Raw genomic sequence first — 70,958 nt, forward strand, 5'->3', positions numbered from 1 at the left:
GTCCAGCCTCCAGGAGCCTGGTTCCGTGGTCAAAGTCTTGTCTTCCACGCGGGAGACCCAGGTTCGATTCCCAGCCACTGCACCTCATGCACAGCCACCATCCATCTGCCAATGGAGGCTTGTGTGTTGCTACGATGCTGTGTAGGTTTCAGCGGAGCTTCCAGACTAACGTAGCCTAGGAAGAAAGGCCTGCTTATCTACCTCTAAAAGTGAGCCAATGAAAATCCTATGGATCACAATATCCCAATCCACTACCAATCCTGGGTATGGCACAAGGCCCGGCAGCGTTCAGTTTCATTGTGCACTGGGATCATCTCAACTACAGCTAACAAACAAACCAGAACCCGTTGAACTCCAGGCAGGAAGGGCACCTGGGCAGGAAATTCAGGGAACAGAACACAGGGCAGGAATGCACAGGGCCCAATGGAGGTGCATTGTCCTCCTGTCCAGCCCGAGTACCTGCGTCCATGAGCAACAGCGTCTCCTGACACACTTCCCCAGCTGCACACATCCGGTTCCCAGACGAAGTCCACTCGATAGGTTCCCGAGGCTTGTATTGACCAAACCTCAACATGTTCCCCGATTGACAGACCAGAAAATCTGGAGAGAAGAAATCACCAAGGTGTGCTTAATCCAAGGAATCAGTCTTGTCTGTCCCTCCAGGTCTCATGCTTGGGAAGGTGATTGCATTGGTTAGTCACAGTCCAGGTGACCTGGTTGCAGGGTTCTTCAGTCTCAGACTTAGAAAGGATTTGGGAAGTCTAAGTCCACTCCCTCCTCCCCACCCCATTCTTCACCCAGTGTCAGCATAAGTGCCTTCTGGGACCACCTCTCTCCACCTCTCGAAGTAAGCTGCTGTTCCCTTTGGGTGTGAGATAGGTAGATCTTAGACTGCACCAACCTCTACTTTCCTATCTGGCTTCAGGGTCCTCATCTGGAAAATGAAAATGGTAGCCTGAGCAGTCATTTGTAGACCATTTATTTATTTCAACTGATAATCCTATGTCCCAAAGAGAATTACCCAAATGCCTAGTGTGTACTGAGTGTTTACTAAAGACTAGGGTGCTGTAAGTGCTTTCCATGCATGAGCCCATTTAACCCTCCCAAGGAGCCACCTTATCTGGATTACCTCATTTGATTCTCACAGCAACTCCTAAAGTAGATGGTGCTATTATCATCATCCCCAGTTTGAAGATGGGGGAACAGTGGGCAGAGAAGTTGTTAAGTAGCTTGCCTAACGTCTCCAGACTGGTAAGTGGCACAGGTGGGCTTAGAACTCAGGTATTCTGGCTCCTGGGGGTTAGAGGGATGATCATCCTCAACTGCCTTGGCCCCTGTGACCCTTAGGAATCTAATTTGAAAACCATGGGCCTAGGGCTTCTCTAAGGGCAGTGGCAGTTCAGTGGTAGTGTCCTCCACGAAAGAGACCTGGTTCGATTCCCAGCCAATGCACCTCATGCACAGCCACTACCCATTTGTCGGTGGAGGCCTGCATGTTGCTCAGATGCTGAACAGGTTTCAGCAGAGCTTCCAGGGTAAAACGGACTAGGAAAAAATGCCTGGCTACCTACTTCTGAAAATCAGCCAATGAAAACCCTATGAGCACTAGGGTCCAATCTGCAACTGATTGTGGGAATGGTGCAAGACCAGGCAGCTTTTTGTTCTGTTGTGCATGGGGTTGAATGGGTCAAGAGCCAACTCAACAGCAGCTAACAACAACAACAGCAGACCTTCTCTTAAGGGCATCTCATGATCAGCCCGATGTGTCCCATGACGCAAAAACACCTGTACTGAGGACTCAGCATCCATAAGCATATGCAACATTTGCAACAGCCCCAAGAAAGGGGGCTGCTCATTTCTCCATTTCACAGATGACAAAACTGTGCCTCCTGTTCCCCTCCTCCAAGCCTGAGCCCCACTCTCCCTGCCCCAATCTCCCCCACCTTGCTCAACGGAAGCCCCTTTCTTGCTGTTGTTCAAGCCAAAAATGCTGCTGACATTGTTGACAATTACCTCTCTCTTACACCCTATATTGCATCCATCAGGAAATCCTGTTGGTTTAAGCTGCAAAATATCTCCAGCACCTGACCGCTTCTCATCACCTTTATTGTTTCCACCCCATCGGCTCTCACCTGTCTCCTTCTGGGTCTCCCTGTGTCACCCCCATGCCCCTTTTACTCTCTATTATCTACCCAGAGGGATCCTTATAAAAGGTAAGTCAGTACATGTCGCTCTTCTGCTTAGAACCTTCCAGCAGATTCCCATTTTCTCCAAGTAAGAACCAATGTCCTTAAACCGCCTATAAGCCCCCACGGAGTCTGGCCTGTCCTATGACTCCCTCTGAATTTCCTGCTCCACTCCTCCTCGTCCGTTCTGCTCCAGCCACACTGGTCTCCTGGCTTTTCCTCAAACATGACAGGGGTATGCTTCCACCCTTGTCTGGAACCACTTCCCCCTAAATTCTGCAAGGACCTTTCCACACTTCATTCAGGCCTCTGCTCTGATGCCACCCTCTCCAAGAGGCTTTCTCTGACTAACTGTCCTGTCTAGAAGAACAGCACCGGGTGCCTCCTGCATTGTTCTCTGATCCTTTTACCCTTGGTGTTTCTTCTTAGGCTTATCACCACCTGACATAGCACTGATTTGTCTATATTTATTTGTTCAATGTCTACCTTCTCCAATAAGAATGTAAGCTCCATGAGGACAGGGATTTTTGTTTTGTTTGCTCCCTGGTGTATCTCCAGCATCGACAATAGTGCCTGGCAGTAGGAGGGACTCATTACATAAATGTTGTTGTGTGCCATAGAGTCGAGTCCGACCCATAGCAACCCCATGTGACAGAGTAGAACTCCGCCATAGGGTTTCCTAGGCTGTGATCTTTACAGGAGCAGATGGCCAGGTCTTTTCTCCCACAGAACCACTGGGTGGGTTCGAACTGCTGGCCTTTTGGCTAGCAGCCGAGTACTTAACCATTGTACCACCAGTGCAATGTGGTCTATTAATATTTATTTATTATTTACTTATTAATATTTATTTATTAATAAATAAATATTAATAGACCACATTGGTGAAGGAGGCTTAAAGAGGGAGTGAAACTCAGCAGCTCAGGCTGGAACCCACATCTCTCTGACTCAGACACTAATCTCTTAACTGCCATGATCTCCCTGACTGTGCTGACCCTTGGCTCTCACCGGTTTCGGCTGTCTGCAGGATTGTTGTCATTGTTAGGTGCCATCGAGTCAGTTCTGATTCACAGCAACCCTGTGTAGACAGAAAGAAACACTGCCCAGTCCTGCACCATCCTCACAGTCATTGCTATGTGAGAGCCCATCGTTGCTGACACTGTGTCAATCCATCTCATTGAGGGTCTCCCTCTCTTTCACAGACCCTCTGCAGGATAGGAGTACAACTCCCTAGGGGGGCAGTGAAGGTTATTCAGGTGCCAATCCTTTGGTACTTCTTCAAGATGGCTCTGCCATGGACTGTTCTGGGAAACCTGTGCTCTTGCACCCAGTCCTCTCCCATCCCTAAGTCTTTGACAAGCTGTTCTTTCACTTTGGAATGTCCTTCTCTCCTCCACTTATTCTCTGACATCTTGTTGTATCTGACCTTGACGGTGTTCAATAAATATTTGCTAAACTGCTGAATTGAACTGAACCAGGGAAGGCAAAACACCTTCCAAGGTCTGGCTCCAATGTTGAAGCTAGGAAAATATGGATATATTTTAGGAATATTCGTTTGTGGCAAAACAGCTCTGTGATCTGTGGTGTGTGTGGGTATGTGGTGTGTATGTGGAGTGTGCGTGGGGGTGTTGTGTATATGTATGGGGTGTTTAGTATGTGTGTTGAGGGTGTGTGGGATTTTGTGTTGTGTGATGAGAGCCCTGGTGGCACAGTGGCTAAGCGCTCAGCTATTAACCAAAAGGTCAGCAGTTGGAACCCACCAGCCACTCAGTGGAAGAAGGATGTGGCAGTCTACTTCTGTAAAGATTACAGCTTTGGAAACCTATCGGGCAGTTCTACTCAGTCTTACAGGGTTGCTATGAGTTGAGATTAACTTGAGGGCAATAGGTTTGTTTGTTCTCTGGTGGTATGTGATGTGTGGTGGGTATATGGTGTATGTCGTATGTGTGTGGTATATGAGTGAAGTGTGTGGGATTTTGTGGTGTGTTGCGGTATGTATAGGGGACAGGTGTGTGTGCATGTGGTATGTAATATGTGATTTGTGTGTGGCGTGTGTGTTGTATAGCAGCATTGTATGTGTTTGTGATGTATATGGTATGTGCTTATTGTGTTTGTGTAGCATGGTATTTGATGTGTGCATTTGTGTGTGTTGTATGTATTATATGTTACGTGTGGTGCATGTGGCATGTGATGTGTGGTATGCATGAGTTGTGTGTGTGTGCTGTGTGTACTGTGTATGTGTGTGTGTGTGGTATGTGTGATGTGTGTTGTTTCTAATTTTTTTTCTGAAATGCCTTCTGGACTGATAAATGTTACCTAGTCCCAGGGATGAGGGTTCAGACTTTGTCCCTTCCTTCTCAATACCCTTCTGTGACTCCCCCCTACCTCTGGGGGAAAATCCATGCACTCGGCCTGGCTTCTGAAGGTACCTGACAGACCACCAGGCCCTCCACCTGCCACTCCACCCCCCAACAATATCCATTCCCAAGACAGGCCAGGTCACTTCCTGCCTCCTTGGCCTTGCACCCACTGTCCTTTCTGCTTGGAATAGCTCTCCCTTTGTCTTCCGCGCCTGCCTTGTCAACCTGGAAAAGGGGCAATCATTCTCTGACCCCAGCTGCACCCCTCCTCTTAATGAGGCCTTCTCAGGCAAAGCTGAGGAGCCCTTCTGGGGAGCACCTTCTGGAAAGCCTCCAGGCCTTTACGCATGCTTGTTCCCTCTGCCTATTAATTTCCTTTTCCTCTTCTATGAATAAGCTGCTGCTTATCTTTAAGACATGGCCCAAAGGTTACCTCCTTTGTGAAGCTCTTCTTCACCTCCACCCCTGGTCATTAGTATCTTCCTCCTCTGAGCTCCCTCAGGCCCCAAACCCCTTTCTCCTATAGCCTTAACCACCCAACTCATGGCCATCTGAGTCTGTTACATCTCCCCTTCCTAGTCTTGGAGACTCTTTAGGGCAGGCACATGGTCTGACTCATTTTGGGTCTCCATGGGTGGCCTTGGAATTCTGCATGAACTCAAGTCAACAAACACACCCTGGGCACCTATCCTGAGCAGGATCTTGCGCACGATGCTCAAAACCTTGATGTCAATGACATCAGCCCTGTGCTCAAAAGGGGGTCCCAGTTTAGCCAGGGAGACAGATCCGATCACAAACAGGAATATCTGCCAAACTCACTCAGCTCCTGTCTTTGAGCTTCCTAGTGACATGGGCAGATGAAGAAACAGGCTCAAACAGAGAAGGCCCTTCTCCCATTCAACTTTCCTCGGTCCTTCCCCTCTCCTCCCCACCACAGCTTCCCTCTGATTCATGGTTCTTGTTATTGAGATGCTCCAGGGCACTCCTGCCTTCCCTGTCCCATATGAAGTACCCCCCATTTTGTCTTGATTTTCTTTCCTACTCAGCAAGACCACTGGGGTGCTCCAGGATCATGGGTAGGCAGTGGGTAAGGATGGTAGAGGGGCTGGGGATGGTCAAATGGAAGTGGGAGAACCAAGGTTATCAGAGGTCAGCAATGTGGAGAAATACAATCATCGGAAGCAACAAGTGGTTCCCCAAAAAATGACCTGTCAGGGTGAAAACCTGCCCATGATCCTGCACTCACACTGTACCCAGTAAAAACTAAAACCCATTGCTGACAAGTGGATTCCAACTCATAACAACCCCATAGGACAGAGTAGAACTGCCCCACAGGGCTCCCAAGTTGTGACTGGTGGATTCGAGCCACTGACCTTTTGATTAGCAGTCAAACACTTTAACTACTGCGCCACCAGGGCTCTGTACCCAGTTAAGTTACTTGCAAAGTAGCGTGCCCTCCCGGCTCCCCTTCCACCAGGACTGGGCCCTGAGCTTAGTCTATCCTGCCCCATTTAAAACTCCCACTTGTGGGCCCCTGTCCTATATATCTGCCCCCTGGAACATGTCCTCTCTCTCTCCCTCCCCCCTGCCCAGAATCCCCTCACTTTGCACATGTCTGAGTGAGTAATAAACTTCTAAAGTATTATAATTGCTGGCTTTGGTGTGATGGGTTTGAAAGTCCCCCACTTTAACTAAGGGGAGCCCTGGTGGAACAAAGGGTTAAGTGCTCAGATGCTAACTGAAAGGTTGGCGGTTCCAAACTCACCCAGTGGCTCTACAGGGGAAAGACCTGGTGATCTGTTCCCACAAAGTTTACAGCCTAGAAAACCTTGTGGGGCAGTTCTACCCTATCACATGCAGTCAGAGTTAGTCAGAATCAACCCCATGGCACACAATAACAACAACATCAAGCCTCGAGGCTGCAATACAGGGCAGGGTCCCATCTCCTGTGTGTAGGACTCACCCTTACTATTGCAGTTCTCGCTCACACTTATGGGCCCGATTTCCTGGGTCCCATTAAGCAGGTTGCAGCCTGCTTGGGCCATGCACCCTTGCACTCTCAGAGTGGCGGTGATCCCCCCTGTGGAAAGGGAGAGAGAGGGAAGATGAAGAGTCAGACACTGAAGCTATGACCATTCAACCTTCAGAGGGAGGCTCAACTCCAGGAAGTCCGTCCCACCCTCCTCTGGGACCCATGCCTCAGTTTACCCTCCCTCCCTCCGAGACTCAGATCTCAGCCTTCAGATCTCCCCACTGGGGACCTGCACCTGTAGGGACCCCAATGTCTCCAGAACGTACCTCCATTGAGCACGACGTTGCCACTGTAGCAATGCGTGAGCCCCGCAGGGCAGGCGAGCTCTGTTCCCTTCTCTGGGCACTCATCTGTTGACAAGCAGGTGGGGCACTGCACGCCTCTTGGGGCTGGGGCAGCTGGGGAGGTGAGAGTGTGAAAGAGACTGAGGGGGGTCTCAGTTTGGATCAGATGCCTTCTCTCCACCCCGCTTTTGCTGGCCCCAAGAGTCAACCACATGAATCTCCTGGCATGTGTCCTCCTCAGTTTCTCTCACACAGGCCCAGAATGTGGGGAATTAGGGATGCGGGGTCACTGGAAGAGCAAGGGAGAGAGGGAATAAGAGTTATGAGAAGAACTTGGGGCCTGAATGCAGAGGGGGCCAAGGCAGAGCAGAAGCACTGAGGTCCCAGATAGGGTGTGGAATGGATCCACAGGGTGGAAGAGGGGGCCTTCTGAGACCACACACAGACACATTGGTCAGGGCAGGGAAGAGATCCCCCAGAAGGGACCAGTGCTTGGACTGCAAGTTCTACTAAAAAGTGAGGGAAGACCAGACGTTCAGAAAATATTCCAAAAAGTAGAAAAACACAGAACATGGCCCTCCAAATGTGATTCACAAAGCTCACATACTGTCCATAACAATACTGGACAAGAATGGTAGGGGAAATTTGCAGGCCAGGCTCACTCAGGAAGACAAAAAAAAAAAACCATAAAGCATTAGTGGGCCAGATCTAGCAGTACAGAATAAAAGGAGCATGCAAGATGCCCAGGTTAGATCACCACCAGTCTGAGGTTAAGTTTCACATCCCGGAAGTAAGACCCTTTAGTGCATCAGGGCCCTGAGAGGAAGCTGGGCTAGGGGAGTCCTGGGGGTGTATGAGTAGGGCAGGTGGAAGCCAAGAAGCAAGGGAGTGAGAGAACAAGCCAGGGAGCAATCAAGGGAGAGACAGAGGCAGCCATGAGCAGGTGAGCAAGGGAGCAATACAATGGGCACGCAGATGGAGAAGGGAACCAGCAGGGGAGGAGTAGTGAAAAAGAAAGTGGGAGAGAGTGAGGCCAGGGAAGGGGGCAATCCCTCCGCACTCACCTCCACCCCCTCAGCCCTGTTGCTCCCCTTAGCCCTACAGCCCATTTCCCTTCCTCTCCTTCCTGCCTCCCGCACCTCTTGAAGACAGGGCCCAGAGCTGGGTGCTGTTGGAGAGGTCATTGCACTTGTTCGCATTCCGGCACACGCGGGTGTAGGAGATGATGGAGAGGCCTGGGCCGGCCCTGTGCTCAGTGATACGGCCCTCCTGTTCTTCAGCCAGAGTGCAGCCCTTGGTGATCACTACATTCACCTGGGGACCTAAGCAGGAGGAGGGAGGCCAGTGAGCCGGCGTGGGGATCAGGACTCCAGGGTCCTGGCATAGAGGAAAGAGGTTCAAGAGGAGATGATTGGGCACCCTCCACTCCCCCGCTCCCAGTTGCTATTGCTGGGGAAGGGAAGCAGCTCTCGTGCTGGGGGAGGGGTCTCCTGAGTTCCTACACAGAATGCCGATGGGGCTGGGCAAGGGTGTTGGCCTGGAGGGGTGAGGGCTGTGGCCCCTGGGCTTTCTCACCGTTTTGAATGTGTATCAGTGTGTCTTGGCAGCCCCAGCCGCCCTCACAGTCTTCCTCGCCAGCCGTCCACTTGAGGGGCAGTTCAGCTGCATCATACACAGAGTTCAGTATCCCCTTCTCGCAGGTCAGAGCCTGGACTCCTGGGATAAAAAAAAGGAGAACCAAATCCATCTTAGCAGGGCTCCCCTACTTCCTTCTGAGGGAGATCCTCTAGCCACCAGCCTCTGGGATTGGGTTCCTCACTCACGGTGCAGGGTGAAGGTGACCCCCAGGAGGGCCAGTAGGGGGGCTGGACTCATGGTCAGTCTGCAGCTGGAACGCTGGCATCTGCTCTTGGGATTTCCCTTGGGAAATCACAGTCCTTTTATATCATATCTTACCCAAGGCAGCCCAGGAAAGGGGTGAGGTGGGGAGGGCCTTGCTAAACAAAGTCCTAGGCTCCTCCCTCTGAGTCTGCAGCTGCTTGGAGGGCTTAGAATCTGAGGCCTCTCTTCCTCCCCCAGACCCAAGAGTCCAGCCCCCAGCCCCCTCCTCCCTCACACCCAGAACTCCAGCCTCCAGCCCCCTCCTCCCTCAGACCCAGGAGTCCAGCCTCAGGCCCCCTCCTCACTTACACCCAGGAGTCCAAGAGCCTCCTTCCAAGACTCAGGAATCCAGGAATTCAGGCTCCCAGTTCCCTCCTCTCTCAGACCCAGGAGCTTGGGCCCCCAGACCCAATAATAATTAGAAACTGAGGTATCCTGGCTCCCAGGCAGCACCAGTGTATATCCCCAGTCCCCTTTCCTCCTAAACCCAGCTACGTGGGTCCCCATCTCTGCCCTGTTTCAGGGTAGTTTGGGAAGGTGCTTTCCTCATCTCTCATGGCACCCTGGCCACATTCTGGCCCCAGGTGGGGAAATGGCCCAATTGCCCATGAGGACATTGTGTGGTGGCATTGGCTGATACCTATATTCTCTCTGTCCCAACCTCTGTCCCCACTGACTTCCTTCTTCCCTTTTCTTTCTCTTTCCTTCCTGTACTGTTTTCCCTTTTATTCCTCTTTTCATGCCTTTCTCTCATGCACTCTCTTCTTCTGCTCCCTCCCCTGACAGCACAACATAGGCCCTAGAGTTCCCACTTGCCTGCCACTCTGGAAGGAGTTGGGATATGCCGTTTGGAGAGGGGGGTAGTGGAGACTGACTAGCCATTGAAGAATTGGGGTGTACATTGGAGACTGACTAGCCATTAAGAACTAGAGTGTTCCTTGGGGAAAAAAAAAGCTTCCTTCCCAGAAACTGAGAGGTGAGAGCAATGGCATGTTAGAAAATCAGCTTTTTGGAAAAACAACAACAAATCTTGCTTTGTAGTGTTGGCCTATTTCTGTGGTGTAAATACTCCTACCATGTCTCACTTTAAGCTATCAACAGTTTAACAACTAGCTCACAAAATTCATAAATATTTAACAATTGAGTTTTATAAGGGCCTATTGAGCCAGTGTCAGCACACGGATGGGTGAGAGGAAGACAGGAAAGAATAAACGGTATCTGCTAGTGACAGCAAGGTCCCTGGGTGGTGGCGCAAATGGCTTAGGCTCGGTTACTAACCTGAAGGTTGGCTGTTTGAATCCACCCATCGATGCCACAGAAGACCTAGCAATCTGCCAGATTTCAGCCAAGAAAACCTTACGAAGCAGTTCCTTTTGTCCCAAGAGGTTGCCATGAGTCAGAATCAACTCGACAGTAACTGGCTTGAGTTTTTATTTGTTTTGGGGCTAGTGACTGCAGGGGATAGATATGGGTGTATAAGAAAGAGAAGGGATTGGACTGGACTATGGGATTGAAAACGATACTGGTGAAGAATGAGTTTCTTGGATCAAGTAGACACATGAGACTATGTGGGCATCTCCTGTCTGGACGGGAGATCAGAAAGCAGAGGGGATCAGAAGCTGGCCAAATGGACACAAAAATAGAGAGTCTAGGGAAGGAGTGTGCAGTCTCATTAAGGGCAGAGCAATTAGGAGTATATAGCAAGGTGTATATAAATTTTGGTACGAGAGACTGGCTTGATTTGTAAACTTTCACTTAAAGCACAATAAAAATTGAAAAAAAAAAGAAAGAAGGGAGGGAGAGAGAGAGAAGGTGGGAATAAGGATAGAGGAGAAAAAGAAATAAATTTGTCACTTGCAGCTTAATGCTGATATATAACACATTTATATATCCTATTTTTATTTGTGTTTGCCAGTTTAATATTTGCCACGCAGACAGTGACACGTTTGTCTCATCTCCCACTGTGTCTACACCACCTACTTGGCATATAGCAGATACTCAATAAACATTTATATGACTGAATGAATGAGTAGGGTAGGGAAAAACAAAGCCACCACTAACATTTGATAGATTGTGCACTGCAGAACACTGTCCTTTCCCCAGTGATTTACATTGTCACTATGTGAATGGTGCCCTCTGGAGTTGTGCAGACCTGAAGCAGTGTCCCTGGAGGATAAGGGGAAGGAGGGGTTGCTAAGAAGCAAATAAGTCATAGATAATCATTTAAACGTCTTGTTTTACTCAACTAATATTTACTGAGGCTGGGGGTAGTGCCAGACACTGCCCTAGTTGCTGGGCTACAGATTGTAGAGCTCACAGCCTAGCAAGAGAAATAGACACTAAACAAACACACAAATAAGAAACATATTAGATGGTTCTGGGTCCTTCTATACAGAAGTAGTGTTAAAGCAAGTGACTGAGCTGGTTACTTCAGCTGGAAGGGGATTAAGGGGACTTCCCTGAAGGCATGACATTTAAGCTGAGAGCAGAATGAAAAGAGCCAGCCTGTACTCTATACTCTCTCCTATAGGGTCGCTGTGAGTTGAAATCGACTTGATGGCAACAGGTTTGGTTTTTTTTGTTTGTTTGTTTTGTTTTCTCAAGAGTCTTGCATATTCTACAAATACCAACTTCATAACAATAACAGAAATACCAACAATGCGAAACACTACCATTTATTACTGATGCCAAAGAGTGCTTGGTTAATAGTTCTCAGGTACTCACCCACAGCGCTGCCAGTACTGGTTTTTTGTTTGTTTGTTTTGCTTTTTTTTGTTTTTTGTTTATTGAACTTTTGTTGTTAAAACCCAGTTGCTGTGGAGTCAGTTCTGACTCAAACAAAAATAGGATATATAAATGTGTTACATATCAGCATAAAACTGCAAGTGACAAATTTGTTTCTCTTTCTCCTCTATCCTTATTCTCACCTTCTCTCTCTCTCCCTCCCTTCTTTCTTTTTTTTTTAATTTTTATTGTGCTTTAAGTGTGTGTCAGCGTAGAACTATGATCCTTTCAGAAACAGATCATCAGGCCTTCTTCTGAGGTGCCTCTAGGTGGATTTGAACCGCCAATCTTTCGGTTAACCGTTCTCACCACTCAGGGACTCCTTTTTTGCTATTAGGTGCAACAATTGCAAAAATTCCTTGCTCATCTTATAGAAAAGAATACAGAAGCTGAGAAAAGGAAAAGGGGCTTGTCCAAGGTTCTGAGTCAGGGTGTGGCCAAGCGGGAATCAGTTCTGAGCTCATAAATCCACCGTTTGGCAGACTCACCCTGCTTCCTCCTTCCTGATCAGCCAGTGTGTTCACCAGGCATGAGAAGCCTGCGTAATGCCAGAACTTGCTCCAGATATTTACCTACATAGAGGACAAAGCCAGGCTTTAGCATGTGGCTGGGGCCACCCCCATCTCTTTAACTCCAGCTAACATATTTTTCTCCTGAGTGATCTGAGGAACAAGTGTTTTGCTTCTGGGTTTCCCCAGCTCAAGCCCCTCCCTCTGTCAACGCCCTGATAGCCCTGAGCTATGACTGTCTGTGACCCTCTTGCTTCCTCACCAGCCTGGGGGCTGCTCAAGGACAGGGCCTGAGTCTGACCCATCTCTAAGTCCCAAGCATGGCCCTACACAGAGCCTAATCCACAACAGGAGGGCTATGAAGGGTCCAGCACTTCCAATCAAACTTGTTTTCAAGGCACTGCAAGGGCTATTTCTCTCCATTCCCTAATGTCCCTTGTGGCGTAGTGGTTAAGAGCTCGGTTGCCAACCAAAAGGTTGGCATTGCAAATCCACCACCTGCTCCTTGGAAACCCTAGGGAGCAGTTCTACTCTGTCCTGTACTCTGTCTGAGCTCGAAATCAACTCAAAGGCAGTGGGTTTGGGTAATATTCTTATTTTGAGATTTTTTTAAGCATACAGAAAAACAGCAATAGATTCTGTCCCCCAAAAAAAGTTCAGACAACACTCGTATACCTTGACCTGGATACACCAGTTGTTAACATTTCACCACAGTTGTTCACATACACATATGCACACAATTTGAAAATATTTTTTTATTTAAAATTGTTAAAGTTGAAGTCATTATACTACTACTAAGTGCTTCAGTAAGTACCGCCTTAAGAATGAAGACTGTCCTGCATAACCAGAAAACCTTTCTCATACCAAAGTAGTTTCACGCTGATACTATATTGTCTACTATATAGCCCATTTTCAATTTTCCTCAATTGTCCCAATAATGTCCTTTATATCATTTTTTTTTTCCAATCAGAGTGACAATCTGGGATCAAACACTGACCACATTGTGTAAAAACAAAACAAAAAAGTAATTGCCATCAAGTTGATTTTGACTCATGGCAACCCCATGTGTGTCAGAGTAGAATTGTGCTCCACAGGGTTTTCAATGGCTGATTTTTAAGAAGTAGATCACCAGGCCTTTCTTCCAAGGTACGTGTGGATGGACTAGAACTTTGAATCTTTCCACTTGTTTTTGTGGAGTGTTCTACGGCCTGGGTTTGTCTGACTGTTCAGGACTCCAGTCATTTTACTTATTTTTGGCAATAGTCTCCATGGGTAACATTGTATCTTCTGCACTGCATCACATCAGGAAGTCTGTAATATCAGAATGTTGCAGTCTCAGCTAACTAATACGTAATCTGTGGAGTAAAGCTTTGAGGCTGTGAACATCCTCTTCCCCACCCACTAAGACCCTTCTGTTTACTTGCACACTCTGGGCCCAACTACTTACAGAAGACTCTCCTTTAGCAAAGAAACACAACGCTTTGGTCCAGCACCTCCACCTCATCTCTGCACATTATGAAAAACTTTTCCATCCAGGGAGATCATCCCTCAGAGCTGGTAACATAAATCCACTTCATGCAGCTGGAAACGAAGCCCCAGAAAGGGGAAGAAGAAGCTTGGCTCACAAAATCAGGAAACAGCAGGAACCCAGGCTTTCAAAGCCACCTGCGCTCTTTCCCACTACCTAACAGCACACTGAAGATGCTCAAGAGCTTCTGAATGATTAATATCCAATCTCCTCATCTGCCAAACACCCAGTTTTTCCCAACAAGAAAAATTATTCGTATGGCAAACAGACTCACATTCAGGTTATAGGTCTTTGCACTAAGCAGGAGGCACAGAGGGCAAATCCCACCTTCATTGCTGACTGCGTGTTAAGGAACAGCATGAATTTGATTCCCACGTGGAAAATAGAATCAGTCCTCACCTTCCCACTTCTGCATCCCCATAGCCACCCTAGGCATAGCTGTAGCCCTAACCATAACCCTACTCCTAAATATGATCCTAAACTAGCCCTAGTCCTAATTCTAACCCTAACCCTAACCTTATCCCTAGCCCTAGTCCTACTTCCCCCATCACACGTCACAAGTCAGTTTGTCGTACTGTGTGGACTTGTGTGTTGCTGTGATGCTGGGAACTATACCACTGGTATTCAAATACCAGCTGGGTCACCCATGGTGGACAGGTATCAGCTGAGCTTCTAGACTAAGACGGACTAGGAAGAAGGGCCAGGTAGTGTACTTCTGAAAAGAATTAGCCAGTGAAAACCTTATGAATAGCAGTGGAACATTGTCTGATATAGGGCCAGAAGATACAACTGGGGAAAATCTAGGTGCCTCCTCAAAGTAGAGTTGACCTTAATGACATGGATGGAGTCAAGCTTTCAAGACCTTCATTTGCTGATGTGGCACAACTCAAAATAAGAAGAAACAGCCGCAAACATCTATTAGTAATTGGAACCAGAATGTGTGAAGTATGAATCTACAAAAATTGAAAATCATCAAAAATGAAATGGAACACATAAAGACCCAGGCATTAGTGAGCTGAAATGCACTGGATTGGTCATTTTGAATTGGTCCATCATATGGTCTACTGTGCTGGGAATGGCATTGCATTCATCGTCAAAAAGAACTTTTCAAGATCTATCTTAAAGTACAACTCTGTCAGCGATAGGATAATATTTATACACCTACATGAAAGACCAGCTAGTATCACTATTATTCAAATTTACGCACCAACCACTAAGGCCAAAGATGAAGAAGCTGAAGATTTTTAGCAAATTCTGCAGTCTGAAATTGATTTAACATGCAATCAAGTTGCACTGATAATTACTGGTGATTGGAATGCAAAAGTTGGAAACAAAGAAGAAGGATTGATAGCTGGAAAATATGGCCTTGGTGACAGAAATGATGCCAGAGATCACATGATTGAATTTTGCAAGCCAACAACTTTTTCATTGCAAATACCATTTTTCACCAGCATAAATGGGGACTATACACATGAACCTCACCAGACAGAATACACAGAGGCCGACTGCAGATCACACCATCAATTACTAATATGTAAGTTCTAGCTGAAACTGAAGAAAATTAGAACAAGTCCATGAGAGCCAAAGTATGACCTTGAGTATATTACACTTGAATTTAGAGACCATCTCAAGAATAGATTCGACACGTTGAACGCTAATAACCAAAGACCAGACAAGTTGCAAAACGACATCAAGGGCATCATACATGAAGAAAGCAAGAAGTCATTAAAAAGACAGGAAAGGAAAAAAAAAAAAGACCTAAATGAATGTCAGAAGAGACTCTGAAATTCGCTGTTGAATGCTGAGTAGCTAAAGCAAAAGGAAAAAATGATGAAGTAAAAGAGCTGAACAGAAGATTTCAAAGGGCGTCTCGAGAAGATACAGTAAAGCATTACGATGACACGTGCAAAGATCTGGAGATAGAAAACCAAAATGGAAGAACACACTCAGCATTTCTCAAGTCAAAAGAACTGAAGAAAAAATTCAAGCCTCAAGTTGCAACACTGAGGAATTCTACGGGAAAAATATTAAATGATGCAGGAAGCATCAAAAGAAGATGAAAGAATACACAGAGTCACTATACTAAAAAGAACTGCTTGATGTTCAACAATTTCAGGAGGTAGCATATGATCAGGATCTAATAGTACTTAAGGAAGTAGCCCAAGCTTCACTGAAGCCAATAGTGAAAAACAAGGCTCTGAGAACTGATGGAATATCAACTGAGATGTTTCAACAAATGCATGCAGTGCAGGAAGTGCTCACTCATCTCTGCCAAGAAATTTGAAGACAGCTACCTGGCCCACCAACAGGAAGAGATCCATATGTATGCCTATTCCCAAGAAAGGTGATCCAACCAAATGCGGAAATTATCGAACAATATCATTAATATCACTTGCAATCAAAATCTTGCTGAAGATCAAAAGGACTGCAGCAGTATATCCACAGGGAACTGCCAGAAATTCAAGTCAGATTTAGAAGAGGATGTGGAACCAGGAATATCATTGCTCACGTCAGATGGATCCTGGCTGAAAGCAGAGAATACCAGAAAGATGTTTACCAGTGTTTTATTGACTGTGCTAAGGCATTCGACTGTGTGCATCATAACAAATTATGGATAACATTGCAGAGAGTGAGAATTCTGGAATGCTTAATTGTGCTCATGAGGAATCTGTACACAGATGAAGAGACAGTCATTTGAACAGAACAAGGGGATATCGCATGGTTTAAAGTCAGGAAAGGTGTGTGTCAGGGTTATATCCGTTCACCATACCTATTCAATCTGTATATTAAGCAAATAATCCAAGAAGCTAGACTATATGAAAAAGAATGGGGCATCAGGATTGAAGGAAGACTCATTAACAACCTGCGTTATGCAGATAACACAACCTTTCTTGCTGAAAGTGAAGAGGACTTGAAGTACTTACTGATGAAGATGAAAAACCACAGCCTTCAGTATGGATTGCACCTCAACATAAAGAAAACAAACATCTTCACAACTGGACCAGTAAGCAACATCATGATCAACAGAGAAAAGACAGGTTGTCAAGGATTTCATTTTACCTGGATCCACAATCAACATCCATGGAAGCAGCAGTCAAGAAATCAAAAGATGCATTGCATTGGGTCGATTGGCTGCAAGAGATGTCTTTAAAGTGTTAAAAAGCGAATATGTCACCTTAAGGACTAAGGTGAGCCTGACCCAAGCCACGATGTTCTCAATCACCTGGTATGTATGCAAAAGCTGGACAATGAATAAGGAAGACTGAAAAAGAATTGATGCCTTTGAATTGTGGTGTTGGCAAAGAATATTGAGTATGCCATGCACTGCCAAAAGAATGAACAAATCTATCTAGGAAGAAGTACAGCCAGAATGCTCCTTAGAGGTAAGGATGGTGAGACTACGTCTCATATACTTTGGACATATTATCAGGAGGGATTAGTCCCTGAAGAAGGACATCATGCTTGGTAAAGTAGAGGGTCAGAGAAGAAAGGAAGACCCTCAACGAGATGAACTGACGCAGTGGCTGCAACAACGGGCTCAAGCATAGCAACAATTGTGAGGATGGCGCAAGACTGGGTAGTGTTTCGGTCTTTTGTGTATAGCGTCACTATGAGTCAGACCCAACTCGACAGCACCTAACAACAACAACAGTCCTACTTCCAAACATAGCCCTAGACATACACTACCCCTAAATCTAACCCTAGCCCTAGCCTAACCCTAACACACTAACCCTAGCTCCTGCCCCATCTCTCTCATCCCCAGCTATCTAGCCACTGGGGCTACATCAGCACGCAAGCTCTGGAATCCATATGATTCCCTCCACTTCAGATCAGATGGCCCCGTTTCTTTCTCATCTTTAGCCATGCTGGGGTAAGTCAGAACTCAAGTTAAAAGGACACAGTCCTTCAGACTGCCAAATAGGCAGATACCAGCCCCTGCTGGCTCTCACTGCTGTGGGTCTGATACTTCCCCTGGAATGACTCACAGAACTCACACAGAGTATCCATACTGATTACTGACTTTTTATAACCAGAATGGATACAAATGAAGACACACATAGGGAGAAGTCCAGAAGGGGTCCTGAAGCAGAGCTATCATGTCCCTAGTGACCCTATAAGACAGAGCTGAACTGCCCCATAGGGTTTCCAAGGTGGTGATCTTTACAGAAACAGATTGCCACATCTTTCTCACACAGGGCAGCAGGTGCATTCAAACCGCCAACCTTTGGTTTAGAAGCCCAAGTGCTTAACTGCTGCACGACCTGGGCTCCTTCCCACAAAGATTACAGCCTAGAAAATCCTGTTGGGCAGTCCTACTCTACAAAGACATTCTTATTAGGCAGGATATTCCAAGAGCTTTGAGGTTGCCTCCAGGAGCTGGTCAAGGGCTAAAACTTTAACATGCAGGGTTTGGACAACCCAACTTTGCTGAGTTAATCCATTTCTGTACATGAATTAAATAATTATGTTTCTGTATAAGAGCTACAGCTGCTAACCAAAAGGTCAGCAGTTTGAATCCACCAGCTGCTCCTTGAAAACCCTGTGGGGCAGTTCTACTCTGTCCCATAGGGTCATATGAGTCAGAATCGACTCAACGGCAACAGGTTTGTTTGGTTTTTTTTTATTATTATTCAGGAAGAGGGTAAAGGGTTAATTAACTTTAGACTTTGATAAGTGCATTATGCAAGCTTTAATTTCTAGACTATTCCCTAAACACAGATTGTCAGACTGGATTGAAAAAACAAAATCCAATAATAAGCTCTTTTTGGTTTTTTTCCTTCTTCTTTTAAAAAAGATCTTAGGTGTTGTATGAGACCACTACTATAAGAACTCGAAAAATAGTTTAAACAGAGAAGAAAATATTCTTTGATGGTTACGAGAGTGGGGAGGGAGGGAGGGGAGAGGGAGAGGGGTTTTCACTTATTGGATAGTAGATAAGAACTATTTTAGGTGAAGGGAAAGACAACACACAATACAGGAGAGGCCAGCACAACTGGACTAAACCAAAAACAAAGACGTTTCCTGAATAAACTGAACACTTCAAAGGCCAGCATAGCAGGGACAGGGGTCTGGGGACTATGGTTTCAGGGGACATCTAAGTCAATAGGCATAATAAAATCTATTAAGAAAACATTCTGCATCCCACATTGGAGAGCAGGGCCTGGGGTCTCAAACGCTAGCAAGCAGCCATCTAAGATGCACCGATTGGTCTCAACCCACCTGGAGCAGAGGAGAACGAAGAACACCAAAGACACAAGGTAATTATGAGCCCAAGAGACAGAAAGGACCACATAAACCAGAGACTACATCAGCCTGAGACCAGAACTAGATGGTGCCCACCTACAGCTGATGACTGCCCTGACAGGGAACACAACAGAAAACCCCTGAGGGAGCAGCAGAGCAGTGGGATGCAGACCTCAAATTCTCATAAAAAGACCAAACTTAATGGTCTGACTGAGACTAGAAGGACCCCAGAAGTCATGGTCCCCAGATCTTCTGTTAGCTCAAAACAGGGACCATTCCCAAAGCCAACTATTCAGACAGGGATTGGACTGGACTATGGGATAGAAAATGATACTGGTGAAGAGTGAGCTTCTTGAATCAAGTAGACACATGAGACTATGTGTGCAGCTCCTGTTTGGAGAGATGAGAGGGCAGAGGGGGTCAGAGGCTGGCTGAATGGACAAAAAATAGGGAGTGGAGGGAAGGAGTGCGCTGTCTCATTAGAGAGAGAGCAACTAGGAGTATATAGCAAGGTGTATATAAATTTTTGCATGAGAGACTGACTTGATTTGTGAGCTTTAATTTAAAGCACAATAAAAAAAATTTAAATAAAGAAAAGAAAACAAATATATCATAGTGTTAAAAAAAATTAAAACTGGCAAAAGCTGTGTGATAGATATATTTGCTAGAAGAAAAAAAAAGAGTAGCTACTGCTTACATAGAACCAAAACCATGTGAAATTTGGTTCTTTGGTTGGCATGTTTAGGATCATGGTTTCATGGGACATTCCATTTAATTGACCTAATAGCATGTTTAGTGCTTCTGTTCTACCTCCCAGTCTGTGGCATAGTGCATGGGGTCTTAAAAGCTCACAAGCATCCATTCAATGCATGACAATTGGTCTCTATTTGCCTGGAGAAACAGAGAAAGAAGGAGAGTCAGGAATAGGAGGAGGATATGGAATGTGTGGCTAATTCCTTCCATGAACAACTGCCTCCTTTTTCATGAGACCAGAAGAACTGGATGGTGCCCAGGTACCATTACTGAATATTTTGATCAAAGATTCTATAGAAGAATCATGATCAAAAGGGGGGAAATGGAGAACATAATTTCAAATTCTCACAGACTGCAGACTTTCTGGAGCCATGAGATGCTAGATGAACCCTTAAAACTATTTGCTTTACCTACCAAATTCAAAAATCTTCCAACACTGGAACTTGGAGGGGCCCTGGGAACCTTTGCTGATTCATCCCCAGGTACTTGCAGGCCTGTCTAGGCACTAGGGGTACAACACAAAACAAGCCCGTGCCCTCGTGTAACTCATGTCTAGGGGAGAGGGAGTCAGACAAGCAAGTAGATTTGCATGTGATGTCAGCTGTTGATGAGGGTCATGGAGGCCACAGAGCAGGAAATGTCGGAAAGTGAAAACAGTAACTCTCTAAATGAGGTGTCAGGGAACCCAGCTTCCCAGGATGACACTGAGTGTGAGCAGGTATCTGAAGGCAGTGAGTGAGTGAGCCTGTGCAGACACAAGGGAGAGGGTATTAGAAAAAGAGGAAATAATAGGTTCGAAGGTGCTGAAGTGATGCTGACCTTGGTAAGCACACCCCCGCCCCCATGTCCAATGGCTGAAAAAGACCTGCTCAGACTCAAGGAGCCCCAATTTCCATCCCAATACAATTGTCCAAATCAATACCTCTCCCTCCCCTCCTAATCTCACTTTTAGTTTTCTGGAGCCCGCCAATCACAGCCCAACTCATCATTCAATGACCGTTGTTCAGTGCTATGGAGGGAAACAATGTTCTACTTTTCTATAATCCTCCAGCAGATCCTTTAATCTACAGCTGGTACAAAGAGGAAAGGTGAGAACACAATGATCAAATGGCAGCATATGTAATGTCAACTCAAATACTTCAGTGCCTGTCCACAGCAGTCAAGACACAATATACCTGTGTAGGGTTCATTGAACTTCTTGGATGAACAGCTTTTCATCTTTCACGATGTGAGGGAAGTTTTCTGTCACCAAATCTGTGTTTTCTGTTATCTCTTGCTGTTCTGAAACTCCAATAACATGAAAACTTTTCTTTTTTTTAATTTATTATGTTTTAAGTGAAAGTTTACAACTCAAGTCAGTCTCTCACACAAAAATTTATACACACCTTCCTATGTAACCCTAGCGGCTCTCCCCCTAATGTGATAGCACACTCCTCCTCTCCAACCTGTATCCCCTGTGTCCATCCAACCAGCTCCTGTCCCCTTCATCCTTCTCATCTCTCCTCCAGGCAGAAGCTGCCCACAGAGCCTCATGTGTCTACTACAGCCAAGAAGCTCACTCCTCACTAGTATCATTTTCTGTTTTATACTCCAGTCCAATCCCTGTCTGAAGAGTTGTCTTCAGGAATGGTTCCAGTCTTGGGCTAACAGAGGAGCTGGGGGCCATGACCTCTGGGGTGCCTCCAGTCTCAGTCAGACCATTACGTCTGGTCTTTTTACTAGAATTTGAGGTCTGCATCCCAAATTCTGCTGTTCCTTCAGGGACTCGCTTGCTGTGTTCCCTGTCAGGGCAGTCCTCTGCTGTAGCCAGGCACCATCTAGTTATTATTCCAGTCTCAGGCTGATGTAGTCTCTGGTTTATGTGGCCCTTTCTGTCTCCTGGGCTCATATTTACCTTGTGTCTTTGGTGTTCTTCATTCTTCTTTGCTCCAGGTAGGTTGAGACGAATTGATGCATCTTAGATGGCTGCGTGCTAGTATTTAAAACCCCAGACGCCACTCACCAAAGTGGAATACAGAAGGTTTTCTTAATATATTTTGTTCTGCAAACTGATCTAGATGTCCCCTGAAACCACGGTCCCCAGGCCCCCGCCCCATACCACTCTGGCCTTCAATGTGTTTGGTTGTATTCAGGAAACTTCTTAGCTTTTGGTTTAGTCCAGTTGTGCTGACCTCCCCTGTATTGTGTGTTATCTTTCTCTTCACCTAAAATAGTTCTTATCTACAATCTAATTAGTGAATACCCCTCTCCCAACCTACCCACCCTTGTAACCATCAAAGAATGTTTTCTTATTGTGTTTAAGCTTTTTCTTCAGTTTTTATAACAGTGGTCTCATATAATATTTGTCCTTTTGTCCTTTTGCAACTGAATAATTTCACTCAGCATAATGCCTTCCAGATTTCTCCACGTTATGAGATGTTTCACAGATTCATCATTGTTCTTAACACTTGCTTAGTATTCCGTTGTGTGAATATGCCATAATTTATTTATCCATTCATCCATTGATGGGCACCGTGGTTGCTTCCATCTTTTTGCTATTGTAAACAGTGCTGCAATGAACATGGGTGTGCAACATCTGTTCATGTGAAGGCTATTATTTCTCTAGGATATATTCCAAGGGGTGGAATTGCTGGATCATATGGTACTTCTATTTATACCTTTTTAAGGAAGTGCTTCTTCAAAGTGTTGAAGAGCAAAGATGTCACCCTGAAGACTAAGGTGCACCTGACCCAAGCCATGGTATTTTCAATCGCATCATATGCATGTGAAAGCTGGACAATGAATAAGGAAGACCGAAGAAGAGTTGAAGCCTTTGAATTGTGGCGTTGGTGAAGAATATTGAGTATACCATGGACTGCCAGAAGAACAAACAAATCTGTCTTGGAAGAAGTACAGCCAGAATGTTCCTTAGAGGCAAGGATTGCAAGACTGCATCTTACATACTTTGGACATGTTGTCAGGAGGGATCAGTCCCTGGAGAAGGACATCATGCTTGGCAGAGTACAGGGTCAGCAAAAAAGAGGAAGACTGTCAACAAGGTGGATTGACACAGTGGCTGCAACAATGAGCTCAAGCATAACAATGATTGTAAGGATGGCACAGGTCTGGGCAGTGTTTCATTCTGTTGTGCACAGTGTCGCTATGAGTCGGAACCGACTCGATGGCACCTAACAACATCAACAAAGAAGTGCCAAGTTGATTTCCAAAGTGGTTGTACCATTTTACATTCCCACCAGAGGTGTATAAGTATTCCAGTCTCTTCACAACCTCTCCAACTTATTATTTTGTGTTTTGGGATTAATACCAGCCTTGTTGGTATGAGATGATATCTCACTGTAGTTTTGATTTGCATTTGTCTAATAGCTAATAATTGTGAGCATTTCTTCATTTATCTGGTAGCCATCTGAATGTCTTCTTTGGTGAAGTGCCCGTTCATATCCTTTGCCCATTTTTTAATTGGGTTATTAGTCTTTTTGTTGTTGAGTTTTTGCAGTATCATGTAGATTTTTAGAGATCAGATGCTAATCGGATTTGTCATAGTCAAAAACTTTTTCCTAGTCTGTAGGTAGTCTTTTTATTCTTTTGGTGAAGTCTTTGGATGAACATTAGTGTTTGATTTTTAGGAGCTCCCAGTTATCTAGTTTCTCTTCTGGTGTTTGTGTACGGTTAGTACTGTTTTGTATACTATTTATGCCATGTATTACGGCTCCTAGCGTTGTCCCTATTTTTTCTTCCATGCTCTTTATCATTTTAGATTTTATATTTAGGTCTTTGATCCATTTTGAGTTTGTTTTTTTGCATGCTTGTTAGGTATGGGTCTCCTTTCATTTTTTTTGAGATGGCTATATCCAGTTATGCCAGCACCATTTGTTAAAGAGACTGTCTTTTCCCCCGTTTAACAGACTTTGGGACTTTGTCAAATACCGTCTGCTCATATGTGGATGGATGTATGTCTGGATTCTCAATTCTATTCCGTTGCACCAGTACCAGGCTGTTTTGACTACTGTGGTGGTATAATAGGTTCTAAAGTCAGGTAATGTGAGGCCTCCCACTTTGTTCTTCTTTTTCAGTAATGCTTTACATATGCAAGGCTTCTTCCCCTTCCGTATGAAGTTGGTGATTTGTTTCTCCATCTCATTTAAAAAAATGTCAGTGGAATTTGGATTGGGATTGCATTGTATCTATAGACCGCTTTGGGCAGAATAGACATTTTCACAATGTTGAGTCTTCCTATCCATGAGCAAGGTATGGTTTTCCACTTATGTAGGTCTTTTTTGTTTTCTTTATATAGGTCTTTTACATCTCTGGTAAGATTTATTTCTAAGTATTTTATTTTCTTGGGGGCTACTGTAAATGGTATTGATTTGGTGATTTCCACTTCAATGTTCTTTTTGTTGGTGCAGAGGAATCCAACTCACTTTAGTATGTTTATCTTGTATGCCAATACTCTGCTGAACTCTTCTAGTGGTTTCAGTAGTTTTCTGGAGGATTCCTTAGGGTTTTCTGTGTATAAGATCATGTCATCTGCAAATAGAGATACTTTTACTTCTTCCTTGCCAATCTGGATGCCCTTTATTTCTTTATCTAGCCTAATTGCTCTGCCTAGGATTTCCAGCACAATGTTGAATAAGAGTGGTAATAAAGGGTATCCTTGTCTGGTTCCCATTCTCAAGAGGAATGCTTTCAGACTCTCTCCATTTAGGGTGATGTTGACTGTTGGTTTTGTATAAATGCTTTTTATTATGTTGAGGAATTTTCCTTCTATTCCTATTTTGTTGAGGGTTTTTATCATGAATGGATGTTGAACTTTGTCAAATGCCTTTTCTTCATCAATTGATAAAATTATGTTGCTCTTGTCTTCTGTTTTATTTATATGATGAATTACATTGATTGTTTTTCTAATGTTGAACCATCCCTGCATACCTGGTATGAATCCCACTTAGTCATGGTGAATTATTTTTTTGATATGTTGTTGAATTCTATTGGCTAGAATTTTGTTGCGGATTTTTGCGTCTAAATTCATGAGGGATACAGGTCGATGCCCTGGGGCTGGGGTTGGGGGACAGGTCTGTAATTTTCTTTTTTTGTGTGATATTTTTACCTGGTTTTTCTATCAGGGATGTGCTGGCATCATGGAATGAGTTTGGGAGTATTCCATCCTTTTCTATGCTCTGAAATACTTTTAGTAGAGGTGGTGTTAATCTTCTCTGAAAGTTTGGCAGAATTCTCCAGTTAAGCCACCAGAACCAGGGCTTTTTTTTTATTGAGAGTTTTTTAATTACCTTTTCAATCTCTTGTTACAGGTTTATTTAGTTGTTCTACCTCTGTTTGTGTTAGTTTAGGTAGGTAGTGTGTTTCTAGAAATTTGTCCATTTTATCTACATTTTCAAAGTTGTTAGAGTACAGTTTTTCGTAGTAATCTGATATGATTCTTTTAATTTCAGTTGGGTCTGTTTTGATATTGCTCATCTCATTTCTTATTTGGGTCATTTGCTTCCTCTCCTGTTTCTCTTTTGTCAGTTTGGCCAACGAATTATTGATTCTGTTGATCTTTTCAAAGAACCAGCTTTTGGTCTTGTTATCTCTTTCAACTGTTTTTCTATTCTCTATCTCATTTAATTCTGCTCTAATTTTTATTATTTGCTTTCTTCTGGTGCCCGAAGGTTTCTTCTGTTGCTGTCTGCCTATTCGTTTGAGTTGTAGGGATAATTCTTTGATTTTGGCCCTTTCTTCCTTTTGAACGTGTGTCTTTATTGCTAAAAAATGATCTCTGAGCACTGCTTTAGCTGTATCCCAAAGGTTCTGGTAGGGAGTGTTTTCATTCTCGTTGGATTCTTTGGATTTCGTCATTCCATCCTTAATTTCTTCTATAACCCAGTAGTTTCTGAGCAAGGTGTTCTTCAGTTTCAATGTATCTGATTTCTTTTCCCTGCTTTTCCTGTTATTGATTTCTACATTTATGGTTTTATTGTCAGAGAAGATGCTTTGTAATATTCCGATAGTTTGGATTTTGTTAAGGCTTGCTTTATGACCAAATATGTGGTCTATTCTGGAGAATGTTCCATGTGCACTGGAAAAGAAAATATACTTGCCTACTGTTGGGTGGAGTGTTCTGTATTTGTCTATGAGGTTGAGTTGGTTGATTATGGCATTTAGATCATCTGTCTTCTTTCTGAATATTCTGTTCTTCACCAAACGCGGTGTGTTGACGTCTACTACTGTTATTGTGGAGCTGTCTATCTCACTTTTCAGTGCTGAGTTTGTTTTACATGTCTTGAAGCCCTATTGTTGGGTGCATAAACATTTACTAGGTTATACCCTCCTGGCATTTTGACCCTTTAATCGGTATATAGTCTCCTTCCTTATCTTTTGTGGTGGATTTAACTTTAAAGTCTATTTTGTCAGAAATTAATATTGCCACTCCTGCCCTTTTTTGATTATTGTTTGCTTGATATATTTCTTTCCATCTTTTGAGTTTTACTTTGTTTGTGTCTCTAAGTCTAAGATGCTTCTCTTGTAGGCAGCATACGGAAGGAGCATGATGCATTTATTCCATCTACATTCCGCATAATTATGGATAGGTATGAGTTTTTAGTGCTGTCATTTTGATGTCTTTTTGTGTGTGTTGTTGACAGTTTCTTTTTCACACTTAATTTTTTGTGCTGAGTAGCTTATCTTTGTATATTGTCTTTTCCTCTTATTCATTGTTGATTTTGTTTCTGCTGAGTATTTTTTTCTTGTATTTTATTTTGATGAGTAGGATTGTTAGTCTCCATGTGGCTGCCTTAATATTTACCTCTATTTTCCTAAGTTTAAACCTAACTTTTATTTCTTTATATCGCCTTGTCTTCCTCTCCACATAAAAGATCTATGAGTACATTTCTTAGCCCCTCTTTATTGTTTTATTGTTGTCTTCTTTTACATAATGACATCACTGTTTCCCTGTCTTGAGTATTTTTTTTAATCTTGATTTATTTTTGTGATTTCTCTATCTGGGTTGACATCTGGTTTGTCTACCCTGTGTTCTAGTCTTGGGTTGATATCTGATATTGATTTTCTAACCAAAGAACTCCCTTTAGTACTTCTTGTAGTTTTGGTTTGGTTTTTATGAATTCCCTAAACTTCTGTTTATCTGGAAATGTCCTAATTTCACCTTCATATTTGAGAGACAGTTTTGCTGGATATATGATTCTTGACTGGCAATTTGTTTCCTTCAATGTTTTATATAAGTCATCCCATTACCTTCTTGCCTGCATGGTTTCTGCTGAGTAGTCTGAGCTTATTCGTATTGACTCTCTTTTGTTAGTGACTTTTTGTTTAACCCTAGCTGCTCTTAAAATTTTCTCTTTATCTTTGGTTTTGGCAAGTTTGATTATAATATGTCTTGGTGACTTTCTTTTAAGAGCTATCTTACGTGGAGCTCAATGAGCATCTTGGATAGATATCTTTTCATTTTTCACAGTATCAGGGAAGTTTCCTGCCAACTAATCTTCAACAATTCTCTCTGTATTTTCTGTTATCCCTCCCTGTTCTTGTACTCCAATCACTCGTAGGTTATATCTCTTGGTAGAGTCCCACATGATTCTTAGACTTTTTTCATTTTTTTAACTTCTTTTATCTGATTTTCGTCAAATATATTGGTTCCAAGAGTTTTATCTTCAATCTCACTAATTGTGCCTTCCACTTCCTCAGTTCTGCTCCTCTGACCTTCTGTCGAGTTGTCTAATTCTGTAATTTTATTGTTAATCTTCTGAATTTCTGATTGTTGTCTCTCTATGGATTCTTGCAGCTTATTAATTTTTTCATTATGTTCTTGAATAACTTTAATTTCTTCAACTGCTTTATCTGTGTTTTCCTTAGCTTGCTCTGCATATTGTCTGATCTCCTTCCTGATGTCTTGAAGAGTTCCGTATATTAATCTTTTGTATTCTTTATCTGGTAATTCCAAGAAGGCACCTTCATCTAGAAGATCTCTTGATTCTTTGTTTTGAGAGCTTGTTGAAGCAATCATGGCCTGCTTCTTTATGTGATTTGATATTGACTGTTGTCTCTGAGCCATCTATAAGTTATTGTATTAGTTTATTTTATGTTTGCTTACTGTACTCTAATGTCTTGCTTTGTCTCATTTTGATACCCAAATAGGTTCCTTGAGTGAGATATCTTGATTATTTTCACCTTTGAAGCTCTAACGTCCTGTCACCAGATGGGTAGAGCCGTTATCAGGTACATGAGCCTAGGAGTCCCTTCACTTTTCTTGTATGAATTCAGCTCAGGTGTCCAGGTAGTTGGTTATCAAGAGTGTGGTACAGGATCTGTTCTACACTCTTAGGGAGGCAGGGGTGATTGGTGTGGGTACCAGTCTCTGGTTGCAACAGAGGTTCACACTCTGAACAAGGCAGAAGGCTGACAATTGTCACCTCAGTGTCTGTGAGGAAAACGTGTCCTTGTTCCCTAGAGTATACAGGTGGGTGGGTTCTACAGACAGAGCATGGGCACCCAGTGCTTTTGGCTGTATGGACTTGGAGGTACCAGTTATCCTTGGACCCCTGTCATAAGTGGCTGGGTGACCTTTGTGGAGCCACCAGTCCTGATGTGGGTAGGTGAGAACCCTGTTTAATAGGGAAAGTGGTGTCAAACATCAAACACCCACCTCTCCACCACACAGCTGAAACAGTTGCAGTCTGCCAACAAGGACCTATTCTCCTGAAAGAGGCCCACACAGATCCATGCGGGGGCGGGGGGAAGGTATTTGAAGTCCATGGACCTTTTACGCCTGGACAGGAGCCACTTCTGTCCTGAGCTCCTCAGGTTAGTGGAGCTGGCAGATTATCTTTTCCCCCAATTGTGAATATATTCCTTCTAAAAGGCTGGGAGAATGGCTCAGGACACTCAGCAGAGCTGATCTCAGGCCCAGGGAAATCGATAGCCACTGAAGCCAGCTTGGGGCTGGGAGGGATGGTAAAATATAATCAAGTATTTAGCTATTGCTGAGAGCGTCATTCTTCTCTGGTTCTAGACGTGTGAGTAGGCTGTGGGGCTGGCTGTTTCTTCCTGGGGAAACTGTAGCTGAACGCTACCACCAGCCCACCACAGTCGCTCCCAGGAATGGTGCCTGAGGATTTCAGTGATTCAGGTCTGGCAACTCCTCTCTGTTTCTGGGCCATCTCTCCCTCCCCCTGTCATTCAGTCCATTTTCTAACTTTGCCTTTGAAGTCCAGGGCTCCTAACTTGTCATAAATATAATCGTTTCACTTGTTTTCTCAGGTCTTTGTCATAGCGGGATGACCAGAAGCGTGTGACTACTCCGCCAGCTTGGCCCTGCCTCCTTCTATTCTTTTTTTATGTTGTGATAATGTCTGCTGGCTCCAGAACATTCAGGAATTATTTTCTTCATTTATATATTGTAGATTTGTTTGTTTCTTTATTTATTTATTTTTTTTTTCCTTTTTATTTGGTTATGTCTGAGCAGGCAGGCTGGGCATGTTTTGTTGCTTGCTAATCTGCTGGCACAACACTTCTCACCAACTTGCCTAGGTGGGCAGGGTCAGTCACTCAGCTGTGGTGCAGCACGGTAGGTTTAGTGGGGAGGGTGGGGAGGGGATGAGTTGTTTGGGGCACAAACTGGGGCCAATACGGCAAGGCTGGGTGGAAGTGCAGGGTGGGATCCAGAGAGCCAGGGTGGTGCCATTCAGGGCTGCAGTTCTTGGTGCTCAGTGCTGATAGGCAAGACGGAAGGGAGAGTATGTGATGTGTGAAGCTAAGTGGGTGAAAAAAGAAGAGAAAGAAACAAAAGCAAAAAAGATAGGAAGAAAATAAAAGTTAATAAAATGGTGGTGTGGTAGAATTCAGCAGGTGGAGGCAGGGCATATCCAGCAAGACTGTATGCCAGTGGCTCAGCCCATCAAGAAGGGTAGCGGGTGGCACACAGGGCTAGCTGGGCAGGAGAAATGAAAAGAAGGAAGAGAGGGAGAGAAGAAACAAAAAAGCTAAAAAAAAAAAAATGGCCCTGAAGGAGCCAGCTGGTATGGCCCTGGAAGCGGTGAGCTTGTGTCTCTCCAGCCAAGTGACCATAGCCCATTAGGAAACAGCAGAGGCCTCATACAGAGAAGAAGGGTGAGGGTGGGAGAGCATGTATCCCTGGTTACCAGGTGCTCTATCACCTGTTGGGAGCTCCATGAAGTAGCTTTCCCATATTCCCTGTCTGTGATCCTTAGTAGCTGAGGTCCAAGATGGCAAATCTGGGCAGCAGTGAGTTGTTGTCCCCCTACAAGAGGCACAGCTTAGAAACAAAGGCATAAATATATTAAAAACCAAAGGATGGAAAAATATATATCAAGAAAACAGCAACTAAAAAAGAGCATGAGTGGCAATAATAATCTCAGATAAAAATAGACTTTGAAACAAAATCCACCATAAAAGAAAAGGAAGGACATTATGTAACGATTAAGGGATAATCCATCATGAGGATATAACCATCATAAATATCTGCACACCCAATAACAGGGCTCCAAAATACATAAAACAAAACTCTAACAGCACTGAAAAGAGAAATTGACAGTTCCACGATAATAGTAGGAGACTTCAACACAGCAGTCTCAGTAAAGGACAGAGCACCTAGAAAGAAACTCAACAATGATACAGAAGATCTAAAGTCCACAGTCAACCAACTCGACCTCATAGATATATATAGAACACTCTACCCAACACCAGCAAAGTATGCATTCTTTTCCAATGCACATAGAACATTCTCCAGAATAGACCACATCTTAGGCCACACAGCAACCCTCAATAAAATCCAAAACACCGAGATAATACAAAGCATCTTCTGTGATCACAATTCCACAAAAGTAGAAATTAATAACAGAAAGAGCAAGGGAAAAAATCAATGTATGGAAACTGAATAACACCTTGCTGAGAAACCCCCGGGTAACAGAAGAAATCAAAGATGGAGTAAAAAAAATCCCAGAAGAAATCAAAGATGGAGTAAAAAAAATCCCAGAATCAAATGAGAATGAAAGTACATCATACCAAAACCTTTGGGGCACCTCAAACGCAGTGCTCAGAGGTCAATTTACAGCAATAGATGCACACATCAAAAAAGAAGGGACAAAATCAAAACATTAGCTATACAATTCAAACAAACAGAAAGAGAACGGCAAAAGAAGACCACTGCCACCAGTAGAAATGAAATAGTAAAGATCAGAGCAGAAATAAATGAAATAGAGGCTAGAAAAATAGTATCAACACAACCAAAGGATCAACAAACCATTGGCTAAATTGACAAAAGAAAAACAAGAGAGAATGCGAATAACCCAAATAAGAAATGAAATGGGGGACATTACAACAGACCCAAATGAAATAAAAAAGATCCTAACAAAGTGCTAGGAAAGATAGAGGCAGAGCCAACATGGCACTATAGACAGAAGCACCATGCCATCCCTCTGCACCAAAGATTAAAAAAAAAAAAAAAACTAAGTAAAACAGATACAAACAGCAATCCTGGAACCCTAAACCCCAAATGAAGGAATAAAGAACTCTGTCAAGCACCGAATGAAATAAGAAACTGACAAAGAACAGAGAACAAGGAGAGCTATATATTGCAGGTCCCATCCTAGATAATGTGACCAGTTTGGCCATCTTGGAACTCAGACAGGTAGTAAGGGAAGGCAACTTCATGGAGCTTCCAGCAGGAGACAGAACACTGGTTAACCAGGCGTACACGCTTTCCCACCCCCCACTCCTCTTCCTTCTACACAGCCTCCGCCACTTTCCAATGGGCCAATGTTGCCAGGAGAGAGGGACACTCTCTGCTCCTGGGGTCCGTCCTGCCCCCACTATCCAGCCCCTTCAGAACGATTTTTTTTGTTTGTTTTTTGATTTGTATTTTTCTGTGTTTGATTTTTTTTTTTTGGTGGGGGGGGCTTTTGTCGTTGTTGTTGCTTCTCTATCTCTCCCTTCCTTCCATTCTTTCCACAGACCAGCTAGCCCCGAGTGCAATCCTCTCCCCTTCTTGATGATCTGTGATTTTTTTGGTTTGTTTGCTTTGTTCTTTTTTTTTTTTTTTCCTGTTTCCTCTCTCTCTCCTTTTCTTCCTTTCCTTTCTCCCACTACCTAGCCCTGTGCACAGTTCCCACCCCTCCTGGAGGGGACATGCTGCACAGCTTGGTCAGAAAGTCACCACCATCACCAACAGGCTCCCTCAGAGACATTTTTTTTTTTATTTAATTAGTGTTTGTTTTTTGTTTTTGTTGTTTCTTTTCTCTCTCCTTTCCTTCCTTTCCTTTCTCCCATCCGCCCAGCCCTGTGCACTGCCCCCAACTTCTTGGTAGATTGTGCTGTACTGTTGGGCTGAAAAGCCTCTGAGACTTGGCCTCCCTGGGTCTATACCACCCCCACAAGCCAGCTCTCTCAGTGCCATATTTTTTTATTTTTCTTTAATTTTCCCCTTCTCCTTTTTCTTCTCCCTCCCATCTGTGCCCTGTGCTGCCTCTGCCCCTTCCTGTCAGGCCATGTCGTGCCACCTGGTGAAAGAGATATCAGCTTGCCACCACCCCAACTCTAACCAACCCCCCACGGCCAGCTCCCCCACAACCATATTTTGTTATTGTCGTTGTTTTATTTTGTTATTTTTTATTTGATTGTTGGTTTCTTCTCTCTCTTTTCTCCCACCCACCTAGCCCCATGGGTCACCCACACCCCTTCTCAACAGGCTGAGCCACACTACTGAGCTAACAGCCACCAGCACACTGCCTCACCAGGTCTGCCCCACTCCAACCCACCGAATCCTACCCAACCACCATTTTACTTACTTTTATTTTTATTTTTTTACTTAATTTTTTTTGCTTCAGTTTCTTTCTCTTCTTTCACCCACCCACTTAACTCTACACACCACATCTTCTCCTTTCCTTCTTGCCTATCTGCTCCTTGCACCAAGTGCCATACCCCTCGAGCAGTACCAACCCAGTCCCCAGGCCCCACACTGCACTGCCCCCCAGCTCCTAACAAACCCTTCTGTACCTGCTTCTGATGTCCTCTCTTTCTAACTTCCACTCAGGCCACTCTGCATGGTCCCTGGGCAGATGTTCCCAACTACGAAGTGATTGTGGACCATGAATGTGATGGTCCCACAGCCCCATGGGAGACCAGGACTTGACCCACCCCACTCCTGGCTGTGATCTCAATTCAGGAAACAGCAGCAAAAATGGGAGCAGGGGTGATGAGCAGAGAAGGGGGTGGGAGGAGGGATCTCCCTGAGTAAAGCCAGAACCAGCACAGAGAGGACCCCTGTGGGACCCAGGACCAGGGAGAAGCTGGACCATGTTCTGAGAAGGTTATAAGAGGGTAAGAAGCCTTTTGTTCTCTCTCTCTCTTTTTTTTTTTTTCTTTACAGAAATTACTAAAGTCTGACACAAACATTTACTGCCAGATCTACCTAAAAGCAGAAGTGGCTCCTCAGTTACCTCCAGGAAATGCTCTTTAGGGACTGAGAAGAGGGGCTTACCTTAGATCCCAGACCCTGGGGAGGGGGCAGGAGCTAAGCAAGATTACCAGCTCTGAGTCCTGAAGAGATCTGAGAGCTGAGGTGAAAGGGATTCCCTCCTAGATTCCTGGAGACCCGGAAAGACTGCCTTGGGCTCGGGCAGCACCAAGACAAAGGCCTCCCATCCCTCCCCCACTGGAAAGTGGGGGGCTTCAAGGAAAAGTGAACCTGTGACCCACCATGCATTATCTGGAAACAATCTGAATAAAGAGGATTCCTCCCCCTCATTTTCTCTCCTTCTGCTCTTGCAAATTGTTTTCAAAAATTCACCTTAAACTCCGGATCCATTCTGCACTGGGATACATAGGGAAATATTATCTCTAAGTTACCCTAACCCCTGTTTCCATTTTCTGGAAGGGAAGATTTAGAGGCAGATGAAGGTGGGACCACGCTAACAGGCAAGGGTGATTTTCACAGGAGCCAGGCTCAGGCAGGAGAGCACTCCACTGTCCTCACACTGCCCCAGGACGAGACATGGACAGCTCCCAGCATTTGCCCCTCTGGGAACACAGAACAGAAAATGGAGCCATCTGAAATCCACACAAAGATGACCATGAAGGAGTACCATGGACAATGAACACATCATAGCTTGGCTCCTTCTCAGCCCCTCGTGTACTGAGCCTTTCTGACCTATTCAGCCTAGGCCCTTGTGGCCCCCTTCTGACACACTGCCCTTCACAAATGAACTCATCTGTCCCCAAACCCAGGATGCAGGATCCCCAGCCAGCACCACTGGCTTTCTCCTCTGTTCCAAAAGCCAGCCCTTAAAGTATCTTTATCTCTGAGGGGATAGGGAAGACACAGGTAAGGTCTGTAGGAGAAAACAATGCAGAGAAGTACTCACATTCAGGACCCAGCAAGGTCCTTACAGGCACTGCCATTAACTCTAGACCACACTTCCTGTCACTCCAGAAACACACAAAGCTCGTCCATTTGCTAAAGCACAAAGCCCACAGATCACAAGGTTGTTCTGTCATTGCCCAAGTGTTGTCTGTCATGAGGTGAAGGTGATAAAAATATAAAAATAACCACGTCATGATTTAGCCCTAAGTGACTCCTTAGCCAACATGCATACTTCATTGGATTGGAAAAGTAACCCCTCTCAGGGCCTTTTTTTTCATCACTTTCACCACAAACCACACGTGGTCAACATGGACATGGCAGTTGCTACCATGGTGTCAGTTACAGCACATTCACTGATCTGAGAGACTGAAATGGAGGCCTGCCCACACTCCCTCCAGCCCCCTCATCCTCTTCCTGGTTAATAATGCTCAGTTTGAATAAGAAAGAGAAAGTGCAAAACTTCAGAAATCCACAATAATTCATGACCATCAGCACCACGGACAGTGTGTCTGTGATGCTTATTCCCAGGAGCTGCAGCAGCTGGAAAATTTTCCCATCTCTATTCCATGGGAAAAAGATGCAATAGGGGAGAAAGTTACTACAGAGGAAACCCCAACTATTTCCTAATTTATAAATTATGAACTCATTACACAAGTCTGGACCTTTAGGTTTGTTGGTACATCTCATGTTCTTCCTTGTTAATAATGTTCAGTTTTGAAGAAGAAAGAGTACTCATAAAAATTCAGAAATGAATAATTCATGACCATAACAACTGCAGACAGCATGCTTGTGATGCTCACTCCCAGGTGCTGCAGAAGGGACCACACAGTGAGAAGTGACTGCTGGAAAGGTTTTCCATCTCTATTCCATGGGAGAAAGATTCAACGAGTGAGAATGTTACTACAGAGGAAACCCCAGCTATTTCCTAATTTATAAATTATGGACTCATTGTGCATGTCTGAACTTTACTGCTGTTGGTGTCTCCTTTGCAACAGCCTGCAAGGCCGATTGATGCAAGAAGAGTGTCACCTCAGGAAGGCTGAGAGCCTGCTCTATCCTCACAGTGAGTCTTCCTGCCCCTGAGATTCTGGCCTCTGTGCCTGCAACACAGTGAGAACCTTTCATCATTAACTTCTGAGCCCAGTCCCTCTCCTTAGAACCACAACCCATCACCAGCTTGGAGCCCAAGAGCACAGAAGTCCTGCACCCCACCCCCAACCCTGGATGTGCCCCTGGGGCTACTGGGCTGAACGGAATCCTGGGCTGCTTGCCCCGGCCTCCAAGTCAAGTGTTGTGCTGGTTTCAGAGGCCTTTGTTCCTTCCTTCCCATCAGGGTAAACAACATTCCCAAAGGAACATTGTTGTTAGGTGTCATGCAGTCAGTTCTGACTCATAGTGACCCTACACACAACAGAATGAAACAATGCCCAGTCCTGCACCATCCTCACAATTGTTGCTATGCTTGAGCCCATTGTTGCAGCCATGGTGTCAATCCATCCTGTTGAGGGGTTTCCTGTTTTTTGCTGACCCTCCACTTTACCAATCTGATGTCCTACTCCAGGGACTGATCCCTCCTGATAACATGTCCAAAGTATGTGAGATGTAGTCTCACCACTCTTGCTTCAGATGAGCATCCTGGTTGTACTTCTCCCAAGACAGATTTGTTCATTCTTTTGGCAGTCCATGGTATATTCAATATTCTTCGCCAACACCACAATTCAATAGCGTCAATTCTTCTTCGGTCTTCCTTATTCATCGTCCAGCTTTCACATGCATATGATGAGACTGAAAACACCATGGCTTGGCCTAAAGACTTATCTCCCAGTGTAGGACCCTGCTTATGGGGGCTTCATCCTGTGACCACAAGGGAAGAGGTCCCTCACAGTCACCATCATCTTCTTTACCCATCACACCCCACCCAAAGAGGGAAATCTGGTCTCCATAGCCCCAATCTGTCCTTCTCAGGGGCTCGGGTCCAACCTGGGATGCATCCTTGTGGTCCCCACACTCACACCACTCAGGATGCCCAGTGCAGCAGTTCACCTGGTTGCCTATGGAGGCCCTCCTTCTGCCTTGGTTGGGAGATACCCCCTCCTCACTTCCACATCTGAGTAGTCACCACAGTCCTCTCTGCCCTGTCCCTGCACCCACTGCCAGCCTTCACCTTCTCTCATGGACACAGCAACAATCTCCTGGCAAGTGGGATTGGCATCTGTCACCACAGTGTATGGCCCTACTTCTGGAGGCTCCTCATGTCTGACCAGTGATAGAAATTAGCATGTACAACATTTATGCAAATCAAATCAATTTGTACATTTACCTTATGGTAATGTGCACACCCTCTGACCAGGATCCACTTCTAAGAACCCTCCCTGACCTGTGAGCTCTTGGAAGGTAGGACTGTGCTTGTCCTGCTCTCTGCTGAGTCCAGTGATGAGCACACAGCCCAGCACAGGGAGCTTCACAGATATGTGTTGCATGAATGAGATCAACACCCCCACATGCGGTAAAGACACCTCTATGAGAAAGTTTACTGCAGAGTTGCTTGTGAATATGTAAAGTGAGGAACAGTCTCCAAAAGAGCACAGCATGTGGGTAAAGCTTCACAGTGTAGCTGTGCAATGAAATAATGAGGAACCACTTAAAAAACTTGATTGAAACAGATCTACATAAACTAACATGGCATGTGCCCACCACCAACGAGAGAGAATGCCATGAAACAATTTCACTCAGTAATAATTTGGCTCTAAACAAAGAAAACATTATTGAAAGATTCACACCAACTGTCAAAAGTGGTTGTTGTTGTTAGGTGCCGACTTATAGCAACACTATGTACAACAGAATGGAACACTGCCTGGTCCTTCGCCATCCTCAAAATCGTTGCTATGCTTGAGCCCATTGTTGCAGCCACTATGTCAGTCCATCTCATTGAGGGTCTTCCTCTTTCTTGCTGGCCCTCTATTTTACCAAGCATAATGTCCTTCTCCAGGGACTGGTCCCTCTTGATAACATGTCCAAGGTACACGAGATGAAGTCTAGCCATTTTTGCTTCTAAGGAGCATTCTGGCTGTGCTTCTTTTGAGACAGACTTGTTCATTCTTCTGGCAGTCCATGGTATATGCAACATTCTTTGCCAACACCGTCATTCAAAGGGGTCAATTCTTTGTCGGTCTTCCTTGTTCATTGTCCAGCTTTCACATGCACGTGAGGTGACTGAAAACGCCATGGCTTGGGTCAGCCACACCTTAGTCCTCAAGGAAACACCTTCAGCTTTTAACATTTTAAAGAGGTCTTTTGCAGAAGATTTTCTCAATGCAATATGGGCAAAGCAAAAGTGGTTATGTCCTGGAAACAGAACTGGGGCAGGACCTGACAAACCTTATTTTATACAGGTTTATAATTCTGGTCTTTTACAACTAGTATGCTTTCGTAGATAAACACAACAGATAAAACCACCTTATAAGAGCCAGAAGACCTCCTAGGTCCTCAGGACCCAGAGCCCAGGCCTCCCTCCAGCCCCTTCCCCTTCACTGAGAGAGTCTCCTCTGAGACAAGCCTTTGTGATTCTGTCCACATCCTTGTGGAAGAAAGGCACCAGCCCCCAGATACGGATGTACCTTGCTGCAGCTCCTACATCAGGTGGGGACAGAGTGAAGCTCTGTCTGCCAGAAACTTATGGAGTAAGTGCCTACTGCATGCAGACCTGTGATTGATGGGGTACAGTCCCTGCTCTCCAGGAATGCACCATCCAGAGGACACAGGGAGGACAGGAGAGACCAAAATGATTAAAGAATGATATTGAATAAAAACTCGGGTTATTTGAAATGGTTAATTTTATGTTCTGTGAATTTCACATCATTTTAAAAAAACTACTTGACACAATCACCTTTTCCTTCTGCACTTTTCTAAATGTCCACCGGAAGGCAGCAAAGCTACTCCACAGCCTGGAGCTCCGCACACTCCTTCTTCAAATACAGCTGCTGACCCCTCAGCACCACCCCCAACCCAGCAAAGTCTGTGCCTCACCAGCAACACCCCTGTTCACAGCCCTCACTCTGGAGATCCCCACACACAGGTTTCTGTCAGCAGCTCCATCCAGCCACTTTCTCCCACCTGAAGGCCTTCCCCGCTGCACCAGGCTCTGCCCCTCCACACCCTCTGTCCTTCACTTGATAATGTCCACTCATGCTCAGGGCTCAGCCAGAAGGTCACATCCCAGGGGAGCTCTCTGTGGTCCCCAGACCAGCTCAGATACTCCAGATACTTGCCCTTCATAGCCCGTGTCTCCATTATAATTACCTCATTAGTTCCAAACACCTCTGTCCTGTACACTGTGGAATCCCAGGGCCTAGCTCAATGCCTGACACATAACAGATGCTCAGTAAATACTGGTTAAATGAAGGAGGACAAACCACACATCACCTCACCTGCTGACTCCTGATGGTGGAGCACAATCTGTGTAGACACAGGGTACTGGTGTGTCCACATGGGAGGAAGCTAGCAAGTGTCTGCTGCTGTCCCAGAGACATAGGACCTTCACCTCTAATAGTTTCAGGGGGAGCTCCGGGGCCTCCTTACCGTGAGAGGTCAGAACCGATTAGCTCCCAGATAACTGACCACACACCCCGATCTCTAGCTTGTGAGTGACATCAAGTCGCCCAGGAGAGGCTGGGATAGGAGCCTTTGTGCTTCCTCTTCTCACAGAGAGACCTGACCTGGAACAAAAATCTAGACCTAAGATCCCAGAGGGGTACCACCAGGGAGGACTGAGCCCCAGCCTGACCACAAAACAGTCAGGGTGGGACTCCTCTGCCCCAAGGGACCCTGCTTTGTGGGGAGACCTGCCTCCGGTCCACTGAACCATCTCACTAGCCCCAATGGGTCCAAGGGATGAGGAGATCACCAAGCCAAATGGCAACAAGAGAGCACAGGGTTGGCCTTTGTTTCTACCTCAGAGGGACTGAGTGCCCTTCCCTACCAGGAACCTCAAGGATCCCTGAGTCCCAGGTGGAAGCTGCTCCAGTGCAATGGCCCTGTGGGGAGGACTCTAGTGGACAACAGACAAGGACACAGATGACCTTTATGCAACGCCCCAGTGCTGTGATGGAGGGAAACATGGAGCAGTGGGGGACTGGCCCCCCAGGCCACTGCCCACTCCTACAGCCTCAGACTGCTCACTGGGCCTTTCCTTTTAAACTTTGGGGTCAGAAAGCTACTCCCAGGCTCACCTGGGATGACAGTTCTCCTAACACTGGAACCAGGGGTCCTCAGGACAACTCACATTCTCTCCGTGGGTTCACCTGTACTTGGGTGGAGTCAGGGCGACCTGGGGACCCACAGCGAACAGGACCTGGGGCTGACCCTCAGCAGGGAGGTCAGAGCCCTGTCCACGGTCAGGGTTAGGTGACACTTTGGAGCCTGGACAGCATCCCTGGTGTGCCAGACATTGGCCGCAGGTCTCCTTGAGCCCTCCAAAGGTGACATAACATAGGAAACAGAAATTATTTCACCTGAGACATGAACCTGGCTTTTGGCTGAAGAGGTGGAGATAGATCCTGGTTTCCATCCTCTGCTCCTAAAGACCCTTCTGAGGTCCTCCTACTTGTCAGCTCTGCCCTGCCCCCCGCTTCCCGGGGCTCTGGGGACCTGTGCGGTGGGGCGTTCCTGTGTAGCAAATCACTCCCTGCTTGCGCACACCCGTGGGGAAAGACAAGGTAGACACAAGAAAGTCAGCTGGGCAGAGGACAGAGGCCTCCCAGGAGGGTCAGGGAGAACACAGACAGACTGTAAGCCACCGCTCAGCTACACAGACCCCAGAGAGAGGGGTCTTCCTGAAACATTTCCCTGAGAACACAGAGCCCACAGCCCCCTGACCTCCCACCACCAGTCCTCTCTCCTCAGGACACCCAGGAAAGTTCTCCCTTCACTCCCCAGGAACTGTAACTCCCTCCTGGACACCCACATCCTATGTCTCTGTCCCTGGAAGCAGAGGCCAGGATGGTGACACCAGAGAGAGAAGGTTGGTCCCTCTCACCCATCATCACCCAGCTTGACCCTTTCAGCCATCTCTGATCTTCCGGTAGGAAGTCAATCCAATCTTCCTAGTGCAGTTGAGGAGCCTGGTGGCACAGCAGCTAAGAGCTTCGCTGGTAACTAAAAGGTCAACAGTTCAAATCCACCAGCCGCTCCTTGAAAGCCATATGGTGCAGCTCTACTCTGTCTTATAGGGTCCCTATAAGTCAGAATCGACTCCACGGCAACAAGTTACTGCAGTTCGGAACACCGGAAAGACCTGGGTGCCCAGGGGGGTTCTGTGTCACCTGAGAAATGATCCCCGGGTTAGGGGAACTCAGAGGCTCCTTGTCCAGTCCTCACAGACCCAAGACCGGGAAACAGCAGAAGCCAACGTTCATGTGGGTGGGTCGTTCTCAGGAACAGAGGTCCCAGACAGCCTGGGTATTCCAAGTGTGGTCCACAGGCAGAATGATCAGCACCACCTAAGAACCTGGAAGATGCACCCTCAGGCCCACCTCGTACCCACCGAGTAAGAATCTGCATTTAACAGGATCTTCAGACTGCACGTATGTGTGAGAGAGGGAGAGAAGCCCATCCCACCACACAGACCGTTGGTTCTCAGCCTGGCTGAGTACCATGAACATTACCTGTGCAGTTGCTGAAGCAGCATTTCTAAGGCATCACCAGGACACCTGGCTGCTTTATAAAGTTGCACAAGTGATTCTGAGGCACAACCAGTGATATCCCCAGTGACAAGAGTTCCTAATATAGCCCCTAGGTGCCTGCTCTGAAGGGAAAAGCTAAATGGGGTTAAAGAGAACTACAGGGGCAAGCTGACTGTGTACCTTAACCCAGAACTCTAGGAAATGCCCAGCTCAGGAGGCTGAGGCCCCTAGTGTTGTGTTCACCCCAACAATCAGGGTAGGGTAGGGGAAAAGATCAGGGCTGAGAAGGCAGAGGCAGCAGCGGTTCCCAGGGAACCTAAATGTAGACAGAAAGGAAAAGGAAAGAAGGGAGCTTAGAAGTCGGGAATGAAAAGGGAGGGCAGTAGAGAGGCTATCTAGGGGAGACCCCGCCCCAGCCCAAGTGACCTGGGGAAACTTCACCCCAGCAGGAGGCTCAGTGCAGAGGGAGGAAGGACAGCAGAGCAGACACGTCTGGGGCAGCAGTTTTTGTATTTCTGGAGCCAGAGTTCTTCCCCACAGAGAGAGTACAGAGCAGTCAGCAGAGATCCATGGAGCCTCCCTCAGCGTCTCCCTGCAGAGGGTGGGTGCTCTGGCAGGGGTCCCTGCTCAGAGGTGAGAGGAGAGTATTCCCTGGCAGGATTGGGGGGCCAAGACTGGCGGGGGTCTCCTGGGAGGACAAGGGTCTGGGAGGTGACAGATACCTCCCTGTGTAACTCCAGTGGAGAGAACATAGAAGAGAGAGGAAAACCCAGCAACAGGAAGTGTTATGGAACTGGAATTGGTCAGGGGGAGTAAAACCACAATTGCTGCATTTTTTCCACATTAGTTATCTCTTAGCACAGTGGGTAAGAGCCGAGCTGCTAACAAAATGGTCGGGGCAGCTGGAATCTGCCCAACTCACCTTGGAAACACTATGGGAAAATTCTACTCTGTCCTAGGAGTCAGAATTGACTCAAAGGCAACTGGCTTGGGGCAAACAATAAATTGTGAAATAGCTTCCAATCTCAGAAATGTGCAAATAAACACCAGATATTTGCAGACCCTGTCTAGGCATTAGGGGTACAACACACAACAAGACAAGTGTTTGCCCTCATGGAGCTCACGTCTAGGGGAAAGAAAGACAGCCAAGCAAATAAACCTGCTTGGGATGTCAAGGGTTGATAAACGCCATGGAGGACACAGAGCAAGAAAGGTCAGAAAGTGAAGACAGAGGGCCTGTAGATGAGGTGTCAGGAAGGCAGCTCCAAAGACTCCACTGAGTGTGAGCAGATGCCTGAGGACAGTTAGTGAATGAGTGAACCATGCAGACACCTGGGTGAGTATTAGAAAAAGAGAAAATAACAGGTTCCAAGGTGCTCAAGTAATGCTAACTTGGGACGCACACACGCCCCAGGTCCAAGGCCTGAAAGACACCTGCTCAGACTCAAGGGCCCCAACTTTCCAACCCAATATAATTGTCCAAATGCTGATTGATTTCTCCCTCTTCCCTCCTAGTCTCACTTTTAATCCTCTGGAGCACATCCATCACAGCCCAACTCACTAACAAATCCATGCCGTTCAACACTGTTGAACGAAATTATGTTATTCTACATCTTCACAACCTACCAGCAGGTCCTTTAATCTACATCTGGCACAAAGGAAAACATTTAGACAACAACAATAAAATTGTATCATTATCTATCACTAAGTCAATCAAATATCCCAGGGCCTATCCACAGCAGTCGGAAGACAATATACCCTAATGGGTCCCTGCTGTTCCAGAATGTCACCCTGGAGAACACAGAAAACTACATACTACAAATAACAAAGACAAATGGTGACAAAGAAATATTAGCTGGACAGATCTGTGTCTACCTTAATTAATTCCTCTATGACAGTTGGGTGTGGGTGGGGTTAATTTTACTTTAAAGATAAGGATTGACAGGCCTGGACCCTTTATAGTGTATATACCCCCCTCTGCATTCCATACTTGGGTTTTGAGCATTTAGATCAGAATTCCCTTCCCAAATCCAAACCCTGCACACATTCATAGCAAAGAGAAGGAGACTCAGATGGGGAGTAATCAGCAGGGGGAGATCACTCAGTCCATTCCCCCGGGCTCCCTCATGTGAACATGGTTCTGAAAAAGACCCCGGAGGTCAGGTCCTGGCCTGAAGAGCCCCTGGGACCCTCACAGAGCAGATCAGCACCAGGAAGTCCCTTCCCCAGGCCCTGTCCCAGGCCTCCAGACTCCAGATGACCCTGAGGAGCCTGTAGCCAGGGATGGATCCTGGCCTCCAGGACAGGTCTGACTAGGAGGAACAATTTACTGACTGCCCAAGTCCTGGAACTCCTACAGCTAGTCACCACCCAGGGCTCAACCCCAAGAGCTCTTCTGGACAGCTGAGACCTTCACCTGAGACTCAGTTTGAAGATCACAGGCGGCCATGTACCCCGGGCCATGATTGGTAGATCAGCGTCACACTGAAGTCTGTCTGCAGCCTCAGCCCTGACCTTTCCTCCATCCCAGGTAGCCTTATTAAGGTGTGGACCCTGAGAGCAGCCACTGATTCAGGTCCTTTCTTCTTAGACATCCCCAGTTCAAAGGGAGAGATTTTGGTGGGGGGAGGGGTGTCAGAGCAAATGAGTGATTAATTTGATTTTACTTACAACTAAATTACTTTCACCATCAATCAGTGCCAGGCATATCCACGATTCCACCCCCAGTCATGCTATCCACATGCACTGCACCGCACTGAAATCATTTATGTTTGTTTATTGATGTGTTCTCTGTCTCTCCCACTGGAACGTAAAAGAAAGAACTTTGCTTTCTCCCTCCCTACTGCATACCTTGCAACTAGCACAGACCCAACATATAACAAACTCTCAGTTACTCTCTGATAAAGGAAGAAAGTAGGAAATTAATGAATGATCCCTAATCTCTTCAGAGAATGGACCCTGCTTGCAGATTCCCTGGACGTTCAGCTACCCTGGCTTTCCTGTCACTCCAGGTGGCTGAAACTCATGTCCCCTCCCTCTGACTGTCTGCTCCTAAAGCTGCCCTGGGAGTCGGTCTCATGATGATTCTGGTCATCATGGTGTTCCTCAGTGGAGAGTGTTTCGGATGTGCTTGTCCTGTTTCTGGATCACATTTGAGCTCTTGGATCTTTGGGTCTCTGAACCCATGAAACCCCACTGCTCACTGCCATGGGTATTTCTGGCTCTGTCTATTCCTTCCATGTCCCTCTTCTTGCTCCTCCTTCATTCCGACTGGGACTGCCCTGCTCTACACAGCTTCCTCCACCCCATAATCCTCCACCAAGTACTAACTGTCCAGTTCTTTTCCACCAGTACTGTGTTCAAGCTCATCCTTCCCAGGAAACAGTAAAGGACAAAGAAATCAGTCTAAGCAGCAGCCCCTGGGAGGGCTCCACCACCAGCCAATGTACCCAGGTCCCCAGGAGAATAAGTGCCCACTGTGTCCCTGTCCAGGGTTCTTCCCTTTAGTGATGTCAACATGTGGCACAGGCCATGCGGGATGGACATGCACCTCCTTCATTCACTCTCTGCACTGATCCAACCAGGAGTGAAAGGCAGAGGGAACAGATCTGCAGTCCCCACAGTACAGAGTCACATTTTACTTGTGACTCACATCCCTGTCTTTGGTGTGAGGCTCACAGTCCCACAGTAGTTCCGAGAACTTCCTCTGGGGATGGACTTTCAGATCTCATCACAACACCATGGTCATGAGCTGGGGTCCTCTGAGATGCGAGATGCATGAGTCACTGTTGTGTTAATTACTATCACTGTGACTGACAAGCAGGCTTGCTCCTGGTCTCCCCGAGTGTTATTCTGCTCATCACAGCCTGTCCCCAGGCCAGGCTGCCACATCTTCTAAAGTTTAAAGACAATGAGAAGTCCCATCCTTAACCTTCTCTAAGATATCCTTGAAAAGGGAGGCCTCAGAGAAAAAACAACTGGACTGGGCAACGTACACTTGTACCCCTGGAGGGACCTCAGCAAGTGTAAGTTCCAGATGAGGAAACCAACGCTGGTCAGGAAGTCAGCTAGTCAGTTTGAATCAATTCGATCAAACTCTAGTTGTTTGATGAAAGCAAAATTTTGCTGAAGATCATTCAAACGTGGCTGGACCAGTATATCGACAGGAAACTGCCAGAAATTCAGGCCAGATTCAGAAGAGGACGTGGAACCAGGGGTATCATTGCTGATGTCAGATGGATCCTGGCTAAAAGCAGAGAATACCAGAAGGATGTTTACCTGTGTCTTATTGACTATGCAAAGGCATTCGACTGTATTGATCATAACAAATTACGGATAACATTGCAAAGAATGGGAATTCCAAAACACTTAATTGTGCTCATGAGGAACCCGTACATAGATCAAGGGGCAGTTGTTAGGACAGACGAGGGGATACTGAGTACATTAAAGTCAGAAAAGGTGTGTGTCAGGGCTGTATCCTTTCACCATACTTATTCGACCTGTATGCCGAGCAAATAATTTGAAAAGCTGGATATATGAAGAAGAATGGGGCATCAGGATTGGAAGAAGACTAATTAACAACCTACGTTATGCAGATGACACAACCTTGCTTGCTGAAAGCGTGGAGGACTTGAAACACTTACTAAGAAGATCAAAGACCATAGCCTTCAGCATGGATTACATCTCAACATAAAGAAAACAAAAATCCTCACAACTGGACCAATGAGCAACATCATGGTAAACGGAGAAAAGACTGAAGTTGTCAAGGATTTCATTTTACTTGGATCCACGATCAACACCCATGGAAGCAGCAGTCAAGAAATCAAAAGATGCATTGCATTGGACAAATCTGCTACAAAGGACCTACCTCTTTGAAGTGTTGAAAAGCAAAGATGTCACCTTGAAGACTAAGGCACTCCTAGCCCAAGCCATGGTATTTTCAATTGCATCATATGCATGTGAAAGCTGGACAATGAATAGGGAAGACCGAAGAAGAATTGACGCCTTTGAATTGTGGTGTTGGCAAAGAATATTGAAATATACTATGGACTGCCAAAAGAATGAACAAATCTGCCTTGGAAGAGGCACAGCCAGAATGCTCCTTAGAAGCAAGGATGGCAAGACTGCATCTTACTTACTTTGGACATGTTGCCAGGAGGGATCAATCCCTGGAGAAGGACATCATGCTTAGTAAAATAGAGGGTCAGTGAAAAAAGGAAGACCCTCAACGAGATGGATTGACACCTTGGCTGTAATGATGGGCTCAAGGATAACAACCATGGAAGGATGGGGCAGGACCAGGCAGTATTTCATTCTGTTGTGCACAGGGCATCTAGACGACACCTAACAACAACAACAACTAGTTATTTTTATTGTCGTTATTTTTTAGTTGCTTTGACTATCACAGTCTCTGGTACATGGCTTCCTGAAACTTCACCACTGAGCTCTGGGGTGGAAGTTGGTCTGGTTTTCTGAAAAAATCCTAAAAGAAGTTATTTTCCAGTCTGTGTCCCCTAGGAAAAGACAAATCCCAAAATCTGTCCCTGAGCCCTCCCACTACATCCCTCGAAACTGTTCTCTCCTCTTGCCCTTCTTATTTCTCAGGGCAGACCTTGAGTCCAGCCTAGAATGTGGGGAGGGGGTTCTCTCAGCCTCAGAAAGCCCCAAGGAATGGAAGGGGGCTTCAGAGTGGGAGAGGAAAGAAGTATCTCCAAGGTCAAGTGTTCTCTCTGTCACTAATTGTCGCTTTCTTTCATCTGTTTTCTTTCAATGACTCCATGTGCTATAATGAACACACAAGACTTTGAACAGGTTCACATGTTTTCCCAAATGAGAGGATGAAACAACCTCCAATAGGGTGATGGCAGGAAGCAGCTCTGCCTCTTTGCCCTGCCCCCTGCAGCCCCATGTACCACCCCTGTTCTGACACCATCTGTGGTCGGACCAGGGAGTGTGGAGCAGATTCAGGTGTGCTGTGTCCTAATCTTGCTAAAATGTGAAGACTTTCAATGCCAGAGCCATGCCAAATCAGGCTGCAGAGACATTGGTAAAGTGCTAGCTTTGAGGCAGAGGCATCTAAGCCTGTAACCTGGCTATAAAATCACAGCTGTATACACTGTGGGACACTGGACAGATGATACACAGAGGAAAACAAAGCATAGTGAATCTTAGTTAGAAAACTAGGTAGATTCACCCATGAAGTCTTTTCATGGGAGGGAAGTGGCAGGGCTAAAAGTATGTTCAGTAAAACCTGCAAAAGCAGGAACCCATGTAAGGCAGAAACCTGTCAGAGAAGGAAAACTCAAATATTTTCCACTATTAGAGAGCAATAGAAAAGTGATAAGACTGCACCCTGTCAAAGGCGGGAAACCGTCGAGACGCAGAAAAGCAAGGCAGTCCTGTCAAGCTCCAGCTCTCACAGGTGTCACTGTAGTTTACAGAGAGGACTATGAGTACCGTTGTTGAAACATAACCACTTGCCTCTAAGGTTCCTTTCACCTGATAGTCAATCCATAGAATGGAAGCAAAAGCTTTTTCAGATTGAGAAATCCTTTAGATTGGAAACTCTCTAGTTTCTAAGATAGTGAAGACTGGGCCAGGCTGTGCTTACTCTCAAATACAATATTTTAAAAAAAGGAAACACCTTCCCTTCCGTATGTGAAGCTGCCCTGCCCTAGCTATGGACAGGACATGCAGCCCGCCTTCCCTGCACACACAGAATTCTCTACTAGAGAGGGGCTTGATCTCTTACAAAGTCACAGGAAGCCCTAAGAAAGGGTCACATGAAGGTCTAGAGATGAAAATTTCCACCTGACCATAAGGTGGATGGACACATGGGCTCAGAAGAGGCCCCGGTACTGATACTCCAGGAAGTCGAGGGGTGCACCTATTTCCTAGTGTTGGGAGGGAACACCCTGTCCTTACAGATCGGCACCTGAACAGACACACGGCCTCTGCAGAGGGTCAGCCCCACCCTCTGGGTCACCTTTCAGAGCTCACTGTGGGGTCTATAAGCTGGTTGAGATCTCATAGGAAGGAGAGTAGCCCCAATACCACGCCCACTCTCAAAGTTGCCTCCTCTGTTTCTCCACAGTCAGTGACTAAGCCTTCCATCCAAGCCAGCAACACTGCAGTCACAGAACATGAGGGCCCAGTGACCCTGACCTGCCTCACCAACCACACTGGAATCTCCATCCATTGGGTCTTCCAAGGGCAGATCCTGCGGCTCGCAGAGAGGATGATGCTCTCCCAGGACAATAGCTCCCTCACCACAGACCCCATCAGGAGGCAGGATGCTGGGGAGTATCACTGTGAAGTTTCCAACCCGGTCAGTTCCAGCAAAAGTGATCTCCTCATCCTGACTATGAACCGTGAGTGACTTCTCTTCCCCTCCTACATCTTCTCTGGATAGATTAACTCTACCAATAGTGTGCTAAATGGATAAATGTTACTTAAGGCAGAATATCAGTTAAGAGACGATTACAGTAAACAATGGTAAAGTGGTCGAGAGCTCAAGTTTGAAACAAAGATGTTTATAAATTTCATATCCCAGGTCTGATAACCACTGTGCAAATTGGGACAGGGTTCTTAATTTCCTGAGCCTCAGATTCCTCAACTGAAAACTGCAATAAGAGCTCCTGCTTCCTGAGATTGTTTTAAAGGCTTAATGTGATAATCAGTTAAACCCTTACCAAAATGCCTCACACATAGAAAATGTTCCATAAATGTTAGCTGTTATCATTACTACAATTAACATTAGGCTTGAAGTCAGATTGTCCTGGAGTCAAATCCCAGAGCCACATCTTATTAGCCATAACACTTTGGGTAAGTTTTTTCACCACTCTAAGCCTCAGTTTTTTCATCTATAAAATGGGAATAATGTCTGTGTGACAGGATGACTGTAAGGATCAAATGAGATATATGTAAAGTATTTAGCACAGGGCCTGGCATTTAAACCTGTTGCCGTCCAGTTAATTCTGACTCATAGCAACCCTATAAGACAGAGTAGAACTGCCCCATAGGGTTTCCAGGAAGCAGCTGGCGGGTTCGAACTGCCAACCTTTTAGTTAGCAGCTGAGCTCTTAACCACTGCAACACCAGGGATTCCAAACTGTAGCTAGCATTAACAGTCAGCCTTGGGTTGACTGATGTGGGTTAACCTCCAAATGGTTGCAACAGACGTAAAAACACTAGAAACAGATACAAAAAGTATTATATATGGGGAAAAAATGCATCACACAGAAACCGATTGAGACATGATTATTGACTAAATATCAGAGGGGAAAAAAAGGGGTCGAAAGTTAAGTGCAATCTATCAGAAGTAGATTGCCAGGCCTTACTTCCAAGGGAGTCAACCTTCAGGTTAGTAGCCTAGGGCTTACCCATCTGTGCCATTTGTGATAAAGCTGGGAAAAACAACGGGAGTAACTTGGTTTTGAAAGCATCTGGTAATAAAACCTATAAAAGCTTTCTTAAAACAAGACATTTAAAAGTACTTATTGAATAGCCCTCCTGTGCCAGTCACTTTATTCTATAATTACTGATTCTTTTAAAGATCCATTTTAAAGAGAAAAAAAAAAAACCTGTAACTCAAAATGAATTTACACAAAGTCTGGATTAAAGTATTTGGAAATTACAGTGGAATGGTGCCACTCGTAGACAGATTAGCTATCATACATCTAATATCAACACTGGAAATTTAATTGAAGGAAAACACTATTAAAGGAAATAAAAAGATAAGAGCAAAAAATAAAAAAAGAGTTAAGTGCAAAATTTAAGTGTGGTGTGTGACTTTTCATGCCATTAGACAAGCAAGATCTTTATCGGGAAAATGCCTGTGAGGGAAATGGGGCAGGAGTGAGAGGAGCCTGGGAGAGCCCTAGATCAAGGTGTGGATCTGAGCCCTGTGAAGGAGAAAGGGAGGGAAGGAAGTTCTAGGTTGCAGTGTGGTTCTAAGGGCATTTCCACAGGGCCAGTGGGGAGTCCTCCAGCCAGCCACCTATCAGAAGAAACTGTCTCCCAGAAACAGGTCTGCTTAACACCCCTGCTACAGCCTGTGAGAAGTATGGTCTCTGCACAAACGGGTGATATATTCAGAGTGCATTAGTCTGCCTCTTTACTCAATTAAAAACTCACCACAGCAGATCTGAGAGGTACTTATTCATGGCTGCCATACATGAGAAACTGAGAACAAGATTTAACCACGAAAAGGTGGAAAGTCAAGAGGGAAGTTCTAATAACACAAAAATAGCCGTCAGCCTTATGTTTCCAAAGCCTCAAAATATCTGAATGCAGAAAGGCCAGGATGGAATTTAGAGAAGATGCATCATCAACCTGGAAACACAGTAAGAGAGAAAAAATTGCAAGGATACAGTCTGCCAACTGCCTAGCAGTGACCTTCTATGAAAACTATTCCTTGACAGAACGAGTACAGACTCTTTCATGTTCAGAGTTGTTCCCCAGGGCAGCCCCAGTGTAAAATTATTTATTTTCTTTCTTTCTTTTTTCTTCCCATGACAGGTGATGATTCGGTCCCAGAAAGTTCTGGCCTCTTAGTTGGGGCCATAGCCAGCATCGTGGTTGGAGTACTGGCCAGGGTGGCTCTGATCAGAAACACTGCCGGGTGTGATGTCTTTCCTCATGTTCTGCTTCCTCCAAGGCTGACGGCCATGCTTAGGAGAGGGAAAGGACTCTTCTCCACCTCTGCTTCTGGGCCTGGGCCTCCTCTTCCTCCTTCCTAATCTCCTGCTTCTCAGCACTAATGCCTGCGGGTCTCTGCCTCCCTGGTCTTCATGATCCCTGTACCCGACTGTCTCTTGGACAAGGATAGGCCCAGCTTTGGAAATTTATATTTTCTTCCATAGCCTCTATGAGTCCCGTTGTGCCTTAGGATAGAAAGGGAGGAAGGGAGAAGGAGAGGAAAATGTACTTTCCTCCCAGCCTTCTTCTGCACAGATGGAATTTCTTTGAGGCTGTTAGAATAAATATTTTATTAGTTTTTTTGTTGCTTGTTTTTACTATGTGTAGTACTTCCCTTCTTATTGTGTTCTACGTATTTCATTAAAAGAAAAAAAAAGTGCTTGCCAAGATGCAGAAGAGTGATTCCTCAGCCCACCAATGGACCAAGTCCTGCAGCTGGAAGGGCCTTGATCTGGGGCATGGAGGGATTTTTTGTTTTTAGATTTTTTTTTTCTATAAATTTTGTTTGTTTTGTTGCTGTTGTTAAGAGTATAAACAGCAAATCATACACCAGTTCAACAGTTTCTACATGTCCAATTCAGTGACATTGATTACATTCTTTGAGTTGTACAGCCATTTTCACCCTCCATTTCTGAGTTGTTCTTCCCTCATTTTTATTCAATATTGACTACTTGATTTCATGCTTTGCCTAAGAGATTTCCTCTTAGGGGGTTAGTTGGGAGTTCTTGACACTCAGTTACCTCTTTCAGTGTTTTCCAGCCCAGATACACACTGTATGCTTCCCCTCATCCTCTCTATGCTGTGTTATTTAATTTTGCCTGGCTAACACTTGGAATCGACTCGACGGCAATGGGTTTGGTTTTTTGGCTTAAGCCCAATTCTGAATTATTTGTAAAATCGATTTGCTCTACATTTATAATAAAAACTATTTACCAAACAAGAATGTGTTGCCTCACAGTTGATACTTCTTTACAGGCAGGAGAAAAAGTGTAGAAATTTCTCAATGGGGTATAGAAGTAAGTGTATTTCTGAGTCTGAAGACATTTGCTCTAGTGACCAGAGAATATGGCTAAATTCATCTGCACACCTGCTAACAAAGTGAGTATGTCCGAAAGCAACAGACCGCAGCTCCAACTGGCCTGGAAGGAACTGCCTACCTTCCTGTGGAAGAGATGATTTCTTGAGTAAAAGATCTCCTGGGGCTCCTTATTAGGGGCAAATAACACTTTTCACAAATATTAAACAATGTTAACATATTAAACAAAGCAGGAAGCATCAAAAGAAGATGGAAGAAATACACAGCGCTACTGTACCAAAAAGAATTAGTCGATGTTCAGCGATTTCAGGAGGTATCATATGATCAAGAACCGATGGTTCTGAAGGAAGAGGTCGAAGCTGCTCTGAAGGCACTGGAGAAAAACAAGACTCCAGGAACTGATGGAATATCAATTGAGATGTTTCAACAAACAGATGCAGTGCTGCAAGTCCTCACTCATCTATGCCAAGAAATTTGGAACACAGCTACCAGGCCAGCTGACTGGAAGAGATCCGTATTTGTACACCTTCTAAACAAAGGTGATCCAACCGCATGAGGAAATTATCTAACAATATCATTCATTTCACACACAAGTAAAATTTTGCTGAAGATCGTTCAAAAGCAGTTGCAGCAGTATATCGACAGGAAACTGCCAGAAATTCAAGCTGGATTCAGAAGAGGACGTGGAACCAGGAATATTATTGCTGACGTCAGATGGATCCTGGCTGAAAGCAGAAAATACCAGAAAGATGTTTACCTGTGTTTTTTTGACTATGCTAAGGCTTTTGGCTGTGTGGACGGTAACAAATTATGGATGATATTGCAAAGATTGGGAATTCCAGAACACTTAATTGTGCTCATGAGGAAGCCGTACATAGATCAAGAGGTAGGCGTTCCAACAGAACAAGGGCATAATGCATGGTTTAAAGTTAGGAAAGGTGTTCATCAGGGTTGTATCCTTTCACCATACCTATTTAATCTGTGTGCTGAGCAAATAGCCCGAGAAACTGGACTGTATGAAGAACGGGGCATCAGGATTGGAGGAAGACTTGTTAATAACCTGCATTATGCAGATGACACAAACTTGCTGCTGAAAGTGAAGAGAACTTGAAGCACTTACTGATGAAGATCAAAGACCACAGTTTTCAGTGTGGATTACACCCCAACATAAAGAAAGCAAAAATCCTCACAACTGGACCAATAAGCAACATCATGATAAATAGGGAAAAGAACTTGAAGTTGTTAGGAATTTCATTTTACTTGGATACACAATCAACACCCATGGAAGCAGCAGTCAAGAAATCAAATGACACATTACATTGGGCAAATCTGCTGCAAAAGACCTCTTTAAAGTGTTGTAAAGCAAAGATGTCACCTTGAAGACTAAGGTGCGCCTGACCAAAGCCATGGTGTTTTCAATCACCTCATATCCATGCAAAAGCTGGAACATAAATAAGGAAGACCGAAGAAGAATTGATGTCTTTGAATTGCGGTGTTGGCAAAGAATATGGAATATACTATGGACTGCCAAAAGAAGTAACAAATCTGTCTTGGAAGAAGTACAACCTGAATTTTCCTTAGAAGCAAGGATAGAGAGACTATGTCTAACATAATTTGGACATGTTATCAGGAGAGATCAGTTCCTGGAGAAGGACATCATGCTTGGTAAAGTACAGGGACAGCACAAAAGAGGAAGACCCTCAATGAGAGGGATTGACACAGTGGTTGCAACAATGGGCTCAAGCATAACAACTGTGGGAATGGCGCAGGAGTGGGCAGTGTTGCATTCTGTTGTACACAGGGCCGCTAGGAGTCAGAACCGACTTGACGGCTCCTAACAACAACAACCTACCACCACCCATCTATCGGTTTGTCATACTGTGGTGGCTTGTGTGTGGCTATGATACTGGAAGCTATGCCACCAGTATTTTGAATACCAGCATGGTGGACAGGGTTCAGCAGAGCGTCCAGACTAAGACAGAGTAGGAAGAAAGATCTGGTGATCTACTTCTGAAAAATAGTCAAGGAAAACTTTACGGATCACAACGGAATACTGTCTGATTCAGTTGCTTTGGACATGTCGTCAGGAGGAATCGATCGCTAGGAAAGACATCATGTTAGGTGAAGTGGAGGGCCAAGGGTGAGGGAGGCCCTCAGTGAGATGGATTGGCACAATAGCCACAACAGTGGGCTCAAACATAATAGCGATTGTGAGGATGATGCAGGACCAGGCAACATTTCATCCTATCGCAACCCTAGGACACTAAGATATGAGTTGTTGTTTTTCAGGAAATCTTTCAGTCATTATTTCTCCAAATATTTTTTCTTCTCTTTTCTCTCCACTCCTTTTGGGCCTCCCATTACACATATGTTGGTATCCCAAATTTTTCTGATTCTCTGTTCATTCCTCTTAATTTCTCTCTCTCACTCTTCTTGAATTTTGTATAATCTCTATCAATCTATCTTCAAGTTGGCTAGTTTGTTCTTCTACCAGTTCCAATCTGCTGTTGAGCCCCTCTAGGGGAAACGATATTTCAGTTATTTTACTTTTCAATGCCATAGCTCCCATTTTTATCTATTTTATAATTTTTGTCTCTTTATTGATATTGTTTTTGATGCAGAATTGTCATCATACCTTATTTTGCTTCTTTAAAGATGCTTTCCTTTAGTTCCATGAACATTTTTATAATGGCCATGTTGAAATCCTTGTCTGTTAAATCCAACATCTGGTCACTCTCACAGGCAGCTTCTGTTGCCTGCTTTTCTTCCAATGTTTGGTCATTCTTTGCTGTTTCTTTGCATGCCTCATAACTTTTTGGTAGAACCTCACCATTTTAAATAATAAATTTAGCAACTCTTAGCACTGGTCATCCTCTTCCTCCAGGACTGAATTTTGGTATTTCCTTGTTTATTTCTTCAGTGAGCAGCTAGATTTTTTAGTGAGGTCTGTTCACACACACACACAGAGTACCTAGCCTCTGGTATTGCTCCTTAAAGACGGGCAGCTTTGGTTTATGCCCAGAGTTGCCCTGAGAAGACAGTGGTGGAAGTAGGGCACTCTTTTCTCTTTCCCTGACCACATTGAGCTGTTAAATTCCACAAAATGCCAAGGATTACTCATTATTTCCAACAATGCCCTGGGCCATAAATTTCTCAACAAACTAGCCCAATCAAATTATGGCTACTTCAGGTGGAGCCAAGATGGCAGAATAGACAGATGCTTCTGTAGAACCCTCTTTACAACAAATCTGAAAAAACAAATGAAATGAGTATATTTATGAAAAGCTAGAAGCCCTGAGCATCAAAGGCAAGCTTAGAAAACAAACTGAGGGACAGGGCGAGGAAAACCCGGTTCAGAAGTGGAGAGGAGTTACAAAACCTAAATCATGGGGAGCCCTCAGGCACCATTCCCAGAGAAGTGGAGGAGGGCTGATACTAGCATTCGGCAGCAAGTTCCTCAGGGAGAAGCAGCCAGCCACACAGCCTCCTCACACCTTCAGAAACAGAAGAACAGCGCTCTTAGCAAAAGTTAAGTGTTGTTGTTAGGTGCCATCAAGTCAGTTCCAACTCATAGCGACCCTATGCACAACAGAACGAAACACTGCCCGCTCCTGAGCCATTTTCACAATCGCTGTTATGCCTGAGCTCATTGTTGCAGCCACTGTGTCAATCCACCTCATTGAGGGTCTTCCTCTTTTCCGCTGACCCTGCACTCTGCCAAGCATGATGTCCTTCTCCAGGGACTGATCTCTCCTGACAACATGTCCAAACTAAGTGAGACGTGGTCTCGTCATCCTTGCCTCTAAGGAGCATTCTGGCTATACTGCTTCTAAGACATATTCATTCTTTTGGCAGTCCATGGTATATTCAATATTCTTCACCAACACCACAATTCAAAGGCATCAATTCTTCTTCGGTCTTCCTTATTCATTGTCCAGCTTTCACATGCATATGATACAATTGAAAATACCATGGCTTGGGTCAGGTGCACCTTAGTCTTCAAGGTGACATCTTTGCTCTTCAACACTTTAAAGAGGTCCTTTGCAGCAGATTTACTCAAAGCAATGAGTCTTTTGATTTCTTGACTGCTGCTTCCATGGCTGTTGACTGTGGATCCAACTAAAATGAAACCCTTGACAACTTCAATCTTTTCTCTGTTTATCATGATGTTGCTCATTGGTCCAGTTGTGAGGATTTTTGTTTTCTCTATGTTGAGGTGCAATCCATGCTGAAGGCTGTGGTCTTTGATCTTCATTAGTAAGTGCTTCAGGTCCTTTTCACCTTCAGCAAGCAAGCTTGTGTCATCTGCATAACACAGGTTATTAATGAGTCTTCCTCTGATGCCCTGTTTTTCTTCATATAGTCCAGCTTCTTGGATTATTTGCTCAGCAAACAGATTGAATAGGCATGGTGAAAGAATACAACCCTGAAGCACACCTCTCCTGACTTTAAACCAATCAGTATCCCCTTGTTCTGTCTGAACAACTGCCTCTTGATCTATGTACGGGTTCCTCATGAGCACAATTAAGTGTTCTGGAATTCCCATTCTTCACGATGTAACCCATAATTTGTTATGATCCACACGGTAGAATGCCTTTGCATAGTCAATAAAACACATGTAAACATCCTTCTGGTATTCTCTGCTTTCAGCCAGGATCCATCTGACATCAGCAATAATATCCCTGGTTCCACTTCCTCTTCTGAAACAGGCCTGAATTTCTGGCAGTTCCCTGCAGCCGATTTTGAATGATCACCAAAACTTTGCTTGCGTGTGATATTGATGATATTGTTCTATAATTTCCACATTTGGTTGGATCACCTTTCTTGGAATAGGCATAAATATGGATCTCTTCCAGTCAGTTGGCCAGGAAGCTGTCTTCCATATTTCTTGGCATAGACGAGTGAGCACCTCCAGTGCTGCATCTGTTTGTTGAAATATCTCAATTGATATTCCATCAGTTCCTGGAGTCTTGTTTTTTGCCAAAGCCTTCAGAGCAGCCTGGACTTCTTCCTTCAGCACCATCGGTTCCTAATCATATGCTACCTCTTGAAATGGTTGAACATCGACTAATTCTTTTTGGTATAATGACTCTGTGTATTCCTTCCATCTTCTTTTGATGCTTCCTGCGTCATTTAATATTTTCCCCATAGAATTCTTCACTATTGCAACTCCACGCTTGAATTTTTCTTCAGTTCTTTCAGCTTGAGAAACACCTAGCATGTTCTTCTCTTTTGGTTTTCCATTTCCAGCTCTTTGCACATATCATTATAATACTTTACTTTGTGTTCTTGAGCCGCCCTTTGAAATCTTCAGTTCTTTTACTTCATCAATTCTTCCTTTCGCTTTAGCTGCTTGACGCTTGAAAGCAAGTTTCAGAGCCTCCTCCAACATCCATCTTGGTCTTTTCTTTCTTTCCTGTCTTTTCAATGACCTCTTGCTTTCTTCATGTATGGTGTCCTTGATGTCATTCCACAACTCATCCGGTCTTCAGTCACCAGTGTTCAATGCAGCCAGTATATTCTTGAGATGGTCTCTAAATTCAGGTGGGATATACTCAAGGTCGTATTTTAGCTCTCGTGGACTTGCTCTGATTTTCTTCAGTTTCAGCTTGAACTTGCATATGAGCAATTCATGGTCTGTTCCACAGTCGACCCCTGGCCTTGTTCTGAGTGATGATATTGAGCTTTTCCATCATCTCTTTCCATAGATGTAGTAATTTGATTTCTGTGTGTTCCATCTGGTGAGGTCCATATGTATAGTCACTGTTTATGTTGGGGAAAGAAGGCATTTGCAATGAAGAAGTGGTTGGTCTTGCAAAATTCTATGATTTGATCTCCAGCATTGTTTCTATCACCAAGGCCATATTTTCCAACTACTGATCCTTCTTCTTTGTTTCCAACTTTTGCATTAAAATCACCAGTAATTATCAATGCATCTTGATTGCATGTACGATGAATTTCAGACTGCAGAAGCTGATAAAAATCTTTTATTTCCTCATCTTTGGCCCTAGTGGTTGGTGCATATATTTGAATAACAGTCGTATTAACTGGTCTTCCTTGTAGACGTATGGATATTATCCTATCACTGACAGCATTGTACTTCAGGATAGATCTTGAAATGTTCTTTTTGACGATGAATGCAACATCATTCCTCTTCATAGTAGACTATATGATTGTCAGATTCGAAATGGCCAATACCACCCCATTTCAGTTCACTAATGCCTAGGATATTGATGTTTATGCATTCCATTTCATTTTTGAAGATTTCTAATTTTCCTAGATTCATACTTCGTACATTCCAGGTTCCTGTTATTAATGGATGTTTGCAGCTGTTTCTTCTCATTTTGAGTCGTGCCACATGAGCAGATGAAGGTCCTGAAAGGTTTGCTCCATCCATGTCATTAAGGTCAACTCTACTTTGAGAAGGCAGCTCTTCCTCAGTCATCTTTTGAGTGCCTTCCACCCTGGGGGGCTCATCTTCCAGCACTATATCAGACAACGTTCTGCTGCTATTCAGAAGGTTTTCACTGGCTAATGCTTTTCAGAAGTAGACTGCTGGGTCCTTCTTCCTAGTCTGTCTTAGTCTGGAAGCTCAGCTGTAACCTGTTCTCCATGGGTGACCCTGCTGGTATCTGAATACCAGTGGCATAGCTTCCAGCATCACAGCAACACGCAAGCTCCCACAGTACAACAAAATGACAGACACGTGGGGGAAAACTAAGCACTTGTGTATATATTACCGTGCCTCCCCCCACCCCCAAGGCAGCTTCAGCTGCTGAATCCCTGGGCCTGAGATAGGCCCTGTTGAGCTCCTAGAGGCATCCTCCCAGCCTTGGAGAAGGAATAAATTTGCAATTGAGGGAAAAAATAATTTGCCAGATCCACTAACAGGGGGAGCTTGGGACAGAAGCGGCTCTTGTCCAGGCATAAATGGTCCATGGACTTTGAGTACTTTTCCCTTCTGCATGGACCTCTGCAGGCCTATTTCAGGAGAATAGACCCTTTTTGGCAGACTCCAACTGTATCAGCTGTGTGGTGGAGAGTTGGTGTTTGATGTTTGACATTGCTTTGCCTATTAAACAGGGTCCTAACCTACCCACATCAAGGGCCTAAGGATTGGTAGCTCCACTCAGGTCACCCAGCCACCTGTGACAGGGGTCCAAGGATAACTGGTACCTTCCAGTCCTTACAACCAAAGACATTGGGTACCATGGTCCATCCGCAGAACCCACCCACCTGTACGCTCTAGGGATCAGGGACACGCTCTCCTCAGAGACACGTGGGGGATGATTCTCAGCCCCCTTCATTGTTCAGAGTGTAACCCCCTACTGCAACCAGGTACCGGTAGCTACACCAATCATCCCTGCCCCTCTAAGACTGTAGAATACAGCCTGTACCACACACTTGATGGTCAGCCACCTGAGCTGAATTCATACAAGAAAAGTGAATGGACTCCTAGACTGATATACCTCATAACAGCTCTAGCCATCAGGGGACAGGACGTCAGAGTGCCAAAGGTGAAAATAATCAAGCTAGCTCACTCGAGCAACCCATTCAGGCATATCAAAACAAAATAAAGCAAGAAGCTACTACACAGTAAGCAAACATAAAATAAACTAACACAATAACTTATAGATGGCTCGGAGACAACAGTCCATATCAAGTCACATAAAGAAACAGACCATGATCGCCTCAACAAGCTCTCAAAACAAAGAAACAAGAGATCTTCTAGATGGAAGTGCATTTCTGGAATTACCAGAGCCAGAATACAAAAGATTAATATATAGGACCCTTCAAGACGTCAGGAAGGAAATGAGGGAATACACAGAAGAAGCGAAGGTACACCCTGATAAAACAATTGAAGAAATTAAAAAGATTATTCAGGAACATAATGAAACATTTAATAAGATGGAAAAATCCGTAGACAGATGGCAATCAGAAATTGAGGAAATCCACAATAAAATTACAGAAGTAGACAACTCAGTAGAAAGTCAGAGGAGCAGAATTGAGCAAGTGGAAGGCAGAATTTCTGAACTTTAAGATAAATCACTTGGCACTAATATATCTGAAGAAAAATCAGATAAAAGAATTTTTTTAAAGTGAAGAAACCTTAAGAATCATGTGGAACTCTATCAAGAGAAATAACCTACGAGTGATTGGACTACCAGAACAGGGAGGGATAATAGAAAATACAGAAAGAATTGTTGAAGATTTGTTGGTAGAAAACTTCCCTGATATCGTGAAAGATGAGAAGATATCTATCCAAGATGCTCATCGAACTCCACATAATGTAGATGTTAAAAGAAAGTCACCAAGAAATATTATAATCAAACTTTCCAAAACCAAAGATAAAGAGAGAATTTTAAGAGCAGCTAGGGATAAATGAAAAGTCACCTACAAAGGAGGGCCAATAAGAATAAACTCGGACTACTCAGTAGAAGCCAAGCACGCAAGAAGGCAATGGGATGACATTTTTTAAAAGTTGAAGGAAAAAAATTGCCTGCCAAGAATCATATATCCATCAAAACTGTCTCTTAAATATGAAGGTGAAATTAGGACATTTCCAGATAAACACAAGTTGAGGGAATTCGTAAAAACCAAACCAAAACTACAAGAAATACTAAAGGGAGTTCTTTGATTAGAAAATCAATAATATCAGGTAACAATCCAAGACTAGAACACTGGGCAGAGAAATCAGAAGTCAACCCAGACAGGGAAATCCAAAAAAAAAAAAAAAAAGCAAGAAAAAAAAATGCTCAAAACAGGGTAACAGCAATATTGTTATGTAAAAGAAGACAACATTAAAACAATATAAAGAGAGACAAAAAAATGTAGTCATAGATCTTCTGTATGGAGAGGAAGACAAGGTGATACAAAGAAATAAATGTAGGTTTAAATTTAGAAAAATAAGGGTAAGTAATAAGGTAACCACAAAGGAAATAAAATATCCTCCACATCAAAATAGAATACAAGAAAAAATAGAGACTCAGCAGAACAAAATCAACAACAACAAATATGAGGAAAGGGCAATATATAAAGATAATCTACTCAGCACATAAAATTAAGTGGGAAGAAGAAACTGTCAACAACACACAAAAAAAGACATCAAAATCATAGCACTAAATTCATACCTATCCATAATTACCCTGAATGTAAATGGACTAAATGCACCAATAAAGAGACAGAGAGTGGCAGAATGGATTAAAAAACACAATCCATCTATATGCTGCCTACAAGAGACACAGCTTAGACTTACAGAAACAAAAAACTAAAACTCAAAGGATGGAAAAAAAATGTATCAAGCAAACAACAATCAAAAAAGAGCAGGAGTGGCAACATTAATTTCTGACAAAACAAACTTTAAAGTTAAATCCATCATAAAGGATAAGGAAGGACACTACATAATGATTAAAGGGACAATATAGTAAGAAGATATAACCACATTAAATATTTATGCACCCAATGACAGGGCTGCAAGATACATAAAACAAACTCTATCAGCATTGAAAAGTGAGATAGGCAGCTCCACAATAATAGTAGGAGACTTCAACACACCACTTTCGGAGAAGGACAGGACATCCAGAAGGAAGCTCACTAAAGACACAGAAGATCTAAATGCCACAATAAACCAACGTGACCTCATAGACATATACAGAACACATCCAACAGCAACCAAGTACACTATCTTTTCTAGCGCACATGGAACATTCTCTAGAATAGACTACACATTAAGTCATAAAGCAAGACTTAGCAGAATCCAAAACACTGAAATATTACGAAGCATTTTCTCAGACCATAAGGCCATAAAAGTAGAAATTAATAACAGAAAAAGCAGGGGGAAAAATCAAACACTTGGAAACTGAACATTACCCTGCTCAAAAAAGACTGGGTTATAGAAGACATCAAGGATGGAATAAAGAAATTCAGAGAATCCAATGAGAATGAAAACAATTCCTATCAGAACCTTTGGAACACAGCGAAAGCAGCGCTCAGAGGTCGATTTATATCAATAAACGCACACATCCAAAAAGAAGAAAGGACCAAAATCAAAGAATTATCCCTACAACTTGAACAAACAGAAAGAGAGCACCAAAAGAAACCTTCAGGCACCAGAAGAAAACTAATATAAAAATTAGAGCAGAAATAAATGAAATAGAAAACAGAAAAACAATTGAAAGAATTAACAAGACCAAAAATTGGTTCCTTGAAAAAATCAACAAAATTGATAAACCACTGCCCAAACTGACAAAAGAAAAACAGGAGAGGAAGCAAATAACCTGAATAAGAAACAAGATGGGCAATATTACAACAGACACCACTGAAATTAAAAGAATCATATCAGATTACTATGAAAAATTGTATTCTAACAAATTTGAAAACCTAGAAGAAATGGATCAATTCCTAGAAACACACTACCTACCTAAACTAACACAAACAACTAAATATATCCATGACAAAAGAAGACATTGTAAGGTAATCAAAAAAAGCCCTCGCCAGGGTGGCTTCACTGCAGAGTTCTACCAAATTTTCAGAGAAGAGTTAACACCACTACTACTAAAGGTATTTCAGAGAAAAGAAAAGGACAGAACACTCTCAAACTCATTCTATGAAGCCACCATATCCCTGATACCAAAACCAGGTAAAAAAAAAAAAAAAAAAGACACCACTAAAAAAGAAAATTACAGACCTACATCACTCATAAACTTAGACGCAAAATTCCTCAACAAAATTCTAGCCAATAGAATTCAACAACATGTCAAAAAAATAATTCACCATGACAAAGTTGGATTCATACCAGGTATGCAGGGATGGTTCAACATTAGAAAAACAATTAATGTAATCCATCACATAAATAAAACAAAAGACAAGAATTACATGATTTTATCAATTGATGCAGAAAAGGCATTTGACAAAGTTCAACACTTGTTCATGGTAAAAACTCTCAGCAAAATAGCAATAGAAGGAAAATTCCTCAACATAATAAAGGGCATTTATACAAAGCCAACAGCCAACAGCATCCTAAATGGAGAGAGCCTGAAAGCATCCCCCTTGAAATCGGGAACCAGACAAGGATGCCCTTTATCACTGCTCTTATTCAACATTGTGCTGGAGGTCCTAGCCAGAGCAATTAGGAGAGATAAAGAAATAAAGCACATCCAGATTGGCACGGAAGAAGTAAAAATATCCCTATTTGCAGATGACATGATCTTATACACAGAAAACCCTAAGGAATCCTCAAGAAAACTACTGAAACTACTAGAAGAGTTCAGCAGAGTATCGGGATACAAGAAAAACACACAAAAACAGTTGTAATTCCTCTACACCAACAAAAAGAACATCAAAGAGGAAATCACCAAATTAATGCCATTTACAGTAGCCCCCAAGAAGATAAAATATTTAGGAATAAATCTTACCAGAGATGTAAAGCACTTATACAAAGAAAACTACAAAACACTTCTGCAAGAGACCTACACAAGTGGAAAAACTTACCTTGCTTATGGATAGGAAGACTTAACATTATGAAAAAGTCTATTCTACCAAAAGCCATCTATAGATTTAATGCAATTCTGATCCAAATTCCAAAGACATTCTTTAATGAGATGAAAAAACAAATCACCAATTTCATATGGAAGGGAAAGAGGCCCCAGATAAGTAAAGCATTACTGAAAAAGAAGAACAAAGTGGGAGGCCTTACTCTACCTGATTTTAGAACCGATTATACCACCACAGTAGTCAAAACAGCCCGGTACTGGTACAACAGATACTTAGACCAGTGGAACAGAATTGAGAATCCAGACATAAATCCATCCACATATGAGCAGATGATATTTGACAAAGGCCCCAAAACAGTTAAATTGGGAAAAGACAGTCTTTTTAACAAATGGTGCTGGCATGACTGGATATCCATCTGCAAAATAATGAAACAAGGCCCATACCTCACTCTGTGCACAAAAATGAGTTGAAAATGGATCAAAGACCTAAATATAAAATCTAAAACGATAAAGATCATGGAAGAAAAAATAGGGACAACGTTAGGAGCCCTACTACATGGCATAAACCATATACAAAACATTACTAACAATGCAGAAGAGAAACTAAATAACTGGGAGCAACTGAAAATCAAACACCTCTGCTCATCCAAAGACTTCACCAAAAGAGTAAAAAGATTACCTACAGACTGGGAAAAAGTTTTTAGCTATGACATTTCTGATCAATGTCTGATCTCTAAAATCGTCTTGCTACTGCAAAAACTCAACTACAAAAAGACAAATAACCCAATTTAAAAAAATGGGCAAAAGATATGAACAGACACTTCACTAAAGAAGATATTCAGATAGCTAACAGATACATGAGGAAATGCTCACAATCATTAGCCATTAGAGAAATGCAAATCCAAACTACAATGAGATTTCATCTCTCTCCAATAAGGCTGGCATTAATCCAAAAAACACAAAAGAATAAATTTTGGAGAGGCTGTGGAGAGATTGGAACAGTTATACACTGCTAGTGGGAATGTAAAATGGTATAACCATTTTGGAAATTGATTTGGCACTTTTTAAAAAAAAAAAAAAAGCTAGAAAGAGAACTACCATATGATCCAGGAATCACACTGCTTGGAATATATCCTAGAGAGATAAGAGTCTTCACATGAACAGATATATGCACACCCATGTTTATCGCAGCACTGTTTACGGTAGCAAAAAGATGGAAGCAACCAAGGTGCCCATCAACGGATGAATGGATAAATAAATTATGGTCTATTCACACAATGGAACACTATGCATCAATAAAGAACAGTGAGGAATCTGTGAAACATTTCATAACATGGAGGAACCTGGAAGGCATTATGCTGAGTGCAATTAGTCAGTTGCAAAAGGACAAATATTGTATAAGACCACTATCATAAGAACTGGAGAAATAGTTTAAGCAGTGAAGAAAATATTCTTTGATGGTTACAAGGCAGGAGGGAGGGTGGAAGAGGGGTACTCACTAATTAGATAGTAGATAAGAACTACTTTAGGTGAAGGGAAAGACAACACACAGTACAGGAGAGGTCAGCACAATTGGACTAAACCAAAAGCAAAGAAGTTTCCTGAATAAACTGAATGCTTTGAAGGCCAGAGTAGCAGGGACAGGGGTTTGGGGACCATGGTTTCAGGGGACATCTAAGTCAGTTGGCATAATAAAATCTATTAAGAAAACATTCTGCATCCCACTTTGGAGAGCAGGGCCTGGGGTCTTAAACGCTAGCAAGTGGCCATCTAAGATGCATCGATTGGTCTCAACCCACCTGGATCAAAGGAGGATGAAGAACACCAAGGACTCAAGGCTATTACAAGCCCAAGAGACAGAAAGGGCCACATAAACCAGAGACTACATCAGCCTGAGACCAGAACAGCTGGACGGTGCCCGGATACAACCGATGACTGCCTTGACAGGGAACACAACAGAGAACCCCTGAGGGAGCAGGAGAGCAATGGGATGCAGATCCCAAATTCTTGTAAAAAGACCAGGCTTAATGGTCTAACTGAGACTAGAAGGACCCCGGTGGTCATGGCCCCCAGACCTTCCATTGGCTCAGGACAGGAACCATTCCCAAAGCCAACTCTTCAGACATGGATTGGACAGGACAATGGGCTGGAGAGGGATGCTGGTGAGGAGTGAGCTTCTTGAATCAGGTGGACACTTGAGACTATGTTGGCATCTCCTGCCTGGAGGGGAGATGACAGGGTGGAGGGGGTTAGAAGCTGGTGAAATGGACACAAAAAGAGAGAGTGGAGGGAGGAAGCGGGCTGTCTCATTAAATAAAAAACTAGAAATTAGGAGTATGTAGCAAGGTGTGTATGAGTTTTTGTGTGAGAGACTGATTTGATTTGTAAACTTTCACTTAAAGCACGATAAAAATTAAAAAGAAAATTATGGCAACTTCCATGGAATAGTTATGAGGTCAGTGTTACATAATTGTTCTCACCCAAGAGGACTCCTTCCAGCTGTCTCGTTCCCTGTTTCTCTCCTTCCAACTAGACTGACTTCGGTCTAGGCTGTATCTTCATTAGATCCATGAATCTCCTCCTGACTTCCTTTCACCACGTCCACTGTTCTTGACAGCACTTATGGGTTTAAACTCTGCAAGCTCTGTTGCAAATAAATTCCTTAGGGAAGACATTAGGAGCTATCTGTTCTATGTGCCTGTTTCTCAAGCATGGCAAAAAATCTCGAAGCTTGGGGTAGGAATAATGGCAAGTTTCTCTCTGAGTTACTCCTCCACTCTAGGAGGTGAGCACTTAGTGGAGTGGATGGGGGATCTGGAGCCTGGGATCCTATTTCTCCTGACATACAACCAACGCTTTAAGGGCCAGATAAAGGGCTATTGGACCCCAGTATTCTCAGTGCACAATTCCCAAGGTAGAGCTTCATTTCTACAAGTTGGTTTTGGGCAGAAGAAAAGAGCTTCCTCTTCTCAACTGTACTAGCCTGGAACTAAGCCTCACCAATGGGCACTGGGGGAAGGATGAGAAACATTGAAGTTCTACTCCTCCCAGGAAGAAAGACCCCTGGCTAGGAAATGGGGGCAGAAGAAGGTGCAGCAGACGAGTGGAGTCTCCACCTTGCTGAGCTGGGAAAGGGAGGGAGGGAGTGGACTTGGCTCAAATACCACAGCTGTCACCTTTCTTTCACAGATTCTCTTGAAAGCATGTTTCTTTATTAGCCATTTGCAGTTAGTACCATTTATAGCATGCTTAAAAAGTTGTTGTTGTTGTTGTTTTAATACCAGTTTCACTGAGGGCAAGTCGGAGGAGATTCTCACTCTCTCATTCCAGAAGCTGGTCTTTGCTGCCCAGCATGAAAATGTCCAGTGGCTGCTCAATGCACAGGAAGAAAGAACAAACCCCTAATCATGGTAAAAGCCTTCTTCTGGGGCCTCCAAAACTACCATTCCCCAAGTTTACATATTCTCCTCTCATTCACAGGTCAATATCTTCATCCCCACTTCTGTCCTGAGATCCAGGTTCTCCTTTCTGTCTCCTCTGATTTTGCCATCTGTTACCTCTGCTCCTGCCCCAAGCATGCCTGTTCATTGTGTTACAACCCAACCACCCTGAGACAGGGCCCTGGGACATCACTGAGTCTTCCTGATCTCCACTTCACAGTGTCCCATCCCCAAACATTAGCCCCACTAACACCTGTGCCCAGCAGCCCCAACATTCCCTCCACATACCCCAGGGAGCTGCATTCACGGGTGTGATGCAAAATCATGGCTGTAGCTGGACTTAAAAAAATGTGCAGTAAATAAGGCAAATGGCAGAGCAGGTCATCAACACTGTTAAGTGGTGTGCTGGGTGTTTTGTGTGATAAGGATATAAAAGAAGAGCTCCCAGCCTCTAGCTGTCGTTTAATACTAAACTTCTCTTTACCCTGTAGGCAAGCACTGATTACACAAAGCCTCCTCACACATGAGGCTTGAACTTTTGGGTTTGGATAGATAAACCAGTAATTTATATCATCATTTGCATTTACAAGAACATACACTATCTTCTTTTTCGTCATGGTCTTGAGGATTCTGAAATCACTATTGAAAGTGTTTCTGACACAGTCCTTAGGCTGATGGAAAGGCATCCCACCCGGCTTCAACTCTCAAAGGGTGAAAACAAACAAATCTAGCCATACAATCAGAACGGATAAGAGTCCCAATAATTCCAAATATTTAGGTCATCACAGCCATTAATTGTGCATTACAGATGCTCATTATGACATAGAGAATAAGGACTGACTCTGTAAATCCCAAATCTTTCGGTCCAGATGAGGAAACACAAGAGAGCACAAGAGTGAGGGAGTGACATTAACTCAGGGAAACCTTTATCTGCTGGGATCCTGTTTCTCCTGACATACAACCAACGCTTTAAGGGCCAGATAAAGGGCTATTGGACCCCAGTATTCCCAGTGCACAATTCCCAAGGTAGAGCTTCATTTCTACGGAAACAAATCAGCTCACACCTATGGGCTTCAACATCCTTTGCAGACCGTTATAACCTCACCCAGGACAGCTGGCTGCACCCAGGGTCAGAAGCTGGCCTGCACACTCAGGGTGAGAACCCCTTGCTGCTTCAGCCCCACAGACTGCCACTGCTTCTGGGACAATTATCCTGGCTTCCCCACCCCCATGGAGGATGGAGTATGAGCCCTCTCATCCCCAGGCCAGGAGCTTCAGTGTGAATGACTACAAAGGGTAGCCCCAAATTGACCTGGTCCAACATTTGCTAAGAAGCCTTGGTGGTGTAACTGTTAAGCACTCAGCTGCTAACCTGAGGTTTGCCATTTCAAACCCACCTAACGGTTCTGCAGGAGAAACACCTGGCAATCAGCTTCGGTAAAGAGTACAGCCTAGAAAATGGTATAAAAATGGTATAGGGCAGTTCTACTCTGTTACTTGGAAATGCTGTGAGTCAAAAACTGACTAGACTGTATGTAACAGTAACAACAACATTAACATCTCTTGTCTCAGGCAGGAGCTGGAGATCCAACTGACACCAAACCTGAGCAAAGTCCAGAAGGGCTGACCTCACTAAGGAGGGAGTAGAGAGACGTGAAGTGTGGTGTGATAGGAATACTGAGCTCAATGCCTCTGACACTGCACCACTGAGGTCATTCTGGTAAAAATAATTCTCCACGTGGGGGTGTGGAAGGATCCACCACCTTCCTTAACACAAATGAAGCCCAGATCCTCTGAGGAGGCAGAGGGTGGAGAATTCCCACAGAGAGAGGGAAAGGGGGCGTCAGGGCCCAGCACCACCCACGGAGCTCTGATTTCATCTGATCTGCCCCACTGTGAGATCTTATGTGGAGATCAGGGAAGGGCAGGGGAATAAACTTTGTCCACCTGAACACTCTGACTCACAAGAGGACAAACAGACATTGTGTTCCATTAGTTGTTCCTCCCTTCTTCTTCCACTGACCCCCAAGCCCAGCCCTTGAGCCCTGCATATTGTGACAGGAATCCCATTGCTGTGGATATTACATCAGAGTTTGGTGGAATCTCTTCCAGGTAGAACAGAGAAGAGCTCATAGTGAGAGAGATTAAAAAGGCAAAGAGATGTAACATGATACCACATTAAAATTATATGTAAGCACATGAAAAAATGCTTAAAAAAAAAAAAAGCTTAAAAGGTGACATTAAATAAACCCTGCTCAGCACGATAACTTTTCCTCCTACACGTTCCTTATCGTCCTCCAGAGGATGGCAAAGATACTCTACAGTCTGGAGCCTCCCAGGAGGGTTGCTCACCCTTCTCAGCATCACCCACAGTTCAGCAGGGTCTTAACCTCAAGAACATCACCTCAGTCTACCGTCCCCCTTGCTCTCAAGCTCCCCCACAATGGACTCTGTCAGCTCCTCCATCCAGACAGGTTATGTCCACCTGAAGACTATCCCCTCTGCACCAGGCTCCTCCCCTCCACACTGTCCACCCTTCACTTGATAACAGCCACTCATGCTCAAGTCTCAGCAAAAGGTCACTCTCCCAGGGGAGCTCTCTGTGATCCCCTGATCAGCTCAGGCCCATTACATGACCTGGACATGCAAGATATCTGCACTTCAGAGCACATCTCTCCATTATAATTAACTTATTAACTCCATAATTTTCACTGCATGCATGTCTCCCTGCTACAATGTAAACCCTTGAGCATAGAGACCAGTCTTGTGTACATTGTGGCATCCCAGGTTCTAGTCCAGTGCCTGACACACAACAGATGCTCAAAAAATACTCGTTAAATGGAAGAGGAAAAACCACACAACAGGACATATCACCTCATGTGCTGACTCCTTGATTCTAATTGTGAGTGACCTCATATCCCCAGAAGGGCCTGGCCCGGCAGTCATATTCTAATCGTGAGTGACCTCATATCCTTACCACACGCAAGGAGTCTTGGGTATGGGGGACTCACCATGCAGGATAAGGACAGGAGAACACAGGATTTGCTTTTTCTTCCATCTCAGATGGGCTAAGGGCCCACAGGGGTCTGCCCTCCCCTAACGGGATGTTCATGGGATCCCTGAGATTCCAGATGAGAGCTACTTCAGTGTCTGGGCCCAATGAGGGACAACAGACAGTGACACAGATGACCTAGATATGCCCCAGTGCTGTGATGGAGGGAAACATTAGGCAGTGGGGGACAAGGCCCCCAGGACAAGACCCATTCCTACAGTCTCAAGGGACACCTTACCAGGTCCTTCCTTTTTAATCTTAGGGACAGAGAGCTCTTCCTGGGCAATGCATCCCCTGGTGGGTAATTCTCCTGACTCTGGACAACTCACGTTCTATCCCTGGGCTTAAGCTGCACTTGGAGGAACTCAAGTCAGCCTGGGGACCATGCTCACAGCAAAAACGAGATTCTCCCAGGTGCTGCAGCAGAGAGAACAAGATAAGAAGTAACTGCTAAGGAAGTCATCCATTTATATTCTACGTGAGAAAGATGCAACCAGTGAGAATGCTATTAGAGGGACAACCCAGTTCTTTCTTAATTTATAAATTATGAACTCATTGCACATGTCTGCACCTTAGAGTTGATGATATATGCTTTGCAACACCTTGCATGGCCAATTGCTTCACCCAGAGTGTTGCCCCGGGGAGGCAGAGAGCCTACTCTGGCCTCACAGCGAACCTCCCTGCCCCTGAGACTCAGGCCTCTCTGCCTACAACACTGTGAGAACCTTTCATCATTAACTTCTAAGCCCCCAGTCTGGAGCTCCCCCTGAGTCCTGCTGCCCAATCTCTGAGCCTTAACTCTGCCCCTGGGGCTACAGGTAGGGGCTAGTCCTGAGACACTGTGCCCAGCTCCTCCAGATCAAGCCTCAAGCCTGGCTTCAGAGGCCTTTATCATCTTCTTGTCCTTCCCAGCAGAACAGTGGTCGCAAGGGGTTGGCTGGAAACAGGACAAGTGGGACCTGAAGATGCATCTCCCACGTTACCACCTACCCCTGAGGGCTCCTCCACTCTGCCTGTGACCTTAGGAGAAGAGGCAAAGACTGGGACCCCACACTGTTGTTGTTATTGTTGGTTACCGTCAAGTAGGCTCTGATTCCTGGCTACCTTATGTATAACAGAACAAAACACTGCCTGGTTTTATGCCATTCTCATGATTCTTAGTATATTTGAGTCCATTGTTGCAACTATTGTGTTAGCCCATCTCACTGAGGGCTCTTCTCATTTCACTATCCCTCAAAAAAACAAAAAACAAAAAGCCAAACCCATTGCCATCAAGTTGATTCCGACTCACAGTGATCCAATAGGGCACAGCAGAACAGCCCCACAGTGTTTCCAAAGATCAGCTGGTGGATTTGAACTGCCAGGCTTTTTGGTTGGCAGCTTAGCTCTTAACCACTGCATCAATAGGGCTTCCTCACAGTCTAAACCCACAGAAGCAACTTGGATTTCTACAGGCTTAGCCCATCTTTTCCCAGGGGCTCAGGTCCAGCTCCTCCAGCATCCTGTGGTTCCCACACTCACACTTCTCTGGATGCCCAGTGTAGAGATCACTAGGTGTGCATGGGAGGACTGTACTGCCTTGGATGGAACCAAACTCCTCCTCACATCCTGCATACGA

The 70,958-nt window shown here is 44.5% G+C and overlaps 2 protein-coding genes across 2 annotated transcripts in view; one reads left to right on the plus strand and one right to left on the minus strand.

Moving 5' to 3' along the window:
• Nucleotides 1-8,758, minus strand: part of CD177 (CD177 molecule) — an 11,405-nt gene extending 2,647 nt beyond the window's left edge. Inside the window, exons 1-6 of the mRNA XM_049900816.1 lie at nucleotides 8,683-8,758; nucleotides 8,435-8,575; nucleotides 7,999-8,181; nucleotides 6,842-6,973; nucleotides 6,507-6,623; nucleotides 460-600 (exon numbers count right to left, since the gene is read on the minus strand). Of these exons, the coding sequence (XP_049756773.1) occupies nucleotides 460-600; nucleotides 6,507-6,623; nucleotides 6,842-6,973; nucleotides 7,999-8,181; nucleotides 8,435-8,575; nucleotides 8,683-8,734 (766 nt within the window). The 5' untranslated portion in view covers nucleotides 8,735-8,758. The remainder of the gene's footprint in view (nucleotides 1-459; nucleotides 601-6,506; nucleotides 6,624-6,841; nucleotides 6,974-7,998; nucleotides 8,182-8,434; nucleotides 8,576-8,682) is intronic.
• Nucleotides 8,759-41,863: 33,105 nt separating this feature from the next.
• LOC126086292 (carcinoembryonic antigen-related cell adhesion molecule 1-like) lies at nucleotides 41,864-58,704 on the plus strand. The gene is given in 6 exon segments (XM_049902445.1): nucleotides 41,864-41,924; nucleotides 42,137-42,327; nucleotides 42,329-42,406; nucleotides 47,715-47,991; nucleotides 50,141-50,243; nucleotides 58,695-58,704. Coding segments are annotated over 6 exon segments (720 nt in total).
• The last annotated feature ends 12,254 nt before the right edge of the window (nucleotides 58,705-70,958 follow it).

The sequence above is a fragment of the Elephas maximus genome, chromosome 11 (genome assembly GCF_024166365.1).
Source record: "Elephas maximus indicus isolate mEleMax1 chromosome 11, mEleMax1 primary haplotype, whole genome shotgun sequence".
Taxonomy (NCBI): Eukaryota; Metazoa; Chordata; class Mammalia; order Proboscidea; family Elephantidae; genus Elephas; species Elephas maximus.